The sequence below is a fragment of the Eptatretus burgeri genome, chromosome 5 (assembly GCF_056783735.1).
Source record: "Eptatretus burgeri isolate ZD-2024b chromosome 5, Ebu_testis_v1, whole genome shotgun sequence".
Classification (NCBI taxonomy): Eukaryota; Metazoa; Chordata; class Myxini; order Myxiniformes; family Myxinidae; genus Eptatretus; species Eptatretus burgeri.
The window spans coordinates 97,813,903-97,881,989 of record NC_140965.1 but is presented as its reverse complement, the minus strand read 5'-3'; the positions used below and the strand labels follow the sequence as shown (position 1 = coordinate 97,881,989).

The following is a 68,087-nucleotide window of genomic DNA, read 5'->3' as shown; positions in this document are numbered from 1 at the left end:
CGATACCAATGTAATCCTTGTGCCTTGCCAGTTGGGGAAATAGAACCTCTGGTTACAGACTGGTTTTGTCAGATGCTGAGCGTTTTCTGCCAGTCTGTAACCATTTTGGTTTTATATGCCAATCGAACGGATCATTCCTCGACGCGACACAAATTAATCCATTGCGGCAACTTCTTTTGAATTAACCAGAATTATTGGGGAACATCGGGGATCACAACACAAGCAAAATTCACGACAATGTTTTTATTAACAATCCTCAACCCGTTCTTAACTCGGGAACCACGGACTACAGGTTTCAAGGGGGTCGCTACCGAAATATGCCTTAAACAATGTGCAGATAAAGACAGATAGACACACAGCATGCATGCAAGACAAGACAGAGTACTTGCTGAGGTTTCATGGACGAGAGGACAGTGTCATAAGCATAAATGTCGCTCGCAATAGGCGGATATCCACAGATTCGAACTCCCAGCTCGAACGACGCCACGTGGCAAAAATGGCGCTTGTCCTTTTGCCATAGACCTCACGCACGCGGTCTCCGCACAATGTCGATGGCACAAGTCCGCCAGATCAACGATGGGCCTCAGCCAATCTCTCTCACTGTCCAGCATACAAATCCAGGCCTGGCCTGTTCACCAGACAAGGCCCAAATCGAGGTGCTGAGCTCCGCAGGCGAATCAACAACGTGTCCAGCCGTGAGGTGAGTAAGGACCGTCAGTGGCTCTGGCGTCTCCTCTCCTGCCTTCCCACCGCGAAGCCCGACTTCTGCTTCGTCCTCTCAGTTCCTCTCTCTGTCGAATCACCTTTTCTTTCTCGGCCGAAGGCAGACTCGACCCTCAGGTTCAGCGTCCTCTCCCGGCCGATTCACCACTGCCTTTTCTTTTCTCGCTCGCTTCGAAGCCGTCTGCCGTCCCTCTCACGGCAGAATCCTCAACGTGCAGGAAGCCTCTCAAAAGCCCACTGCCGTTTCTCAAAACTCAACTCCTTCGTTCGCTCGTTTTGAATCACGAACACGCTTCGAGAGCGACTATTTCCACACACTGGATCTTTTTTACGAAGCCTTTGTCTCTTCTCTCGTTTGCTTGCTTCGACACACTAGCACTCTTTTTACGAAGCTTTCGTTCGCTTGCTTCGACACACGAGCACTCTTTTTACGAAGCCTCCATTCGCTCGCTTTGACACACGAGCACTCTTTCTACAAAGCCTCCATTCGCTCGCTTCTACACACAAGCACTCTTTTTACAAAGCCTCCGTTCGCTCGCTTCGACACACGAGCCCGCCTTCCTCAGCGACCATTCTCCAAACACTATCTTAATTTCTCTCCTTAGTTTCTCTCTCGTTCCACGAGCACGCCTCTCTCGGCGAAAACCGACCAAAACCCCTTCCCTTCGCGTCACTTCCTCCCTCTGGCCACACCCTCTCTCCAGGCCACACCCCCTCAGCCGACTAGGAGGGGCCTATCCCGGGATGGGGTTGGAATAAGAGGGATCTCTCGGTCCTCCACCACCGCACAAACAATAAAACAGCCTTTTACAACTCCCGACACACATATAACGTCCTTTTTACCAAATAACCTTTCTATACATGCATTTAATGGGGGATCTGAGATAATCCTCTATTTAGTAGTCCAATAAGGGCCATTTCTGTAACAATACTTTATAACCCTAAGATTCATAAGACCATTCAGACCCATCAGTACCCGAAGACCCCATAAACCCCATTAGAATCCATAGAGCCCTAAAGTCCTTTTGAACCTCAGATACTTATGACCCTTTAGAACCCCAGGGCCCTATAAACCCTGTTAGAACCTTTGGACCTGTAACTAATGTTGGAACATATCCTCAAGACCCTTTAATCCACTTAGACTCATTGACCCTTTAAATCCATTTGGACACTAGATAATTATCGACATTCCTGAAGACATTTACATCCTTTATATTGCTTAGATCCCTTGATATTCAGAACCATTAGACCTCCTTTAGACCTAAACTACTATTGGAACATACCCTTTAAGACCATCATAGATTATTTGGACCACTTAGAACTCGGTAGTCCACATACCTCCACCATGCTGAACAGTTTACATTTTGTATCCCACTGATAGGTCAGATCTGAATCCGGACCTGAACCAAAATCTAATCAGCCTGTTCTTGTCACCCAACTCATCCAATTAGTTTTGTCATAACTCGTCCACAAATTTTTGAGATATCATGCAATATCGTTTTTAGCCCCGTCTCTCAATGGTGAAGAATCACTTTAAAAAATTCTCAGATACGGATCCGGAATTCAGATCTCCAGCAAAATCGAGTCATTTAGTCCTTGTCACACAACATTTAGTCATTTAGTCCAACCTGTCCACCAAGTTTCATTCAAATCAATCTACAACTTTTTGAGATATCATGCAATATCGTTTTTAGCCCTATCAATGGTGAAGAATCACTTTTAAAATTCTCAGGTCCAGATCGAGATTCGGATCTTCACCAAAATTAAGCCTCGCTGTCCTTGGCCGGTCAACCGGCATACACAAAAACTTCAGAACGATTCCTTGAAAACTGTGGCCACAAAAATTGTGTGACAGACAGATAGAGAGACAAATGCAACAGACGGACAGACTTGGTGAAAAAATTTTTTCGCCAAGTAGCAAGAAAGATGTCATGTGTCGGCTGATACTTGTGAAATCCATCAAACAAATTTGACCTCAAAATGAAATGGTGGTTGAATCCAGTGACATGATATGCAAATCATGTTCAAATTTCTAGTCAATTGGACGAAAATTAAGGATTTTAGAAATTTGGAAAAGTTATTGACCTTCAGACCTCAAACAATGGGCTTCTTGCTTATGACGAGCTCTCCCATGTGGTGAAGTTTCGTGAAGATCGATTTAAAATTGTGGCCTGAAGGCGATAAGCATTCAGACAGACAGACAGGCAGACAGAATAATGCACGCAACCAACTAATTTATTTGAAAAATCTTCGATTTTCCAAAGTAACAAACAGGGGTGAAAACATAACCTCCGTCCACCTTTGTTGGGCGGAGGTAAAAACACATCGCAGCTTTCCAGGAAGGTCTCCGATTCAAGAACCAAGTGGGCACAACTCTGCTATCCTTCCAACATTTGAGTCAAAATACGTGTACAAGTCAAAAGCTAATTTGTGGGAGGGGTGGGGAATCTGTCCTTGTCTGCAGACTAACATATACAACTCCGAAAAGCCATACCTTCCTCTTCTGAACTGCAGACTCACCGAGCACCCCTTGTAAAGTCCTCCTTGGGTCCATTTCACCTGTACATACACAAAGTCCGATGCGCCAACCACCATTTACAATTTGTCAGTGTTGTTTTTTAGTTATTAGTAAAGATGCCTATCCCCATTGACGGGAAAAATAAACAATTGAAAAAAAGAGAAATCGTAATCAGTTACATACCCTTGGAGTCCCCTTAGTACGCATACAAAGATTCAAATTTCTAGTCGCAGTCATCCTCATGGAGCACACACACACACACACACACACACACACACACACACACACACACACACACACACACACACACACACACACACACACACACACACACACACACACACACACACACACACACACACAGACACACCACCACCTTATGGAGATCCTAAAAGCCATCCCTGGGAATATTACTACAAACAAACTGCAGTTGGAAGCTGCTTCGGGCTCAGTGACGATGCTCAAAAGAGCCCATGGAACAAAACTTTGAGAACACAAAACTTCACAACTTGGTCTGTGAACTGTGACCCCTTACCGAAACGTAGGTGGATACTTGTTGACCTGGGAGGACTCCGTCCTACATTCTGAAACTCACATACAGAGATAACACACAGCCACAGACACACACAGGCACAGGCATTGTTATTAATATCGATTGTGCAGAGTCATCAGAGAAGAAGAATGTTCCACAAAAAGTTTATGTAAAGCACATTTAAGGAACCCAAACAGTATCAGCAATTCAAATGAAACCATCAACCCTTTTGGATTTGAAAGCTCATAAATCAGTGAAAGAACACATGTCGGATTGGAGGATGATGATTCCTATACGAGTTGTGATCATGAAGTTATATGAATGGAGGACTCACAATAGTCCAAGAAATGTCAACGTTTTCTATTTTTCAAAACACAGGTAAAGATTCTGGAGAAAAAAAATTCTTCATATATGACACCCGTTAAATTTAAAATTTCATAACCTGACTATTTGGAATCGCACGTGAGTGTGGAAAGGCTTGTACAATTGCTCACATGACATACATACATCAATATGATATGAGATGGTGTCAGTTAACGAAGCATGAAGGAGCAGAACACCAATGATGGTGGTGTGGCTTCAACCTGGCACCAGAAAATTCCATGCTTCATAACATGGCCGGAAATGAGTTGGGAAATATGTTTCTGCATGCAAGAGATGGAGCATTTTCTTGAGGAAGTTTGAGTACAACGAATGAAACGTCCAGGACACGTCCAGCCCAGTGCAGAACGTGACCACGTTAACCAACGTGATGTCCTAAATAATGAAAGGTTGTTTTGTTTTTGCTACTGGTGTTTCCAAATGGAGTAGTGAAACGACAAAGGGGAGCTACAGGCATGTCATGTTCCTGCGTACTCGTCAGAAGGGAGCTCACATTCAGTAGACGAGCTTGAGCTTGTATCCAGCTTGTTCACCCAATGTGTCCTCCTCCCCCTCCCCTTGATTCCATCTTCCTCGTGCCCATTCTTCCTTCAAGGGTCCCTTTGTTGTGTCCCTCTCCCCTGCTGTTGGTGTGTTTCCGCCCTTTACACTTTGTACTTCTTCTTCTGTTATGATCTGGTTCGTTGCATGTTCTAGTTATTCCACGAGCCTGGAGGGCTACACAACTAGAACGGCACTTGGAAGGGTGTGTAGTGTCACCTCGCGTGCTCATTCTGAACAAAAAAAAATCATCATTAACTGAACACGCTACTATTATGGCTCAATTCTATGATGGCCCGTACACCCAAATCATCCATACACCCAATTATGTCCCATACTTTGCCATTATCCGCAGCTTTATTGATTGAGTGTTAGGATATTTATCGACCAGTTTTGTGCATATTATGGGTAAATTGTGTCAATGAAGCAGAGAAATTAAATGAACATCAGGTTAGAGGGGAAGGAGATCAGGCAGGGAAATAGATTTGAATATCTGGGAGGAACAGTGACCGGGGATGGTAAGTCTGAGGGAGAGGAGCGGAGGAGGATACAGTTGAGTGCGAATGCATTGAGGAGGGTGGAGGGAGTAATAGCAGACAAAAAGATATTAAGGAAATTGAAAGGGAAGGTTTTGATGTCGTGTGTAATGCCATCCTACTTTTACAGCCTGGCGACGGTTGCACCGACAGAGAGACAACAATAGAGGCTGCAGGTCTGTGAACAACTCGGTCAGGAGGATTGAGGGAGTAGAGATGGTGGATAGGAGGATGGATGAGCTGAGGGAGGAGATTTGTTTATAAATGAGTTTGACAGGGAATTGGTGAAATTCTGGCTGAGATAAGCTGCATACTTGGTGTGGATGGGGGGAAGAGACAATGGCAGAGAGCAGATAGGTTGAGGGAGCAAGGTAGGAGGAATAGAGGTAGACCGTAGTTGAGATGGGAGGATTATGTGAGGAGGGATATCAGTAAAAGGGGGGGGGGGTTGGAGAGTGGAGAGAGTTGGCTGAGGATAGAGGGAGGTGAAGGAGTACCGTGATCAAGGCAGGGCAGAAGCTTGGTGCCATCAGATCTCACCTCTTATTAAGGCAAGAGTTGGAGGAGAAGAAGAAGGTGAATATGAAAAAAATTCAACCGACATTCCGCATGGCTCGTCCATCATACGCATGAAGTTTTGCATCAATCTGCTAATCTTTTCTGGCGAAGAAGATTTTGTTACGTTTTTATTTTCAGTCCAATATTCCCGCCAGACCACATGAGCGATGACATCATAAATTTAATTATTCGCTCACATCGGGTCGTAGATCAGATGTATGAAGTTTCCGATTTTTTGATTCAACCAATTATGGCTGGAATACCACTTCACCAATGACGTCATCGTTATCACCCTATACACCCCATGGGGAGTTGATGACATATGCCAAGTTTCAATTTTTTTTCATTGAGTGGTTTCGGAGAAAAAGATGTCCAATGTTTTTTTCCTTTCATCCAATATGACTGCCATACCAGGTGACCTGTGATGTCAGAGTGATCAAGAAAACATTCTCCATTGGGAGTCCCTCCTATGTTTAAAGCTTTGCATCGATCGGACAAGCGGTAGCAGAGAAAACCATTCTTAAAGCGAAAACATACAGATGCGCGCACGCACACACAGAAAGATAGGGGAGTTTCAATAATCTCACATCCCCTTTGGGGCAAGACTAAACCAGAGAGTTGGTGTCAAAGCCATCCAATGCTCGCCTGTTTATACATTTATCGTTTTTAAAAGACTAGTCTAATAATATTTTTTTTATAAAGCATTGCAGTGAAGTCAGATCCAAATAATTTAAAAGCAATATATGTATTTGAATATTGTAATCAGTAAAAAATAGTGTGGTAGATAAAAACATTAGAAAGGAAATAACTTGCACCAAAAACTTTAACATTTTCACGCTCACGCTGACGCCAGGGGTATCGTTATAGCTCTCTCTTCTTCGAACAGGCGAGATAAAAAGGGTCTTTGTCTCCAGGCTGGAGGTGAGTAGCCTCCAATTTGTTTTTGGAAACGGTTAATCCAAGTCATAGATAACCCAAACACACCCCAAACCTGCACATGTCCAAAAGAGAGCGATGACGCTTTGGGTTTGATTGTATTTCTGTTTCTTATTTATGAGCATGTCATTGTGTACACATTTGAACGGGCGGCCATTTTTTCCCGTCTCGTCCCTCGATCTGGTTTACTGCACGACTGTCCTCCATGATGGAATCTGAATTTCTCAGCAAACCATTTTACACGTCTCCTGTCCTCAGAGCTTCCTGCAGCATCAGCTTCTACTTTATATGCCGTGGTGATTGTGGAAGAAAAAAATAATTATATTCATATATTCTCAATTATATTCACTTGTTGCTTTTACTTAAACACAGGATAAAATATGGCTTTACTTTTGTACTGGAGTCAAAGTGACTGTCAGTAAAATTTCCCTTTTCCCCGGCAGTCTTTTGACCTCCATAGTGATATAAATTAATATACAAGTAAAATAGAATTGTATCTCACTAAATCTCATGTGTTTATATCTCAACCACCTGCCCGCAATATCTCAACTATTTTATCTCAATGAAATACATGTTGTTACGAATCTGGAAGCCATTGCACACAAAGAGACAGCAGTCCCCAACTTCAGTTATTTCGATAAGTATGTGTTTACAGTTAGAATCCCCCCTTTGTCTACTGGGAATTACATGTGTGCTACAAATTATTGTATAGTCAGGTTTATTACATCTTTTACAACAACTACATCCTCTACAACAGCAACTATAACAACATCCCTCCTTCGCTCCTTCCACCATCAGCCTTCCTCACGCGCATGCGTGCTGAGCACAGATGTGGGCGGGGCTTCAGGTCAGGTCAGGTATGGGAGCATGTGCCAGAACAGCACGTCGCTGCGTCCACTTTCCGCCGGTACTCCAGGGGCCTCCGTCTGGCCATCCCCCAGGCAGATGCCAGGCCCATCCCCATCTCCTTGAGATGATGGTCAACCTGTTGCAACCATGAGGCACGTGGTCGACCCACTGGCCTCCTCCACTCATGAGACTCCCTCGCTGAGAGAATCTGGTGAGCAGGATCAGAGTCAGGAAAACGAGCCACATGTCCATACAGCCGCAACTGACGCTCACGGACTATGCAGGTAACAAATCTCATCCGAGTCTCTCTCAGCAACCGCTCGTTGGACACAAAATCCGACCAGCGATAGCCAAGGATTCTCCGAAGAGACCTGGTACCAAAGGAATTAAGTCTCAGTCTCAGATCCTTGGTCAGAGTCCAAGTCTCGCACCCATAGAGCAAGACTGGAAGTACCAAGGACCTGAAGACTCGGACTTTCGTCCTCCCGCACAGGTACCGACAGCGCCACACCCCATGATCCAGTGAATCCATGACTCCCCAGGCCCGACCCAGACGTCTATTGACCTCTGACTCGCAGCCAGCAGAGACATGAATATCACTGCCAAGGTAAGTGAATCTCTCCACGACCTCAACATCCTCACCACAAACAGACACAGACAGGACAGCAGCATCCAAGATGTCACCGAAAGCCTGGATCTTAGTTTTGACCCAAGAAACCCGTAATCCCAACGGCTCAGACTCCTCATTCAGCACCTCGAGGGCCCCCAAGAGGATGTCTAAAGTCTCCGCAAAGATGACTGCATCATCTGCAAAGTCAAGGTCCGAGATCTTGACATTCCCAAATGACGCACCGCAACTTGATCTCTCCGACATCCTCCCTAGAATCCAATCCATACAAGTGCTGAAAAGTGTGGGGGCAAGTACACATCCCTGACAAACTCCAGTAACAACTGGAAATAAGTCAGAGATGGTACCACCACACTTCACAGCACTCTCAGTACCAGAGTAGAGTTCAGACATCAGATCGATCAGTTTTGGTGGCACCCCACGAAGACCAAGAATCCTCCAGAGGACATCCCGATTCACTGAATCGAACGCTTTACAGAGATCAACATAGGCTGCAAGCAGCCCCTGCCGAAACTCTCATCTGCGTTCGGTGAGGACACGAAGTGCAAGGATACGGTCAATCGTTGACCTCTTTGGTGTAAAGCCTGACTGCTCTGGACGCTGGTGCTCAAGCAGATGGTGGCGAACCCTATCGAGAATTATCCGAGCAAAGACCTTGCCCGGCACTGAGAGCAGCGTCACCCCTCGGTAGTTGTTGCAGTCTTGGCGATCACCCTTCCCTTTCCAGAGAGGGACAACAAGGCCCCTCTTCCAGTCAGTTGGGATGATGCCTGTGTTCCAGGCAGAGCACAAAACTGCATGCAACGACACGAGTGCAGCATTTCCACCAGCCTTGAGAAGTTCGGCATGGATGCCACAGATCCCTGGAGCTTTGCCCCGTTTCAACTGGTTCACCGCAGCCCGTGTTTCCACAAGCGTAGGTGGACCACAGTTGATTCGAGGGTCAGCAACAGGGATTGTAACATCCTTGACGTCCAACTCGACAGTTGGGGGATCAGCCTGGTACAACCGCTCAAAGTAACCGGCCCAGCGGGCCTTCACTTCAGACTCCTCTGTCAAGAGCCTACCACTCTCTGCTCGAACTGTAGTGCTCCGAGGGATGGGCTTGGATGAACGTAATGCGCGAATTCCCCTATAAGCGGGACGAGAATCACCTCGCACATAGGCCTCCTTGTCCACCCTCAGTGCACGTACAGTTTTACGCCTCAACTCCCTGAACAGCTCAGCTCTGCCATTCAGCCTGGCCCTGCAACTCTGGTCAATGGTATCCAGTGTCCCTTGAGAGACAAAATTCTTCTTTGCCCTGCGTTGAGCTCCAAGGCATCCACCGGCAACATCAAGGACGGTGGTCTTAAAGGCGCTCCACAACTCTTCAGGACACCCCAAAGTACCCAGACCCCCCAAGTGTCCACTCAGCCTGTTCGCAAACTCCTCAGCTACTCTCTCATCCCTGAGCTTGGCAACATCCAGCCTCGGCTGGGATGGTACCATTCTCCAGGATTTAAGGTGCAGCTTTAGAGTTGCTACAACAAGCCTGTGGTCAGTATTGAGGAACTGAGCACTCTGGTAGACCCTGCAGTTCTGGATCATCCTCCAACGATCGTCAATGAGGACATGGTCAATCTCCTTTGCCACACCGCCAGCGTTGGAATACCAAGTCCAGCGATGAGCTTGTGGGTGCTGAAACCATGAACCAGCCACCCTAAGTCCATGACTTCTTGCAAAGTCAAGGAACTTGGTGCCATTCTGGTTCATAGTTCCTGACCCATGGGGACCAACATACACCTCATAACCGTCCCTATCAGTTCCAGTCGATGCATTGAAATCCCCCAAGACTAGAAGTGTATCTCGTCTGGGGCACTGATCAACCACAGACTCGAGTGTGGCATAGAATGCATCCTTCACGGTGAGATCACTCGCCTCAGTCGGAGCATAAACAGAGACCAGGGGAATGACACCTAAGGAGTGACGAATCCTTAATCTCATAATACGCTCGTTGACCGGTGTTACCTCAATTATCATTGGGGTCAGCTTATTGGACACAGCTACAGCAACTCCTTGGGTATGGTAACCATCAGAGCGACCAGACCAATAGTAGGTGTAACCACCCACCATTATCTCGCCGCAATCCGGTCTCCGAACCTCAGAGAGAGCTGCAATCCCGATGTCCAAACGCTTGAGCTCAGATGATAACAGAGACAGGTGATCATCCTCTCTTAGGGATAGGACATTCCAGGCACCCACCCGAAGGGACCGCCTCAGGTTAACCGAAGGAGACCGCCATCTGGTGGACGACACCTCAGCACCACTCCGACACACTCTCCCGCAATCTGACCCAGGGATGTTACCCCGTGGTTTCCCTCCTATCAAAGATTGGGGGTCCCGAAGGTTTTGCCCCAATCCCGTCATCCGGTGAGCTGCCCTGCGAAGGGAAGCTGCACAGGAGGTACTCCCACGGAGTGGGTTTTCAGATTTTTTTGCGTTTTTCGGAATGAAGGGTTTTACGGTGGCCGGAGTGCAAATCCTGCCACCAACCTCCTAATAAGAAGTGGCCCAACTGCAGGAGGACGTCCGCAGACACAGTTGGGCACTAGATATGGATGGCCGTTGGCTCACAAGGAGCTCCTCCGCCCTTTGACAGGTTTTGTTTTTAATCCTGCTGGGTGTCCATATCCAAACACCCTCCTCACCAGAAAACCTGGTGGGGGAGACGGTTTAGTCGCCGACAACCCGACCATGGAACAGGTTAGTACAGGTTTACATGGTACCTGTAGCAGGTCACAGATCGAACCTGACCTGACAAACCTGACCTGACCTGAAGCGGGGCTTCCATCGCCTCATATTGGAGCCCCGCCCCAAAAAAGGGCATGGAGTGTTTCCTCTGCCCAATGAGCGAAGTGCAAGCATGACACGCACGCCCCGTCCAATCGGCGGTGGCCACGAGTCGTCCGACAACCCCCCCCGGCCAATCAGGAGGCGAGTGGTGGGGAGAAGAGGCCCCTCCCACCAAAAGAAGGGAAGAGTGGTTGTCTGGACCAGTGTTAGCGAGACAAGGATTGCATTCTGAAGGATCATGGCGATTGCGTTGGACAAGGATCGTCGTGATTGTGTTCTACAAGGTTCGTGACAAATGCGGTCTGCAGTCTTGGTGGCGAGTGTGGCTTGGTCCCGTTCGTGGGCCGTGGACTTTGGGTCGTGGGTTCGAGTCGGTGAAACCGCACGAGGCGGGGAGGTACCCGGCTCTACCAAGAAAAGACCCACGGGCCATTTGTTTTGTATACGTGTGTCCGCGGGCCCCGTCTGTTAAGTGGGGCTGTTTAAGTGTTTTCTTTTCATTGTACATTGCATTTAATTTGTGATAACTCTGCTCTGTGTGCTCCCCTCCCCGATTATTATTGAAAAATAAATCCCCCGTTAAATGTTCCAGCTCGTTTTCTGTGCTTTCCTCCATTGGCCTAGCAAGGTGCATATTGTGAATTAGTAAGGCCATTCGTGCCATGGATTGTTCATTGGGACTGGCGTGGCTCTGGTAACTCTGCTCGGTTACGCCGGATCCGAGTCGGTACCTGAGACTCGGTCCGGTTTTCCCCGGTAGTTGGACAACGTGGGTACTTAGGTATATTGAAATTAGGCAATTAACCCTACCCCATGCCATCAAAGTATTGGCGACCACGGTCCGCTAAGGGATCCGTGACCTTCGGACTTATCCGAGAGTCACGACCTAAATTCCGGGTGTTCGGTGGGAGACGACTCCACTGCTCCACCTAGTGGTCGTTTATCGCCACCGAACCCCCGGCCCACAACAATATAACCAAGACTTGTATCTTAAATGTTTTATACTAAACTGCCCAGCTGCTGAAGAGAAAAACAGCTTGCTGGCATCTCGTTGTCTCACAGAAAGTAAATAATTTCGGAATGCTACCGGAGCAAATGTCTAACAATTAAATAATCATTGTTTTTTGGGGTCCGAGTACTTTACTGACAGCACAAAAAACAGGCTGGGTGTTTTGAGAATCTCATTATCCTGTGATAAATGGAATGTATGTTCAAAGTAATCCACCCGGTCTCTGTGTTTTGTCCTAACCCTGTTATCACCCTCTCCTCAAGGCTGACCTCGTGTTCACACTTCAACTGTTGCCTGAGCGTGTCTATCCACCCCTCCCTCTCAAAGTGGCCATGTCTGCAGTTCTTAGTTCCCTTGCTTCATGCTTGTCAGCCCTCCCCTTCATTTACCCTTGCCAGATGTCGAGCCCTCCTCTGTCTTTTTCTGTTCAAAATAATATAGAGGATTGCTATGTGCATTTTGGGCAGAAAAGAGGATGGTGTTTGATATTGCTTGTCCTGTATTTCCTTCTTTCCCATGCACATGTTTGTTGTTATTTGTTGTTGTTGTTTGCTGGTAATAAATGGTCTCATACTCTGACAGAGAAGAACTGAATTTCTTCTACAGACCCTCAAGGCTCTCTCATCCTCAGGGCTTCCTGCATCAGCTTCTACTTTATATGCCGTGGTGACCCTCTGGGCTCCGATGATGCACCAACGGCTCATCATTTTCCACAAAGATCACCTGCATGGCTGATGATGGTCAATTCTCGACTCTATTTCCCGTCTCTGGCCCCCATGTGCTCGTTCTCAACATCCTTTTCTTTCTTTTTTTATCCCCACCAATGGGACAAACTTCCTCAGTCTATTCAATCTCATTCTTCCCTTCAGGGCTTCAAAGGAAGCTGTTCACGACCATCTCAGGCCGTCCACCGTCCATACCTATGATCTAGCTTCAGCAACCCTCCCCAAAACCAATGTTTCCAAATGCCCAGGTTACTGGGTCCCTCATTCCCACTCACACACCCGACGGTCCTCTTCATTTTTTTTTCTTTGCTCTATTTCTGCTTCTTCCCAGTTTTTCTTCCACTTCTGTGACTGACAGCTTGCACTTGGTCCCCTTGCTCTCATTCATTTTATTCATCTCTGTTTATTCTTCCAAGTCTCCATCTATTTTGCCCTGCTGTTTGTGTGATCCTCCCCCCTCCCATTTTCACTGTTCTTTACCTCTTGCCACCAAAGGAGGACAGAGGTTATGTTTTCACCCCTGTCTGTCTGTTTGTGAGCAGGCCATCTCAAAAAGTTATGGACGGCCAATTGGGCCTATGTTGAAAAACCAGCCAATTATTTTTGAGGTCAACATCGGCCAAAAGGTAAACATAGTAGTCCATGAGCCACACCTCAAAATTTCGGGTTATTACCAAAAGGGGAACAGACCCCACCATGATTTTGGTTAGCTTGATACCTCAAGTGTCCGAAATCAGTTGATGGACTTGCAAGGAAGGTTGCTTAATGACCTTTTAGCGGCCATTTTTAAAGAAGGCTGCCGTTATTTCACCAAAATGGAGGAAATTGGAAAAATACCCACAACTCACCTCCAGAATGTCCTATGGACATGCGATTTAGCTTAAAATGATTGTAAGAACATTCTGCATCTGACAATATATAGTTTTGGATAGTTATTTGCTATGGTATGTTCCAAAATTTGAAATTTCTCCAAAAAAAGTGGCATTTTTAGGGGTTTTTTTGCTACGTGTTATCAGAAGTTTTCTGCCAATTAATGTTCAAATATATCTAAGCTCAATTTTTACCTTGGTCACCGAGAGTGGTTCACAAGGCATTCAAAGAAAGTCAAATATCAAGTTATCTGAACTTCACAAGATTCTATAGATACGTTTTGTGGCATGCTCCTATTTGCTGTTTTCGGCTTTTTGGGGTAGCAGTAAACTGATATCAATAAAACTTTTCACAACACTCCACATAACAGTTTTTTTATCAGAATAAAATGCAGGAGTTCATGCTCATGAATTCCCCTGTATGAACTGTTAACAGTCACTCATAGCTGGCAGCCCCTTGGCCTGGATTTCGGATGATGGAAGGGGTGGTAGTGGGGCAACTCAGCATAACAATTGTGCATTTTGTGAGGAAAGCACCAAATTTGGCACACTAGTAGCCTAACATATTATGAACAGATTTGGATATTGGGCCATCTCAAAATTTTTGACGGCAGTGGAAAATGGCTGCCACAGCCATCAGCGGCTGAATTTGAGATGTCCCAATATCCAAATCTGTTCATAATATGATAGGCTACTAGTGTGCTAAATTTGGTGCTTTCCTCACAAAAGGCACAATTGTTATGCTATATTTAGCTAAGTTGCCCCACGATGGGGGGACTTTATGTCTGATGCGCAGGTTCTAACTTCAGGAAAAATTGGAGGATTCGTATTATCTTCTCCCTCTGGCAGCCCAAGCCCCCCCCCCCCCATGGGTTGACACCTAGATGTGTGCTAGATCTGGGTAGCCCACGGCACCCATGGAAGATTTACCAACAATAACAACAACAAAAATCTACAATTTCAAAAAAATCTACTGGAAAATGAATCTTAAAGTGAAAGTAGCTGATTGTGAGCAGATGGCAGGCAAGGTCATGACATTTAGTAACAATCCTGGACTCATTGGTGCTTTATCCTATTGTAAGCGCTGTCCAGATGCCAAAAATGTAAGTACATAAACTGAGTGTTGTCCACCAGGGCCATAGCCTGGTCAGAGTATATGCTGCCCCCCCCTCCGCCCAGGGCTACGCCCCTGCCCATGATGCACTTTTGCCTATCCTATTCTACTCTGCAATAAAGATTATACACACCACTTCCACTAACATTCAAGGTTGGGGTGGAGCAATGCTGACACATTGTACCATACATACAGTTGACTGGGCCTACATGGATGTGCATGATCAGTATGATGTGATGCACTGAGTTGTATCTGAAGTTCGACAGTAGAGACACCTGGTGTTTGATATGGTAGCTAAACGTCTACATGATTGTCTCTATCCCAGCATAAGCCGATGCAGGGCTGCACACAATTATACTAAACGTATAAAACATAATTTCTAAATCAATGTCAATTCAGGAGCAATTGAGCCTTGCAAAAATTGCAGTAGTTTTGGACCAAGCTCTGTATGCAAAGGCAACAGAGGTAGCCTGGAAGCAGCAAATTAGTTTTGAGAGTATTGTGCTAATGATGGGAAATTTCCATATAATCTGTAACTTGTTGTCAATCATCGGGAAAATGTTTCGTGATGCAGGACTTAGGGACCTCGCTGTTGAATCTGGAGTGATAGCTGAGGGGTCAATTGAGAAAGTTTTAGATGGAAAGCAGTACAACTGTGGCGTCCGTCTCCACATACTCACATATGAAGCTCTGATGTGACTTGCTTGGGCAGGATTCTTTGAATGGTTGGAAAATAACCACAATTCAAACATGGGACATTTGAATGAAACATTACACAGTATTGCGGATATACATGAAAATATATGCGCAGCCACCCTTGAATTAAGTTTGAATGATGAATCATGCCAGAGGATTCTGTATCTGTTCGGGTCTTACCAAGATGTTCTGCGGCACGAAAGTGGCCAATTGGCATCCTTCTGGATGATTTATGTAGATATGGTCGAGATTATGCTTGGTCTGATACGTGCAGATCGCTAAGGTGACTGGCACTTGCATTTATTATGCATCAAGGACTTGATACCTTGGTGTTTTGCCATGGACAAGACAAACTATTCAAGATATCTGCCAGTGTACTATGTGCAGATGACCCAATTGGAGAACACATGTCCAGACCTTCATGATCATTTTCTCCATGGTGGCTTCTCAGTTCAACTTCAGCAAGTGGACCCATTTTCCAAAATTGCAATTGATCAAACAGTTGAAGAGACCCTGAACAATGATACCCAAACATCCGGAGGTACAAGAGGCTTTAGTCTGAGACAAGGTGCCTTGTCACGATTTGATCTAACCGTCGAGTACAGGGCAGAAGCTCTGAGGCAACTCCGAGAAATGGTATCAGTGAGATCGTGTCTAGGTCATGCTGACCTACAAACCTCTAGAATCAAGAGGGATGAAAATGATGTGACATCAATCATTGATATGTCGGAAAACAATTGGACTAATCCGTTCTCAAACCAACCGTCAGATCTTGTGAATTTAGCAACCGGTGCCGCAGCACCGCCAAATGTGAGCACTGACTTATTGAAAGCCTGCGGAAAAGGTAAAGAAGCCTTTAAGTTACATGCACAGAAGTTAGAGGAGGGTTCAGGATTTTATGACCCAAGAAAGAAACTTAAATTACAAACATTCAGTTCAATGCAGAAAGACAGTTGTCAATGCTGGGACAAACAAAGAGATTGTTTTGAAGGCAGACCATCGTGTCTTTGGACACATGATCTTGATCGCTCAGAACAGGAAGTTAGATATGAAAGAAGTTCTCTGCTATCCTCTCGGTCCCAAACCATGGGCATTGGCCAATGATGACGGCACCCTAAAGAAAACAGGGAAAGCAACTTTGGGCAAACATATTGAAAAAGAAATTGCTAATGTTGAATTGTCCTCAGGTCCTCAGGCAACAATAGTTGATGCCATGGGGATAGTCCAAAAGATTCACGGCGAGAATCTGACATTTGAAGAACTCTCAGTGATAATTCTGAAGAAAGTCCTGAATGATTGCCAGGGAAGTGGACGAGTTGATGTTGTGTTTGACGTCTACAAGGACCTGTCGATTAAAGACGCAGAACAGTTGCATCGTGGTTCTCAACATGGCATTGCATTTAATCAGATAAAGCCAGGACACAGAATAAAGAACTGGAAAAGGATGTTGGTGAGTAAGGAAAGCAAGAACAAGCTTACAATGTTTCTTGCTGACAACTGGAAGGAATAACGGAACAGAGACAAACTTGGTAACACAACAATGATGGTCACCACCTCTGGTGAAAAGTGTTTCCAGATTACGAAGGATAATGTGACAGAGATTGCGGCGCTTGCATCAACCCATGAAGAAGCCGACACAAGAATGCTGGTTCATTGCAAACATGCTGCCATTACATATCCAAAGGTTATGGTGATTTCAGAGGATACGGATGTATTTGTGATCCTCCTTGGCCTACATTCGGAATTCAGGACAAGTAGAATCCTGTTAAGACGCGGGGAAAAAAAAACAAATAAGACTTATTGACATCTCAAGGTTGGGCACAATACTACGCAAGGATGTGTGTACGTCGTTGATAGGAGTCCATGCGTGGACTGGCTGTGATTTAACTAGTTCATTCGCTGGCCAGGGTAAGGTAAAAGCAATCAATTTGATCCGCAAAAACCAGCATTTCAGAGAAGCGCTCATGAAACTTGGTCAGGAGTGGGTCGTCAGAGATGAAATGTTTGAAACGATACAGGCATTCACCTGTAGCATGAATTGCTCAAACACGAATGTCAAGGAGGTCAACATCCTCCGTTATGATTTGTTCTGTTCAAAGAAAGGGGATGTTTCATCGGAACAGATTCCCCCATGCAAGGATGCATTAAAACAACACAAGTAACGTGCGAACTACCAGTCTGCCATTTGGAGGTGTAGTCTCCTGAACTTTCCTGAGATACCCAGTCCCACTAAAGGGCATGGTTGGATAATGGTAAAGGGAAACTTGGAAATATATTGCCTTACAATAGCCCCAGCCCCAGAGGCTGTTCTGGCACTAATGTCGTGCAAGTGCCCAAGAAGTTGCAATGATGACTGCCCCTGTGTAGTGAATGGTTTCAGCTGCACACCAGCGTGCAGACTACAAAACTGTGCCAATGTGCGTGATGAGAGAGAGGATGAAGACCAATTGCAAGACATGGATGATAGTAACAGTGACAAGGAAGACTAAATTAGATATATTTTTAAGTGGTTGAGTACATATTGAGAAAGTGTATTTTAATTTGTGGACGAGTGCTAAAGTCAAGACGTCGGGAAAACCTTGCCAGGAAATTACTGGGGGGTACCGCGAGAACCGGTTTGGTCGGTCAAACAATATGTGAATATTAGTTAACAATTACATGAAATGATCATTCATTTGTCAGTAAAAGTTTAATTCGGCAGGGCATTGGGATGCAGTTTGAACACAGACGACATTACTGGATCACCAAAGTATGAAAATAGCCAGAAGTTGTTGGATCAACCAAACCGGTCATGTATAAGGATGTCATGTACAAGGATGTTTTGTAGGCCTCATTAGGTAAAGCCATGGAGTACATCGACTGGGATCCGGCTCTTACAAGAGCCGCCACTGGTTGTCATATTGGGCTGATGGAACGGAATCCGTCTGTGACGGGGTTTCGGCTCGTTATTATTATTAGTCTTCTTGCGGCATTGTTCTCCTGTTACTTTTTCTGAATGAGCAATGCCGCTACAAAGCACACAGTCTTGGTTTCCTTCAAGGTGCGTGATTTTGGTATAAACTTTGCCAATTGATCAGTTGGTTCTCCAAACTAGCATTATAATTTGTTTGTTGTTTTCCATTTGATAGAATTGTGGTCTTTTTCTCATTGGTGTCTGTAACGTCATCTCTTCTAATTTGTTGGCCAACTGTTCTTCCAACCTGTACTGATCTTCATCATCCTCTCCGCCATTCTGACAAGGTCTCCCTCTTCTTTCTGCTCATCAACATCCAGGTGTGTGTGTGTGTGTGTGTGTGTGTTGATATGACACTGACGCACAACCCAAAGTAGAGGTTGCAGGAATTCATGAATAAAGGGTTGCGAAGACCTATGGATTGGCCTCCGCTAGACTGTGTGAATACTGATTCGATGTTGGATGGAAACATCACTTTTTGTGTGTAAATGTCTTAAATTGACTCCACACGACTAAGTTTGCACAACTTGAGCACATAAGGTGTCTCTTTTTATCGCGTGCCTGGAGTGGGTGCGGCAAGCACGTGGTGAGGTGCAGGTGCAACGCTGCACCTAGTTTGAAGGTCGCCCGTGAATGTCCTACTCCACCACTCAACCAAAGTGAGTGAATAGTTCGAACCTCCAAAAAGCGTCTTTCTAAACCCGAATGTATGAAGATCCCTTGAGATTGTTTTAATGTTGTTTAACAAATTTTTCATGGCTTTGGAGTTTAGAGTAAACTTAAAGGATAACGGATTGTGAGGGTTCCATGTGGGTGTTGTGACCGAGATTATCGGTTCTATGTCTTTGAAAGCCATGGCCAGTTGCGTGCTGTTCTATTACCCTTTCCACTCGCTATTCACACATATATCCGCTACCTGTCCCACAGGTATGCAGCGTAACTCTTCACGACGGAAGGTGAACCCTTGGCGGGAGGCGTATGTCACCCACGATGACATGAGGTCTGTCTTCCTGCGAGTATCTAACAAGTTAAACATTCATTGGGTACACAAAGACCAGGATCGTAAACACCTTGACATTCAAGAACGCAATCAGAACATTGTCCTTCGAATATATCGTTGGAATAGTTGTGCCGAGTCTTGCAGGACAAGGTCCATTACATCGATACAAACGGTGATAGGAGTCGGAAAAAGCCAGAGGTCGTGGTCATCTCAGCATGTGAGAGACCGTCCAAACATCCTGGTGGATCTTTTTGAGTGACATGTGATCAGGAACACCATAGTGCTACGTTGTAAGAACGATGGCATGTTGGTGTTAGCCCAGTGGAATTGAGCTTGGATGACTCCATCACAGCGAGCTTATTTATCAGTGTGAATTGAAGGGTTAACTTTTTGTTTCTTTCATTATTAGGTGGAACAAGACCGTTACTGCGGTCACAACCTTCTTCCCCCTATAGCCCTGTTCCTCAATCCTCTAGTTCCCGAACTTCAGGTATCAATGCAAAGGGACAGTTAAGGCACAAGGGACACGTCACACGTCACCCCACCCCCACTCCAAGTCCTCAACTCCTCCTCCCAACCTCAAGTCCTCAACCCTAAGACCTCAACCTCCCCTCCAAATCCCAAAACCTCAACCTCCCTCCCAACCTCTCCTCCAAATCCCAACCCCCCCTCAAACGCAGTCCTCAACCCCCCCTCCCGCCCACCAAAAATCTTAAACCCCTCCTCCACCCAAGTGCTCAACTCTCACTTCCCTCCAAGTCCTCAACCCCCCTCCCCCAACCCAACTCTCTGTTGTCAATCCTAAACTCTCAATCCATATCTCAGCTCACACGATACATCTTCTCATTCTTAAAACCAAGAGAGCCTTCTTACATCAGTACATATTATTTTTCATTACCTCATTAAAATGGTGCAATATTTTACTCTCTTCACCCTCCCCGATCCACCTCAATGTTATGCCATTCCTAACTTCACCGACTCCTAACTATTCCGAACCTGCTTTCCCACCTTCACTCCATTCACAATCACGGTAGCAACGAGATATTATTATATTCTCATCAGGTTGCTTCATCAATGTGTGTGCTGTCTCTTGGATGGACGTTAAACGGGATTTCACCATCTGCCAGCATTCGTTATTGATCATTAAAGATCCAACGGTGTCATTCGCGAAGAGTAGGCGAGCTATCGCTGGCACCGTGACCAAATTACAATTCCTAAACGAACCAGCAGAGGACTGGTTGCATCAGCGGCACAATCACACACTCAGTCATTGAAGTTACCCCACAGCTTTGGGATGCATCAATGATAATTATATGAATCGTGAAAAAAATTATCCCCCAATGTGGGTGTGCGTCTCCAGCGACTCGGTTCTGCTCGCCAGGCACTTTCGACTTGCCGTTGCTCGTGCGAAAATGTGTAAATCAAATCGTCTTTTGAACATAATTTTCAGCATTTCAACGAAAATGGCAATTTCAAAATGGTTAACCATAACTGTTGTGTTCCTAAATGTAAATCACACTCACGGAAATTCCGTGAATGAGAATTGTTGGGTTTGTACCGTTTCCTGTTCGCACAAGCGAGGAGCGGCAATGGTTACTCGACGACCCGTGAACCCGTTGGGTTCCCGTTGTGACAGCGGTTGATAAAAAACATCATTTCAAAAACAAACAAACAAACAAACAAAAACATAGCTCCAGCAAACTATACCGCTGAGGTTGTTTGCATTGATCAAATTCTCCCGAAGAGTACTTGACTGAACCTGGAATTGATTTTTTAAATAATTTTTCCGTTGCCCGATTTGAACGAAACTTGATACTGCACACCTCAGGAGAATGGTGAGTAAGGTAGCCCTAAAATTTTTGTGCTATCGTGTACTGTTTTGGCTGTATTTCGGGAACATACGCACATACATGATGAGAATTTTAGTAATATATATAGATAACGCATGCACTCATACGTACACCTACACACACACACACACACACACACACACACACACACACACACACACACACACACACACACACACACACATACACACACACACACTTCTCCTTTTAGCAACATGCGCAAATCTCACATAATTTCAGAACCCCAGAACCAAACAATTACCCTGTACATTTGCAAGGCACAGACATGGCCTTCCCATCATTGTTCAGAAGCATCCAGAGACACACAGTCCATTCACTGGTAGCGATCCATTGGGGGGTTTGTGTCACACACGCCTGTCTACTCAGACCTTGCACCAGCCCACATTGTCAGAAGTATGCAGAACGAGCAGGTGCCCGTTCAGCAAGCTGAGAAGGTTCTCCAAGTCTTTCGTTGTGCAGAGCCGCAGCCCTTTTTCTCAGGTAGTTTCCAAGTATTTTCAGGTTCTTTTCGAGGCTTTGCGAGCCATTCTGGGTAACAATCATAATCTCCCACACACGATATACTTTGTGATGCCCTGAACACCACCGTTTCCTGGCACTTCTGTGCATGCACGCCGAGCATGCTGGGGCAGATTACGTTATCCCAAAAGTCACGTATTCAACATCTGTATTCCTCGATGGCTTTCTCTCTCACCTGTTTGAAGAGAATGTATCGATGAATAAATTGGGGCTGTTCGTTGGCCGAGTCACACCTTCTCTCCAGGGCTCTTTCCGTATTACTTTTGCAAAGATGATGGAATTTTTTTCAAAATAATTATTCACCCCTTCCTTTAGCACCATGTAAGTAGACATGTTATTGGCGATGAAATTGATACAATGTCCATTTTCAAAGCATCAATCCTTCTGACTCGGTGCACTGCAGTGTTGTCGGAATGACAACATCGAATTCTCAACCTTTAGGACCAGCTCACCCATGGAAAGCATTGTAGTGATAAAACAATACGGGTTCCCTAAATTCCCCGTCACACCTTGACGATTTAGCCAGCGTATGCCTGACGTATGCAAATTTGGCTAAAACGCTGGCACACGTCGAATACGTTATGGGTAAGTTTGTATACGTTAAGAGCACGCTGGCATACGTCGTAGTACGCTGGCATACGTCTTTGTACGCCGAGGTGTTAGACAAATTTTCCGACATATTATTTTCTCGAAATTTTTCGACATATGCCAGTGTATGACTCACATGTTCTGCATAATGCTGGCCATAAGTTGTAGGCACGTTACACGATCGTTGACACACGTTACTTGTAAGTTACTCATAAGTCGAAACACGTCAAGGTAATGTTTAACATACCCGAAACTTATTTCTAACCTACGAGTAACGTGTTGTAGGCACGTTACGCGATCATTGACACATGTCGACGCACGTTACTCATAAGTCGAAACACGTCAATGTAATGGTTAGCGTCAGCGTTCCAGACTCCCTGGTTGTTTTTTTTTAATTATTTTTTTTTTCTTCGGTATGACAGTGATGTTAACACTTTGATTTCTAGTGCGTTTATAATATAATATAATTAATAGGCTGCCGCTCAACTATTTAAATCATAACCGCACTAGAAATCGAAGTGTCAACATCACCGTCATACCGAAGAAAAAAAATAATAATAAAAAAACACAACCAGGGAGTCTGGAACACTGACGCTAACCATTACCTTGACGCGTTTCGACTTATGAGTAACGTACGTCGACGCGTGTCAACGATCCCGTAACGTTCCTACAACTTATGCCAGCGTATGCAGAATGTGTGTCATATGCCAACATACTACAACATATGCCAGCGTGCTCTTAACGTATACAAAACTTACCCATAACGTATTTGACGTGTGCCAGCTTGGTTCGGCAATTTTTTCATACGTCGGCATACGCTGGCTAAAACGTCAAGGTGTGACAGCAGCTTCACACTTCGATGTGTAGTGCGGTTATGATTTGAATCGTCGAGCCGCAGCCTATTAATAGCCTACGCCACGTGATCGTCGGCGATACGCTGCCGTGCGCTATGCATAAGTTAGACTATCGTTGGGCATAGGTTGTGAACGCCGACAACACGCTCAGCATTCGTTGGTACAAGTTATCTATATGTGATTAAAACGTTCTGTGTATGTTACTAATACGTTATGCATACGTCCAACACGTTATTATATGCCCAAAACTTTTTAAAAAAACAAAAAATAAAAAAAAAAACAATAGTTCAGCGTACGCCAGCGTTTTACATACATTTTGAGACCTTGCCATACGCTGGCTAAAACGTCAAGGTGTGACGGGGCCCTTACAATGAACCTCAAGGCAGGAGGAGGCCATTGGGCCCATCATTGCACAATGGTTGCCAACCTCGTGTCGCTTGTCCGTGCTTGATCTCTTTAAATGCTGAGCGTCAAGCAAGGAAGCAGAACGTACCATTTTGAAAGTCTTTGGTATTACTCGGTCGGGTTTCAAACTCCCGATCTCCCAGACTCATAGAGGATGCTCTTAACAATTACACCACCAAACCCGGTTATCTGGCTGGTTAAGAGTAGATAGCCCCCACCACGTCCTCCTCTACCCCCAGGGAAACTGCCATGGCCCAGTCTGCACAAAGTCTTTAAACGTGTAATTGCTCCGAACTCCTCTCCACATTTCTTTCTGTGTGTGCTCCAAACAGGATAGTGCGTGGCAGAAGCATAGTCCTGTTTGTCAGGATCCATGCAGCAATCGGCATTCACACAACAGTGAAGGGGACTATGATTATCGTTATTGTTGATGGTTATGGACACGTGAACTTTGTTTCTGCAGATCGGAGTTGCAGCAGCTTCTGACGGTGTACAACACATACAATAAAGGAACACCTTTTGAGCTAACTACTTCGGTGGTATGAATCACCGGGATTGCTCCCAGATTTTCTCACCTCACTCAAACATACACCAACGTTTGTGAGATGCAAACACATATATATATATATATATATATATATATATATATATATATATATATATATATATATATATATATATATATATATACACATACATAGGGGTGTGTTCTTGCATCTTGTTTGAAAGAGATAGATCATCTTGTAGTTTTTACTTGTTTATGTGCCACCTTCAGGATTCGGGTCGTATCATCCTTGAGGGGTATCTACAGATATCCTGGGGGATTCAAACACCCCTACGTCTCCAGCTAACAGATATATTCACTCCAACCATTTCTCCATCACCTGTGTCCCCAAACAGGTGAGCCCCAAATTAATAAATTCATTTAAAGTTTTAGTAAACAATTTAGTCACCACTTTAAGCCTGGTGTTGGCTTAGTGGTTAGGGTGACAGCTTGGGATCCTAGGGTCCTGAGTTCAAGCCCCGTTGGCCACTGAATTAAAAATACACCAGGAGGTTGACTCAGCCTGTCATCCTTCCGAGGTCGGCAAAATGAGCACCAGTGTACTGGTAAGGGGGACACTGCATCAGCGGCACAGCCGCGTCCCAACCAATGATGCAACCAGCAGCCACAGGCTGCACTCGATAGAGAGGGAGAGTCGCCACTTCAGCATCCTATATAATTGAATCTCTTGCTGCCAATTAATAAGCAATTATAACCACTCCAATTAGACATGTCATAGTCAATGCATAAATAAATAAATAAATATCCTGAAATGGTGTGTTTAACATACCAGTACACCCACTCCCAACGGGAGTGGCATGAAGGGTCATGGTCCTATCCTCTATGTGGTATATGGATGACAGCAGATCTAGGCTCAGGCCCATCAGTCTGTGAGGAGGAGGAGATTGGGACCATACTCTGTGCAGTGTTGGTGCTGCTTTAGCAGTCTCCTTGGCTATTGGGCAAAATCCTGGACAGGTCACCACTCCGACACAGTGTACCAACAAGCTGGTGCTCATTTTTGTCGACCTCGGAAGGATGACAGGTAAAGTCAACCCCACCTGGTATTAATTTAACAACCGAGTGGGATTTCAACTCAGGATTCTAGGATCCCAAGCCCACCACCCTAACCATTAAGACAACATCAGGCATAAAAGTAAGTCGAACGGAGTGATACCAGGCACTTCTCGTATACATATATTCCAGTTTATGTGCAGTCATATATTGGATCGTGACATCATACATCCAAAATAGAAGCTCAGTCGGCTGGAGTCTATACATATTGTCTTTATTCAAAGTATGTTGAGCTTACGTTCTTCCAAGTATCATGTTCATGTGAACAGTATCATATCATGTTCACACCTGTTGGCAACAGGTGTGAACAAACAAGGTGGTGTTATATTATTCATTACTAGCAGGCACACCTGCCCTCTTTCCCAGTTTTTCAGAGTATAAGGAGTATGTGCACCGGAGTAAGGATAAAGTGCATGCTCATCTGCTAACCTTGGGTGGCCACTCAAGGCCAGTGCTGGGGTTGGAAGTAGAGGTAGAACCAAGGTTAGAACCTCTATGTAGACCCAGGAATAGTAAGTTCAATGTCAATTTTGCAGTTTCGATGACATCCACATTTGCTCCGTTGTAGTTAACTTGTTCACTTGTATGTTTTGCACTAGGTGGTGTTATTGTATATCACTCCTTCCAATTCCATATCTAGGTGATGCATGACATCATCGCCGGGTGCTGAAGGAAGGGAGTACTCAGTTTTTACCCCGTTTTCTTTCTTGTTTATTTGTTTGTTTGTCCGGGTGATATCTCAGCCATCCTTTGAGCTTGGAAGCTGAAATCTGGAGATAAAAGTGAAGATGTGCTTTCGCAAAAATAGTATTTTTAATTTTTTGATTAATCAATAAATTGCTTAATTATTATCGATTTATTAATTCCTTATTTATTTTCTTTTTCATCTGGGAAATATCTCAGGCACCTTTTGAGCTCGGAAGCTGATATTTGGACACGACGGTGACCAAGTGATTTGGCTATAAAATGTATGTTTTTGATTTGTTGATTAATCAATTAATCAATCAATTATTCCCAGCAGTAGCCTGGTGTTGGCTTAGTGGTTTGGGTGGCGGCTTGGGATCCTAGGGTCCTGAGTTCAAGCCCCATTGGCCACTGAATTAAAATACACCAGGAGGTTTGACTCAGCCTGTCATCCTTCCGAGGTCGGCAAAATGAGCACCAGTGTACTGGTAAGGGGGACACTGCATCAGCGGCATAGCCACATCCCAACCAATGATGCAACCAGCAGCCACAGGCTGCACTCGATAGATAGAGAGAGAGTCCCAGCAGTTTTGGGTCATTTAAAAAAAACATAAATTTTTTTTTTACAGATTCTAAGTCTGGTGGAGGAGCTACAACTGAGCAGGATTTGAACTCAGGACCCCAGAAACCAAAGCCCACCACCCTAACCATTAAACCAACACCAGGCATTAGTCGATGAGGACACAATTTAATCTATAATGCCTCAAGAACGTCAGGCTGACTCACTTTCAGTTTAGTGTTAAACATCAGCAGCGATTGTTAAAAAATGTAATCATACGTGTTCGTGGTTTATAATATTTTTTTCACTTCTGGTGGGAGTGCCACACAAAATTCCATGATAAGCTATTTTTACACGTCAACACGGCATTCGTTCAAGGAGGAAAAACCCCATTGGGGAGAGGGATATTATTTGTATTAATATTTTGTTATAACGTTAATATTATGCTGTTATCATTAGTATTGTTATTACTTTTGTTAGTAGACGTAGCCTTGGGAAAATGCCGCGATGAGGTATCTGAACACGGATATGCACCATAACACCGATTCACCCAAGGTAGAAAAACTCCCTTGGGGAGGAGAGTGTTGTGTAGTCGGTTCCTCAGCTCAACCGTTTTTAATGGAGTCTCCTGCTCCACTCCTCACCACAGCTCTCTGCCGTCACTCTCGGTTCCCCCTCATCATTTTTGGTTCATCATGCATTCATTAATATTCATGTAACTCCCGATACCACATATTCCCTCTTTTTCATGAAAATTAATAATGAAAAAAACCCAAAAAGCATAGTGAGCATGTAATGCAAGGTAACACGTCACATGACAAAGGCCTTGGTCCACTCAGGGGCTCGACAATGTCTCGTCTCATGACGAACACCTGGGGTAAAGACGTGTGGAGGCATTTTTTGGACAGGGCTATGTGCCCCATGGTCCTCTGAACCTGTCATACTTCCAGCAGAAAGTCCATTTGAGGTCTGAATTTCAGGTGCTGGATGAATTGCATTCCACACTTTCCCATCAGAGAGTCTGTAGGTACCAGGACCTCTCTGCTCACTGATATTGAGGGGTTGGGTATTCTTGTTTTGTCCTTTCTGGTGAAGTCCAAGTTTCCAAACTCACACGAAAGAACCACATGTGAAGGTGGAAGGTTTCGCTCCCCGACGCTTATCTGTGTATCGTTTAGACTTTGCTTGTTTCTATTGAACACAGCATCTCACATCCCCAAGTCTTGCAGCAGGTATGCCGATTTGACGATCCCCAATGTGCAACTTCGTGTGCAATGTACGTCCATGTAGAAGTTCAGCAGGGATCTGATGAGTTGTAGCGTGTCTTGTAGCTCGATATGTTTACAAGAAGTCAGCTACGAATGAATTCCAGGATGAAAACAGTCCTCAAACACTCTGTTGAATCGTTTTATCTCCCCGTTGGCTTGTGGGTAATAGAGAGAACTACGGCAGTGTTTGATGTTTCTTTCCTGCAAGAATGTTTCAAACTCTGTTGAAACAAACTGAGATCCATTGTCAGAGATAAGTTCTCACAGATTTCCATCACGACTGAATACTGTCGTCAAGAACTTGATAACTGTAGCAGATGTTACTTGGGACATAAAAGCTACTTCTGGCTTTATGTAATCAATTAAGGTGATGGCATAACGACAGTCCTTTGGCTGTTATCAAGTGGTCCCACTATATTGATGGCAAGCTTTTTCCAAGCAGCATTAGGGAGCAGAACTGGTTGCAAAGGTGGAACCTGAGTGACAGCTGTTTTATCATGCATTTGGCAAGTAATGCACAACTTGATGGCAACTTCCACTTGGGAGTCCATCCCTGGCCACCAGCAGAGGTCACGCAGCCTTTGTCTAGTTCTTACAATACCTTGATGCATATCATGGTATTCAATCATGATACGCATCAAGTAATCCTCCTGTACAGTAATCCCGAATCAAGTAATCCTCCTGTACAGTAATCCCGAATCAAGTAATCCTCCTGTACAGTAATCCCGAATCAAGTAATCCTCCTGTACAGCCAGTTCATTCCGAATGCGAAAGTAGGGAAGTATATTTGGGTCAATGCCCTTCACATTGCAAGGCCATCCTCTGGAGATATATCCTCACACCTTCTGTGGAATAGGGCATCTATTGCAAGTTTCCTTGAATTGTTCCACAGGTACAGCAGTGCAGTCACCGGACACTAAAGCCACCATTTCTATATCCGGTTCGTGGAAAGGCTCTGTCATGGGGAGTAGGAACCACGATAAACAGTCTGCCGTCACATTTTGATGGCCAGGTTTGTACACAATTTCATTGTTAAACGGCAGTAAGTGTCATGACCAACGTACAATTCTCATTCCAGCTCAACCAAGACCTTTCAAAGACAGTAGGTGTGATCAGTGGACTGTGGTCTGTAAACAGGATAAATTTCCGACCCCACAGGTAACTATGCCATTTCTCAGTTGCCCAGACGCAGGCAAGTGCTTCCTTCTCGACTGTAGAGTATTTGCATTCGCATTCTGTGAGCGTTCATGAGGAAAATGCTCCTGTTTCCTCTGTGGAGTCCTCATGAAGTTGAGTGAGCACTGCTCCGAGTCAATGATCAGACACGTCTGTGGTGTCAGGTCCGGTTCCAAAAGCAACCGTTCACGTATACGAGCTGTAAGGGGTTATTTTTCCATGAGGTGATCTCATATCATATGCTCCACTCACTCCACCGCTCTCTGACGTCACTCTCGGTTCCACCTCGTCAGTTCCAGTTCATCATGCATTCATTAATATTCATGATAAGTCCCAATATCACAGTGGACAAATAGAGTTGCCGCAACCTCCATCTTGTGGCCCTTCGTCCTCCTGTCAAGTTTGGTTGAGATTGGATAAGTAACGTCGGAATGCATCACGGTCAGACAGACAGACACCAAATTGCGTACTGTAGTATGATTTAAATGTAGGATCCATGCTTAATGAGCCCCAAGTCAAGTTTGTTTTTTTTTTTTTAAAGCAACCTCTTGTCCTTTTCAATCTCTGTTTAATGTGATGTTAAAATGTTGCACGAGGAAAAGTGCACCAGTGATACAACCAATCGCTGGTCCCAACTGGTGGTATTTGTCCGCAGAGGACTGTCCCGCTGGCTGGCCACTCCAGACTTAAACTCGTGGCAGGACCAACCAAGCTCAGCAAGCAGAGAAGAGGATGAAACAGTGATGAAAGACAACCACGATGCCACTCAAGCGGCAGGAGGTACTTGTCGGAGGAATGCGAGACAGTTTTGTGATGACGTGAAAATCTAATTCATTCATTCGTGTGCAGCACGTGGCTGTGGGTTTGCATCATTTCTGGGAGCGTGGGAATGCCGCTGATGCAGTGCCTTCCTGTAAGTCATAACTGGAATTTGTGCTTGTGATAACACCCCCCCTCTTTGAGTGAGATACCATGGCATCTTGAACGTCCACCATCAAGCAATGCTGGCAGACGTCAAGCAATCAAGCAATGCTCCAGCATAACGTCCCATTGATGCCTCACCGTGCATGCCATACACTAGGATGGATGGCAGTTTATAGCTGGGTTGAGATTCAAACTCAGGCTAGACAGTTCAGGTGTGCATTCCTCTTGGCTATCCGGCCAGCCCATGAATATCTCTTTACCTTGTCATGCTGTCGATAACAATATCGACTGTCGATAACGATAACAGATTTCTCTTTACTGCTGGGCAGTGTTGTCGCTTTTTCTTGCGGAGGAGGTTGAGATGGATATTGAACTTTGTTGTATATTTTAGGACTTGGTTATGATCGTTTCAATGTAAGGGCCATATTGACATCAGGTCAATATGGTTTTATGCGAGGAAAGAGCACCACTGATGCGATGTTTGCTTTGAGAATGTTGATGGAGAAGTATAGGGAAGGCCAGAAGGAGTTGCATTGTGTGTTTGTGGATTTAGAGAAAGCTTATGATAGGGTGCCAAGAGAGGAGTTGTGGCATTGTATGAGGAAGTCGGGAGTGTTGGAGAAGTATGTGAGGATCGTGCAGGATATGTATGAGGACAGTGTGACAGCGGTGAGGTGTGCGGTAGGAATGACGGACCGGTTTAAGGTTAAAGTGGGATTGCACCAAGGATCGACTCTGAGCCCTTTCCTGTTTGCAATGGTGATGGACAGGTTGACGGACGAGATCAGACAGGAGTCTCCATGGACTATGATGTTCGCAGATGACATCATGATCTGTAGGGAGAGTAGGGAGCAGGCAGAGGCAAGCCTCGAGAGGTGGAGGTACGCATTGGAGAGAAGGGGAATGATAGTCATTCGGAGTAAGACGGAGTACATGTGCGTAAATGAGAGGGAGGGTGGTGGTATGGTGCGGTTGCAAGGAATTGAGGTGGGGAAGGTGGATGGGTTTAAATACTTGGGATCAACTGTCCAAAGTAACGGAGAGTGTGGGAGAGAAGTGAAAAAGAGAGTGCAGGCAGGATGGAGTGGGTGGAGAAGAGTTGCAGGAGTGATTTGTGACAGAATGGTAGCTGCAAGAGTGAAGGGGAAAGTATACAAGACGGTAGTGAGACCAGCTATGTTGTCTGGTTTGGAGGCGGTGGCACTAACAATAAGACAGGAAGCGGAGCTGGAGGTGGCAGAGTTAAAGATGCTGCGATTCTCGTTGGGAGAGACGAGGATGGACAGGATAAGGAATGAGTGTATTAGAGGGACAGCGCAGGTCGGACGGTTTGGAGACAAAGTGAGAGAGGCGAGATTGAGATGGTTTGGACATGTGCACAAGAGGGAAGCAGAGTATATCGGGAGAAGGATGCTGAGGATGGAGCTGCCAGGTCGGAGGAGAAGAGGAAGGCCAAAGAAGAGGTTCATGGATGTGGTGAGGGCGGACGTGCAGGTGTTTGGAGTGTTAATGGAAGATGTGGAGGATAGAGCGGAATGGAGACGGATGATCCGCTGTGGCGACCCCTAACGGGAAGAAGAAAGGAGAAAGGAGAAAGGAGAAAGGAGAAAGGAGAAAGGAGAAAGGAGAAAGGAGAAAGGAGAAAGGAGAAAGGAGAAAGGAGAAAGGAGAAAGGAGAAAGGAGAAAGGAGAAAGGAGAAAGGAGAAAGGAGAAAGGAGAAAGGAGAAAGGAGAAAGGAGAAAGGAGAAAGGAGAAAGGAGAAAGGAGAAAGGAGAAAGGAGAAAGGAGAAAGGAGAATTATGATCGTTTCAAGTCATTATTTTCTAAAACTAATAAGCAAGCAGTCGCCATTCTTTTCACAATGTGCAGGAGGCAGAGAAGAAAAAATGAATTAAAACAAGCAGTCATTTTCATGAATGTAATCACATGAAAGACCAAATCATACACTTGAGTCGTCAGAAAGAACCCAAAGAAGTAAAGAGGAAAGATGGAGTCATTAGAAGGAACCTGGAGAGGATTCAGGTTTCAGCAGCCACTGCCTTACCCTCAAACCCATCCAGGTGCAACAAAGTGAGCCTCACAGAAAAATTTCTGCAAAAATTCACTTCTCCCATGACATTTAGATATAGAAAGAGAAATAAAGGGTAAAAGAGATAAAAGGAAAACAAAATAAAAAAAGAATTCGAATGAATTAAGAGAAATGTGAAAAAGTAGAAAGAAATGTGAAAGGAACAAAGAACAAAGATGTCGGGAAGATCTTCACATTGGCGTTTCCATTTTTTTCCATTGATATTTGATATTACGTTGATACAGTGTCCATTTTAAAAGCCTCAGTCTGTCTGGCTTGGTGCACTGCAGTGTTGTTGGGATGAGAACATTGAATTCTCAACCTTTTGGACCAGCTCACCCATGGAGAGCATCGTAATGATAAAACCATAAGAGTTCCCTAACAATGAACCTCAAAGCAGGAGGAGGCTATTAGGCCCATCAAGCTTGCACAATGGTTGCCAACCTATGGTCGTTTGAATACATTTCTCTGAAGCTGTTTGTGTTTTTTTTTCTTCTTCTTCTTGTGGACAAGACACAAAGACTTTTACAACATCAGACATTTTCAGCCAGCGCTGTGTACCCTTTTCGCACGAATGGTGGTTGTCCAACACCCATGCTGTTCGTAGCAGTGCGTTGCTGTGATGGTTCACTTATTATATACAAAGAAATGCTTGAATATGATGCAATTCTATTTCTCGGTGTTGCACAACGAGTCTGGCCTTTTGCTGTTGTCTGCAGGGACTTTAATTCGCACACAGAGCGATGTGAGCACAATCCGTCGACCCAAGCGGCGCTCATCTGCCCAAAAGAAAGTCATACAGGAACATCGGGTTTCGGTCAACGGTCATTTCTACAATCACAAGGTGTGCACATGGTCAACGTATCAACATGCTGAGAGCCATGTGAGATTAATTTATCAAACATAGAAAAATGTTGGCCAAAGTATTCAAACAAATTGTTATATTTCCGCATCTGTTCCAGAGGTGAAAAACCTTGCGATTAGGAAATACATATATTAAAAGGAAATGCAAATGCATGATGAAGGGAAGGAAGGGGAATGAAGATGGTTGGCAGCACTGAGCTCACAATGGTGCAAATGGTGCTTCGGCCCTGGGCCCACACCCAGAAGTGGCTCAAAATGACCAATTTTTTTTTTTTAAGTGAACACCTCTCTATACATTTCAACATTTGAAAGACATGTGTATATATATATATATATATATATATATATATATATATATATATATATATATATATATATATATATATATATATATATATATATATATATATATATATATATATATATATATATATATATATATATATGGTGTCCCAAAAAAATATACAACTTTTAAAATGCTTCGTTTGATCCTAAAAAAGCAGTAATTTTGTCACTAATGCTTCATTTCTTGTTGCAGAGACCCTGAAGTTTATTTTGATACCAAGCAAGCGCCAGAAATATGCCAAGACTGACCGTACAACAACAGACGAAAATTGTTGAACTTTGGCACCAGACGAAAAGTGTCATACAGGTGCAACGTCTTTACTCGAAACATTTCGGTATCCACTTGAGCCATGCACCAAACTTTCGGACAATAAAGTGCACCATCGCAAAGTTTACCAATGTGGGAACCATCTGTGACCTTCACAATGGTCACAGTGGTCAGAAGAGGACAGGTCGTAGTGAAGGAAATGTGGAAATGGTGAGCCAGGCGGTCGTTCAGAGTCCAAAAAAAATCGATTCGACGACTTTCTGCCGAGACAAACATTCATAAGAGCACCGTTCAGAAGATCCGTCACCAAGACATTCATGCCTTTCCATAAAAAAATTCAAACGGAAACGGTGCTTACTGATTGACAGAAACGCTAACGACAAGACTTTGCAAATTGGTTCTCAGGAAAGTTGGAGGAAGAAGCAGACTTCCTCAAAAAACTTCACATGACGGACGAATGCCATGCTCACTTGTCCGGGGAGGTAAACAAGCAAAACTTTCGGTACTGGGGAACTGAAAATTCTGGTAATGCATCAACTGAACTGGTGCCTCGATCTGTTCTCAAAGTCACCATGTGGGTGGCGGTTGGTTGGTATGGGATAATTGGTCCATACTTCTTTGAAGACGACCAGGGACGCACTTGCACGGTAAACCAGAGGAACTATCGCGAAATGATTCAGGAATTCTATCTGCCTGAGCTACATATTCAGGCCCGTAGGAGAAACAACCTGATCCAGATGAGAACCCAGTGGTTCCAGCAGGATGGAGCACCGCCTCATACAGCCAGGGAAATGAGGCGTTTTCTCAACCAACATTTTGAGGGCCGCTTTATCTCCCTCTACGAAGATGTTGAGTGGCCACCGTATTCCCCTGACCTTACTCCTCCAGACGTCTTCTTGTGGGGATATCTCAAGGACAGGATCTATGGAAACCCTAGGCCTCAGACTCTTGATCAGCTGAAGGAAAACATCCACCGAGAAATCCAGAACATTCCTCAGGAAACGTTTCCCAAAGTGATGGTGAACATGACAACGCATTTGCAGGCAGTGATCGGACAACGTGGAGCCGACGTCGAACATGTGTTCTCAAAGAAAACGATGATTCTACAGCAAAATTTAAATTTTGGTGGCAATTTTGACATTGGTACATAAACTTCAACCTTTCAGCTTTCTATCCAGCCATATGTCTTTAAAAAAATATATGTTATGACCATCCTCTTTGCAGATGAAAAGTTGTATGTTTTTTTGGGACACCCTGTGTATATACATATACATACATATACATATACATATATTGTTGAGATTCTTGGAACCACATGCATACAAACAGGTAGGTGTCCCAAGACAGTTATTCCATTATTATACGTGTAGATAGTTCCCTTTTGTTTGGCAGGACAACAGGAGTGCGTTGCGATGATTTAATAGTTAGGGTTGCTTAATCATTTTATTTTCTTCCTCACTGGTTTTTTTTTTCTTTCCTGGGATAAATCAGTCACGTGCGCTTTCGCAGTAAGGTGGGCAAACTGCCGTGCCGTCATGAAGGATCCGCTGTATCCGGAGTCTTGTTCCAGGGCGAGCCCGAAACCCAACACGTGCTTGCCCCTCGTCTCGTCCACCACAGCGTGCAGCACGACGATCTACGGTACCAGCTGCCCTGCTTGCCCCCTCGTCTCATTTACCACAGCATACCGTCCTTCACCTGACACGACGTGCAGTCCACGATGACCGGAGATCTCAGAGTGAACACCCCTGGGATCCGCAAGCGGCTCCGATTGAGGAAACATGGTCGGTCCGGGAGGTTCTCCGGAAGACCGCGGGTCCATGGTCGGTTCACCCGAAGACAAGGGGTCCAGACCCGATGAAGATTTACTTGTGATTCGCTTGCCGATTTCGGTGTGGGCGATTCGTGTCATGTCATGGGGTCGGAGCGAGGTGTGTTCACTGTCTGGGGTGACCTTGCCGGAAACAAAATGAGGAGGTTTCCGGCCCCAGCTGTTGGTCCACGTGAGGGGTTGGGGCCAATTGAAGCGCCCGATTCAGGTGATGACGTTGAATTCGGCATGGCCCCCTCCCCCCCCCCCCACCCCGAGCTTCGGCCCTATAAAAGACAGAGAAGTTCCTCCAGTGTGTGTGTGTGTGTGTGTGTGTGTGTGTGTGTGTGTGTGTGTGTGTGTGTGTGTGTGTGTGTGTGTGTGTGTGTGTGTGTGTGTGTGTGTGTGTGTGTGTGTTTTCTCACGCTGTGTCTCCCGATTCTCGACTCCACCTTCATAGTCTCGGCCCATGCCTCGCCTCGTCGACTCCGCCTTCTCGTCTCCGCCCACGCCTCACCTCGTCCACCCGCCTGCCTGGTCCCGCCCACTACGCCACCCTCGCACTCTGGACTCCGCTCTTCTCCACTCAAGCTTCTCCTTCAGAACACAGGCTCCACACGTGCGGCTGGGGCCAGAGACAACACGACTACTGTCGGGTACCGCACTACTGTTGAGCATCCCCCCTGAAACGCCCAGATACTGAGAGCATAACCTCAACTCCCCTCCCTCCCTGGTTGCAAAAGTCCCTTCTCATCGGGGTTTCTTTTTCAGTGTGTGTCCGAGTGTGCTGGCACCTGTCTGTTAAGTTTGTCTGGAGAAGATCATTATTGTCGTAACTGTTATTAATCTCGCGTCAAGTCTGCACTGTGTCTGAACAACCACACAGGCTGTTCCTTCGCTCTCGTAAATGACACACACACATTGCTGGAATTATAGATAGACACACACAAACACACACACACAAAGATTGCTGGAATGAGAGATAGACGACACACAAAAACACACACACACACACACACACACACACACACACACACACACACACACACACACACACAGCTGGAATTATAGATTGATGAAATGAGTTAAATGAGATGACAAATGAAGGGGTTAAATGCAGACTGCAGAGCAATGAGTAAGGAAACCCGTCGTTGTGAATCGTTTTTACCACCAAATTGAGATGTACTTCGTTGACAAGTGCCAAGCATGTCGAGTGGAGCTGAATTCCTTTACACTTCCAAAGGCCACAAACGATTTGACAATTGGAAACAAAAAAAGTTGTGCACTTTTTTTGATAAATTATTTTCTTCAATAAATAAATAATAATAAAAATCGTCTCCATGTACATTGTACACACCTTTATCTCGTTCGCACCTCTTCATAAACAACATGGCTGAGGAAACGGCACTTATAAATAATAATAAAAATTGTCTCCATGTACATTGTACACACCTTTATCTCGTTCGCACCTCTTCATAAACAACATTGCTGAGGAAACGGCGCTTATAAATAATAATAAAAATTGTCTCCATGTACATTGTACACACCTTTATCTCGTTCGCGCCTCTTCATAAACAACATGGCTGAGGAAACGGCACTTATAAATAATAATAAAAATTGTCTCCATGTACATTGTACACACCTTTATCTCGTTCGCACCTCTTCATAAACAACATGGCTGAGGAAACGGCACTTATAAATAATAATAAAAATCGTCTCCATGTACATTGTACACACCTTTATCTCGTTCGCGCCTCTTCATAAACAACATGGCTGAGGAAACGGCGCTTCTTTGTTTTCTCGTCCAGGGCAGGAATGCGGAGGCTGCTGGATCTGCCAACGTTTTGATATATTATTAGTTTTAATGGCCAATTATTCAATTAGCGCCAACGATTTTGCCTTTTCGCAATTTCATCGCAAGGAAAAACACAAAGAGAAGAGAAGAGAAGAGAGAGAAAAAAAAAACGTTCGTGCAAAAATAAAAAAAAAATTACTTCCTGGTTCGGAGCATACCAACTCACTCTGATGTTACCGAAATTTATGCACCGTCTAATATGAAAACGATCATAACTTGGGGCATTGTGTTTATCTATAAATGCGCATAAGAAATAGAGAAATTATTAGAATACACGAAGTCATCATTATCCGGAAGTCCGTACGTTGTAACTTGTAACCCCTAATGGGGAACGTGGCTGAGGTTCCCCTCCCCCATCGGCCACACCCACGCAGCAACGTGTCTTGTCATTGGTTGGTAAATAAATGGCCATAACTTGGGAAGCACTTGTCCGATTAATATCAAACCTTGAAAAGGCACATCCTCAGGTCCCCAGCAATATATCTGGCAAGTTTAAATTAGATCGGACCAGTGGTTGTCGAGAAACAGCGGTCACACACACACACACAGACACACACACACGCAGACACACACACACGCAGACACACACACACGCAGACACACACACACACGCAGACACACACACACACGCAGACACAGACACACACACAGACACACACACACAGACACACACACACACAGACACACACACACACACACACACACACACACACACACACACACACACACACACACAGATTACTGGAATTATAGATAGATCCATAATTTATTGTTACTTTTTAAAAACAAAACGGTTGAAAGATGTGTATATGTATAAAGTGCCACATAATCATGTTGTTGTCGTTTATATTTTATCATCTTTTACAATGGTTCTTCAAATGGGGGCCGAGGAATTTGTTTGGCACCAGGCCTGCCAAAGTTTAATCCAGCCCTGAGAATTGTGGTCAAAATAAGAGTAACGATGCAGATTTGGATGGTGTAAAAATTCCGCCGTTTTGCATACGTAGTCTATCGGTCCCACTGCCCCCCTCCCCTCACTTTTGCACCCACATTCTTAATTTCCGAGATGTGTCCATGATTAATCTTCAGTGATATCAAAACATTGCTTTACAGACATCAGTTTTTACACCGGTGTTTGACTGCGTGACCTGCGTGCATGTGAACAACCAAATGACAGCGGAAGAAACAATCCATTTGCTACTTCAAAAATTCAGGGTCAGTGGTGTTTAAGATATCATGATCACAAGCTTTTCAAACATGGTGTATGGCACTTATCTGTTCTTTTCACACATTTCTCTTTTTCATTTTAGTTGTTGCTCTTTTATTTGTTCATCGTCCTCTTTTATCCCTCATTTACTCTTAATTTCTCTTTGTCTATGGAGAAGTGAATTCTTGCAGAAATTTTTTCTGCATGGGTTTGAGGGTAGTGGAGGAGCGGCTGAAACCCGAATCCTATTCACCTTCCTCCTGACGACTCCACCTTTGCTTTTTGCTTGTTCGGGTTCATCCTGATGACTCCAATGCAGTGTTTGCTCTTTCATGTGATTACCATGCTAAACAATAAAAAAAAAACTAGTAATAGGTCTCCCCTGATCTGAAAACGCCGAGCAAGTGCTCTCCACTGGAATCTGAGATATTCAGGAAAAAAAAATAATGGACCATTGGGATTGGGGTTCTGAAGACAAGAGACAATGAGTTTAGACATGTCAGCCAAACAGTTTCCAATGCACGTTTTTTTTTTCCTTTGTTTATATGGTTACGGAACTATTTACTCGGTTTTATCCGATCAAACTATCAGTTTAGAGTAACTATATTCTCCAAGCAAAAACTTAGGATGTCAGAAATACTTTACTTTATTTTTCAGAATCCGTCAGAACATGGATGTTCAGCAACATGAGTTTCATAAGAGTATAAATGACTCAAAATCAGGTTAAACAGCCAAATGTGATAACACTGCGAAGAGGTCCATAAAGTTACAAGGGTGAGAAAACACAAAACCTAAAAGTTTCCGCAAACCCTTACATGATACCGGTACTTGTACGGAAGTGCAGCCTATCGATTAAACTTAGACAAAACTAAAATAGTTTCCATCTTGGCTTGTAGTCATTTGGTCCCAACAGAAATACAAGAAGGTGATAACTCAGGTCTTTTCACAATTTGTCATTTAGAGTCAGATGAGGGTAACCGATATCACAGTCATAATAGACAGGGATATGCATATTACGATTCAAGACCAAGTGATATTGATCATCATGAACAAGCAAAGCACAAGACGTGTGCGCATACAAAATTTCACAATGAAATCAGGAAGATCTAGAAATCGGTTGATATTATTAGGCTGACTCAAACTGCTGGAGATCATTACTTTGGTCATATGTGGGTAGGTCAAGCCAGAGTTTTGTCTTCGCAGGAGGGAAGGATGCTGCCACTTCACCACCTTCTGCTGTTTTATATGAGAATGGCTCTTGGTTGGCTCATCATTGTAGGGTATTATCATCAATTCGAAACTTTAGTTTTTAGAAATCTACTTCACTGAGATCAATCATCTTGAAAATACTGCTTGCACCAGAAGGATCAGGAACCCTTCCTAAATTCAACGTGGCATATTCACCAACTCACTGGGTTTTTCCCGATCAGATGCCTCCTGTTGGCCAACTTGCTTGGTTTTGCCAGAATGAAATCTACTGAAACAGAAGAGTTTTGTTCGCTTTTATTGAACTAAATGAAGAGGCAAAACCAAGTCAGTCCAAAAATAGGTCAAACTCAATTTGACCACAATTCGACTTGCAAGGTTTTTTTCTCCAGATCAGGGATGAGGCGTCTAAAACCATCTTTACCCTTGGTGTGCAATGTCGACTGAAGCCCTGTTTTTTTTTTCATCTTTATTCGCTTTTAAATTTGTTTTGCGTGCAATTGCTTGAGCGATTACACAAAACTTTCAACATAGGAGCACCGACCCATGGAGAATTGTTGAACAAAGTTACTTGATTTGATGATTGGATGTAAAATGGAGCCGGCATTCCCAAAAAAGTCTGTTATCTATAGATAGAGGTTGCAGGGTGTTTCATGTATCAGTAATTCATGCCCTTGAGCTCGCTTCACTCGGCTGAATAATTAGTGATGAAAATAGTAGCAATGCAATTTTACTTATGATAAATGGTCACTTTCAGTGTCATATAATACATTCATCATTTGTATTTTTTTTATTTACTCATCTGTACTTGCAGATCGAAAATTCTGCGGAGGAATTTGCCCTTTATATCGTTCGAGCGAATGAAGGTACGTAGCTGCAAGTTAACCAATTATTATAATTGTCTTTTCTTATAAATCTTCTTCAAAATGTATGTAATGTGTACATATATTAGTGAACAATGTGAAAAAAACACCTGATGGTAAACTTCAAAACACACATCGGGCGGTGAAAATTTCAAGCAACCGGCTGCTCGTGTTTTCAGAACGAAGAAAGATGTCAAGTCACGAATGTCCACTTGTCACTCGTATACTGGAAGGCCCTTGTGTTCAAGTATCACGTTTCTACATTACGGAGGTGGGGCGTGCAGAGAATGTATCACATGGGGTGAGCACCAATAAAATTAAAATAAAAATTGGAGGAAGAAAGATTGTAAAGCACCATCTTCTTGAATTAAAATAAATGATTGTTTCTTCTGATGCAATCCTATAGCAAACTCCTTGTTTTGGATTCGGTGCCATATAGTGTGCATAAGCAAACATGGCAGGATTTATGACCCCACTCCCCTTTCTTTAGACAATCCCTCTCTATCCTCTCCCAAAGTACTTCTGACATCCTCACCACTAATTCTTAAATCCTGCACCACATACCCCTTCTCTTCCCTATCAAGTATCCATCACCTTATTCATACACCTTATATCCATCCATTGGGACCATACTCTGTGCAGAGCGTTGGTGCTGCCAAAGCAGTCTCTTTGGCTATTGGACACAATCCTGGACTGGTCGCCACTCCGACACAGGATACCAGCAAGCTGGCACTCATTTTGCCAACCTCAGAAGGATGACAGGCAGAGACAACCCCACCTGGTATTAATTCAACAGCCGAGGGAGATTTGAACTCAGGATCCTAGGATCTCAAGCCCACCACTCTAATCATTAAGCCAACACCAGGCATATACACCTTATATCTGCTGCGCTTTGTGTTGGGTTCAGGTGTAGAGGCCAAATTATTTTGCGAATCCATGTTGGATCAAAATTGAATGATGAATTGAGCACGCTGGTTGCATCGTCGCTGATTCCATGCGGCTGTGTCAGTGATGCAGAGCCCCTGTACATTGAACCAGGAATTGCGAATTTTGCCACGATACTTGAACACAATGGCCCACTCATGCAAAACAATATATATAATAATCCATCCTTCATTGAATGGGAAGATACAAGATATTCAGCTTAACATCCCTACGACGGAGGGCACAGTCATTGATGTAATTCTATGCCTGTGAAGCACTAGACCAGTTTATAGTCGAGTTGCGTAACAAACCCATCTTAGAACGCTCCAATTTGAGCATGTCAGCTCTGAGCTATCCTATGAGCCCCAACCACAAGTTTGTGATCCAATGTTTGTTGTCTCAGTTTTTCATATGCTCACCTCTGATCTTCAACCTCATTCCTTTTGTAATATATATATATATATATATATATATATATATATATATATATATATATATATATATATATATATATATATATATATCTCTCTCTCTCTCTCTCTCTCCCCCCACTATTTATAATACATGTTCATTCATCCATGTTATTTACTTATATGTCTCATCTAGAATGGAAGCAATCACATCTCTATCTCTCCAGTCATATTCTTCCCTCCACTACTTCAAAGATGTAGCGAACTATCATTTCAAGTTTTTTATTTCTATCCCACTACATTATTTTGCCCTCACTAACCCTCCTCTCTTTACCACCCATTGTGTTCCTTACTACCTTCTCATGTTGTCTGTGAGATCCCATTATCATTTTGCCCTTCCATGAGCCTCAACATTGTAATGAATATATATATATATATATATATATATATATATATATATATATATATATATATATATATATATATATATATATATATATATATATATATATATATATATATACACATATATTGTATAGTCTCTAATGCTTCTAAACTTGGGCCAAGATTACCCCGGCCAAACTCACAAGAATGTGGGAATAATTGTGGCGGTTAAAGAAAAAATAACGAGAGCAAAGTCGATGGTGCATCATCACAAATCCCCACGTCTTCCACCTCAAACAAAATTGAAAGATGGACAAAAATTCCACCAGGAATGACCCAAAATCAAAACTTAAATTATTTTGTTTTTCCCCCATCTTGATTCCTGTGACCCTAAGTCCTCAACCCCTGGAGCATAAACTGGGGGTCAAAGCCAAAATGTCATTGCCTATTCCATGTGCCCCCCACTGTTGATTGCATATACAAAGTACCATTTTTGGCATTTCTTGGTTTTTGTATTTGACCTTTTAACCCCACCACAGGAGAAGGGGCCAAAATGATATGGCTCTTGCACCTTCTTGCCATGTGGTGATCATAACTACCAAGTTTGGTGAATTTCTGCACAACAGTTTAGGAAATAGCGAGAGACAGACAGACATGATGGATAGATAGACGGACAGACAGATACACAGACAGGCATGATTACTATACTCACCCCTCTATTCTTTTCAAAAAGTGTAGGGATAACTCTCTCATGCTTCTACTACTACCACTGTTTGTATCGTTTGCCCTTCGTATCCGATGAAGACCATTCACATGAAACACGGGAAACTACCTTAATTACCTTTACAAACTTTGTTGCGAAGGATATGTTTTGATCGCTGTGTATTTATTTATTTATTTGTGAATATGTGTTTGTTTGTTTGTTATTCGCATAACTCCAAAAGTATTGAACTGAATCGCAGCAAATTTGGTGGGATGATTGGTTATTATCCGAGGACCATTTGATTAGATTTTGGGAGCGATCAGGTCAAAGGTCAAGGTCATGAAAAGGTCAAAATCGTCTTTTTACCATAGCGCGGTCAATTTGTATCCAATTTGCATGCAACTAATGCCAAAATGTTCAGAATTCAATGCCCCATCTTGTGATATGTGACATGACGTAATAACCCCTATTAGTGGTTGGGAGTCAAAGGTCAGAGGGGGGTCACGACATTGCAAAATGTGTGGTTTTAGTCATAACACGGTCAATTCTTATCTGCTTTGCATGAAACCAACACCAAAATGTTGACCATTCTGTTCCCCACACTCTAATACCAATTAGAAAATTAAGAGTACAAAGGTCAAGGTCAAGGTCATGAAAAGGTCAAAATCGTCATTTTGCCATAGTGCGGTCGATTTTTATCCAATTTGCATGTAACCAATGCCAAAATGTTGTGAATTCAATGCCCAATCTTGTGATATACGATATGACACAATGACATCATTACCTTTGTTAGCGGTTTGGGTCAAAGGTCAGGGGGGTCAACGACCTTTATTATCATAACGCGGTCAATTCTTATACAATTTGCATGTAAGTAGATTCAAAATGTTTAGAATTCAATTCCCTATCCTGTGATGTGTAATATTTGATTTCTTATAATGTGACCAGTTGTCATCAGATTGACTTGACACCGACACCCAAAAAGGTCAGCGAGTTCATACAGAAATTGTACAATGTACGTGAATCAGTGTCAAACAGCAGGAAATTTAATGTTTTTAAGCCATCATAACACATATGAGATGGTAGATGTGGTATGGGATTAAATACCCTCACAATCAACGGTTTCTGTGGGGGGGGGGGCAAAATGTAGCATTGGCGAAGGTATGCGCTCTACTGAGTGTCCATTCTAGTTACTTATTACATAAGCTACAAGCACCCTCTAAAGTAGCAAGCAGTGTCACCCTGTGTCAAGGCACCTTAATGAAGGCCAGACCACTTGTTTCCAGCATTCCAGGAATTTGTGATATGTTCAGGGTGCCGACGATAAGTTATTGAACCTTCACGGACACGGTGGGATCTTTAACCTTAAAAGTCCATCAACTAATGCTGGTAGAAGGGATTTTCTATTTCATGTCCATCCGAGGGATGGCACACACATTGATGACTCGCCCTGCCTGCAAAACACCAAAGTGACAGTTTAATAGTTGTGTCGACATTCAAACCAGGCAGGCAAGACAGTTCAGAGGTGAATGCACATACCTCTCATCCTGCAAGATCGATTGCTACAACTACTACTACTACTGCTGCTCCCAATTATTCTTCACCTTGGTGGGATCAGGAGCTTGTTGTTAAACCCATCTCTTCCATGAACTGTCTGGCTAGACCTGAAGTTGGTTAAGGAATTAATTTGTAATTTGTTCAAGGTTCTGGTGACAACTCATCTACTCTGCGAAAGGCAACATGGGATCTTTAACATCCACTCACTAATGCGAGCAGACAAGATGCCAAAATCAAAATCCAAGTAACCGCACACTGTGTAATGGAACACCTGGCCTGCGAAACACTAATTCAATAGTTTATAGTTGGCTCAGCAATCTTACCCGACTGGACAGCTCAAAAGGTAAGCAGGCTTCCTCTGCACCATGTTAGAGGTTAATAATACACCTATATGAACAATATTGGGTCAAGGACTCACAAGGATGAGAGATTAAATAATGGTGTATATCAATCAAGGGTGTATGGATGTGGACACCCGACATGATTAAATACAAAACCTGCCAAAGGGTGTAGGAGCTCCTTGTGAACAAACAGCCATAAATATCTGGTGCCAACTGCGTCTGTGGACGTCCTCCTGCAGTTGGTTGCCTTCCCTATGAGGTTGGTTCCTGGTTGGATTTGCACTCCTGCCACCACAAAACACACTAAGTGGTGTGTGCTGTGATGGTGCTGAGGTGTCGTCCACTGGTCCCTTCGGGTAGGTGCCTGGAATGTCTTATCCCTAAGAGATGGGGATGGCCAGATGTCCCTGGTGGACCAGCGTAAAGTGGATGCAGTGACACGCTGTGGCACATGCTCCCAATGTATGTACTGTATGTATGTATGAACAAGGAAATAAAAACCTTGAATAATCATTTATTGCCCATGTAAATCCTAACATAGAATCGCATGTCATGCAGGTGGCACAATACATCAATTTTGAGTTTCATATGTTGAAAACCTTCTTGGAGAAACTGGCTGAAGAAGAACAGAGAGAGGTTAATAAAATCACGACCAGGTATTTTATGTTTTCTTGTCCATTCTGTTTGTGGTCATTTCTTTGTTCCATTCTCTAACCCTTCCGTTCATCTCCGCAGGTACAAGAAGTATGCTGAGATGCTGAAACAGCGAATTTCCTTTGTAAAAACAGGTGGCACAGATAAAACTTCAAAACCTGTTTAATGGTGTACCATCAACATGAAATTGTCCGCTGCAAAATATTCGAAAAAGAGAAAACCACAACCGATTCACAACTTCAGTGTGGATGATTTGCAAGCACAGACGACATCATTCCGGTGTTGCTCAAAACGGATTCTTGAACTTGTCACAGCCACTGGTCTAATTCCCACAAAGACGTTGAGGCCCATTGGTTGGTCACATGTCCGAGGGACGTGATGGAGGTTATACTCAGATAGGAGGAAATGGAAATAAAAGGTCAGAGGAGATGAAGGGTTTATACCGAGCATTCAAGAAGTGGGGGAGGAGGGGGAATAGTTCAACAATTCCACCATATGATAAATATATATGACATGGTTATTCAATGTTAATGTATCAAACCGATGGAGCATTGTGATGTACCTGCATTCACTTGGATGCATTCACTTATGGCTTTCAAGTGGTGATTAGCATATCATTGTGTACATATTTGATGGCACAGCAAATTTTTCCAATGCTATCCCAGCATAAAGAGTATTACTGCACTCCGTAATTCTTTGTTAGTGATAGAAACATCATTTTGCATCATGTACCTGCAGTTGTACCTATGGAGGGGGGGGGGGGGACTAAACAGGTGTTACAAAAACCTGGTCGTAGATCTTTCAAGCTTTAACCGTAGGCTTATATGAAAATGTTTTCATTTTCTTACAACTTTATCGTTCTTTATTAATTTATGTGAATTTTCAGATTTAACTTTCCTCATTACAAATAATTAATTTGTTGTTGCTCCAAGATTTCAAGTTTTCACATCAATTGTAAACTTACATACATTGTGTTCAGCATCAAGTTATATCTTCAAATAAAAATTTTAAAAAGCAAAACATCGTACCTGTGTCCGAAGGAAGTGGTGCAGTTTAACAAATAATAATACTAAAAACAGGAAGGGCACTTGGTGGAGCGCATACCTCCGCCACGCAATGCCTGATCCACGAGAACATATTTGGCCCAATACATTTTTTGAAATATCATGCTAAGTATTGTTTTTGGCCCCATCTCTCAACGGTGAAGAATCACTTAAAAAAATTAAATAATTATCGTATCCACATCCGGATCCACATCTTCACCAAAATCAAATCAATTATTCCTTGTTGCACACCCGACCTGCCCACCAAATTTCATCTGGATCCGTCCACAACTTTTTGAGATATCCTGCACACAAAGACAGACAGACAGGGTTGGGGGTGAAAACATAACTTCCTCCACCTTCGCTGGCAGAGGTAATAAAGGTCAGTTTGTGCGCATGTGGCGGGCACACGTGGCAAAACTGCAAACGCCAACTTGCAACTCTGGTTTTTCCCCACACGGAGGGTTAGAAAAGGTTCTTCTTCATTTTTGACAGATGGATGGATGGAAAGGAGGACCTACCAAATATTGAAGTGGTAACACCGCTGAAAAAGATGAGTTTTGTATTGAACAATGAGGTGGAAAATAATTTTCAAAATTCCCAACATCCCTCGAATATCACAAGCTACATCCTCCCCTTTGTTTAATTAATCGAAAGATCAAGTTAGCCTTTTCCAATTTTCCGTGTTGTTTGGCTTTGCACTGTCAGCCTCAATCCATCTTAGGCCCAAATGCTTTGCTCCAAATATCCATAAGTGCTAATGCCATCCAGAGGGTGAAACAAGCATCTTGTTTGATGCCAAGTTTGCACACCAGCTGTAGAGGGCGTATGAGAGCCAATTTATGGTGGTTTGGTAATTACGACGATCACTACTTTAACGGACCAAATTCAACCCACCATGTGGGCCAGCCATGAGAAAGGTTGCATCAACAGGAAGAACCTCCTTTGGAAGGAATGTAAACCTGACTGTCCCAACAACTACAATTTGGTTGGCAACTTTGTAGATATGCCTGTTGTTGGCTTAATGGTTTGGGGGGTGGGCTTTGGATCCTCGGGTCCTGAGTTGAAATCCCACTCAGCTCTTGAATTAATACCAGGTGGGGTTAACTCGGCCTGTCATCCTTCAGAGGTCAGAAAAATGAGTGCCAGTTTGCTGGTATCCTGTGTCGGAGTGGCGACCCGTCCAGGATTGTGCCCAATAGCCAAGGAGACTGCTTTAGCAGTACCAACGCTCTGCAGAGAGTATGGTGTCTGTGTCTGTCTCTCTCTCTTGGATGCAACAACATCCTTCAGAGTTGACTATTAAGCACCAGTATCGCAGCCAATTAAAAATTACAGCCCTTGTGAAAAGGGGCACTGTGTCAGTCACACAAGTCTACCTCAGTAATGATGCATCCAGCAGACAACATTTGCAATAAAATCCCACATTGTGCACTCAGAACAACTGCAAGTAGATGTGGTTGTGCCCCTGAAGGACCCTTCAACATTTTTTTGAAAATGCTAAAAGTTCCGTTTTTCATGATGAAACCTCGTACTAAAACAAGTTTTCAAAGCTTTTTCTTTGAGATATTTCAGACTAAAACCTGTTTACTGTTGAGCACTCCAAGTACAACCAAAGCCTGGTGTTGGCATAATGGTCATGGTGGCTGGCTTGGGATCTTAGGGTCCCAAGTTCAAGCCCCATTTCCACTGAATTAACACCAGGTTGGGTTGACTCAGTGTGTCATCCTTCCAAGGTCGGCAAAATGAGTTCCAGTGAACTGGTAATAGGGGCACAGCATCAGCGGCATAGTCGCGCCCCAACAAAATGATAGCGACATGGCAGCCAACCAGCCATATGTAAGAAGAGGAAGAAGTACAAGCAACGGCACAAGGATGAACTGCAGAAACTGAACTGTTTATTTACATGTCACTCAAAAAGGGCTTTTCATGAAACTCATCCAAGTAATTCAATGGTGATTGGGTTTTCCGATACAATTCATGGGGTCTTTCCACAACTTCGATTTGAGAAACGTTACAGATCATGGTAGAAAGTGATTCATCCCTTGTCCATGCATTTAGATTCCAATCAATCTTCAGATAACAGGATTGTTGAAAACCACAACAATTATGGTTCCGAGGCTTCCACGCCCCAGGTCAGGCTTGGGATGAAATCTCGTGACAATTTGAATGTGATAATCCTTGAATATCAAAATACTGTAAATATACATGTTCACAATAAAAATGGAGTCTTATTTCAGATTATATTACATACGTAATTAGGTGATGGAAAGCTCTGCTTTTTATCAAACCTCCCACTGGTAGCTCTTTAAACAAATAGAACTATTCCTTTTTTTTTAATTCCCTGACCCTCCGACAAAAGCAGCCCTTTTAACCTCAATCTTAAAACTACCTTTTATATATACACGACAAGCGGATAGCATAAACAGGTACTTTGGCTTCTGCTCATGTAATTTTGACACAAACCTAAGCCGTCATCTACACTGACCATGGTGCAGACAATACAACAAGTAGGGCAGTTCTGAGATATTTAAATAAATAAAAATTATACCAGCAATCACTGAAGTAGCCAATGACAACCTGAAGCAGCATTTTGAAAATGGTAGTTCAGGCCAGAGTAGTCAGTTCCTCAATAACGATCACAAGCTTGTTGTAGCAGCTCTGAAGCTGCTGCTTCAATCCAAGAGAAGGGCACCATCCCAGCCTATGCTGGATATTAGCAAGCTCAAGGATGAAACTGTGGCTGAAGAGTTTGCAAATTGATTGAGTGGATCTGGGAGTTTCAGGGGATCCTGGAGTCGTGGAGTGCCTTCGAGACTAACCCATATTGTCCACTCTACACACCATATTTGTCCAAGTCTCCCTTGATTTTCTCCCTCAACAGTGCTGTTCGCATTTACCCACTCTCTTTCTGATATTCCTTGTGTTCTGTTACATCCTGATCCATTCTATGTTCTAGCTCCTTCAGAAGCCTGGACTTTGTATACAAAAAAAATAAAAATAACATAACATTACCTATTGCACCGGAAATTCAGACCGACTAAATTTGGCCAATACCTTACAAGATTAATTTTTTACCTTTATCACAACACCAAATGGGCACAATTGGAAGAGCACAAGATCAATTCCAACACAGCCTGCATAACAGTCTATGTTAGAGCAACCAAGTATTTGTTTGGGTCACTCAATGATTTCAAAAGTGGGAGAAAAAAACAAAACAAACAAACAACAACGAAAAAACACAAATCAACGAAGACATTTTCTTTCCCAATGTTTTGTGGCAACTGCTTCCTGAAGATCCTTCTAAAGATCAACAAACGTCAGAAACCAACAATGTACAAATTTCAAGCTGGGAAACTTTACACACACAAAAAAAAAAAATGAACACACACACACACACACACACACACACACACACACACACACACACACACACACACACACACACACACACACACACAGTAACTCACAGTAACCCACAATTTCCGAGTGAAAAACAAATTCCACAGATTTCAGAAAATTAATAAAAAATACAAAACTAGAATATCTTGGTTGGATAAGTGTTCACCCCCCGAATATCAATTGTAAATTCGCTCAGGAGGAACCAATCACCTTCAAAATCACACACCAAGTTAATTGGCCTCCGCCTGTGTTAAATTGTAGTGATTCTGATTCATCGACTATATAAATGGCAGTCCTTCTGTCTGTTTGTCTGTCTGTCTGTCTGTCTGTCTGTTTGTAACCAATAAGCTCCTAGACCAGTGAACCGATCTTGATGAAACTTTACACACATATCGACCTAATATTCAGCTCCAGGATGTGCTAAGTGGCTTTCCATAAAAATGAAAAAATATATATATATTTCAAAAAAAAAATTCCATTAAAAAAAATGGCTTTCGAATAGTGCGCCGGCATATTAATCATAACAAAAGGCTTCATGGTTAAAAACGCTAGGGTTTTTGGAAATACAAAATGTTCGTATTCGTTGACTTTTTAAACATACACATTCTCCTGTTATTGATATGCTAACTGCTGATATATCTGCTCATGAACGAGCCAGGCAAGCCGAGTCAGCTGCAGAGAGAGCGTCACACCGACGGGCGAGAGAAGCACAAAACACGTTCCAGCTTTCGAGGTCCGGGTTTTGGCAGGACATCAAGGACAGTTGCCACTGCTGCGAGAAACATTGAGTGGCTCAAGGCTGCCTTCAACTATGACCTCTCTGAGGATTACGGCAGCATAAAGCCTTCCTTCCATAAATCTGAGGAATAAAAGAAGCCTTCCTAATTTTCTCCATACAACTAATGCCTCAGTCTAACTAGCGTGAGGAAAATAGGGTAAATTTCCTGGGTATTACAGGGTACTTCAGCTAGTTTGGAATAAAATCAGCTGTTCCTGTATGTTTACTGTGCTGGGTAATGCATTTCACAGCAAAGACTCAACCATGAGCACCAATGAGCTTTCAAAAGATCCCCAGGATAAAGTTGTGGAAAGGCACATATCAGGGGATGAGCATAAAAATATTTCAACGGCCACAAAAATCCTTTGGAGCACAATCAAGACAATCATTAGAAAGTGGAAGGTGTATAGTACCACCAAGACCCTGCCTAGATCAGGCCGTCCCTCCAAACTAGATGACCAAGCAAGGAGACGACTGATCAGAGAGGCCACCAAGAGGTCAATGGCAACTTTGAAAGAGCTACATGCCTTTATGTCAGACTGGTCATTGTGTGCATGTGACAACATCATCCCAAGCACTCCACAAGTCTGTCCTGTACGGTAGGGTGGCGAGAAGGAAGCCATTACTCAAAAAAGCCCACCTTGAATCCTGTTTGAGGTATGCAGAAAACAACTCCGGAGATTCTGAAGCCATGTGGTAAAAAGTTTTGTGGTCTGACGAAACCAAGATGGAACATTTTGGCAGAAATGCAAATCGGTATGTTTGGCGCAAACACAGAACATCACCCAAAGAACACCATCCCTACTGTGAAGCATGGTGGTGGCAGCATCATTTCACAGGGATGTTTCTCATCAGCAGGGACTGGTGCACTTGTCAGGATAGAAATGAAAATGGATGGAGCAAAATACAGAAAAATGACGACCAGAAAAAAAAACAAAATACATGACAACCCGAAGCACACAGTCAAAGCTACACTGGAGTGGCTGAGGAACAAAAAGATAAATGTCCTTGAGTGGCCCATTCAGAGACCCGACCTAAATCCAATCGAAAATCTGTGGCACGACTTGAAGATTGCTGTCCATCAACACTCCCCACTTGACTGAGCTTGAACAGTTTTGTCCATAAGAATGGGCAAATATTGCCCAATCCAGGTGGGCAAAGTTGGTAGAGACCTATCCCAACACTCACAGATGTTATTGTTGTCAAAGGTGTTTCCACCAACTCAGGGAGGTGGACACTTATCCAACCAAGGTATTCTAGTTTTGTATTTTAAATAAATTTTCTGAAATTTGTGAAATGTGTTTTTCATTTGGAAGTTGTGGGTTACGATGTGTAAATAAAGGTGGAAAAAAGTCTGATTTAACGCAATTTATTTCCAGGCTACAAGCAACAAAAGGTGGAAAATGTGAAAGGGGGTGTAGACTTTCTCTTAGCACTGTATTTATACACACACACACACATATATATGTATGTACATGTAGATGACCACACAAAGCAGATTCCCCTTCAGTGTCAAGCACCAGCTCACCTGTAGCAGATGTGGCGCATTGGCCACAAGCCAGGTAAACTTTAGACAGCTGGAAGTGGTACAGCAATTAAAAAAAAAAAAAACAAGAAGTTAGGAATGTTAAAAACAACCAAACAATCAGATGGCAAGTTCATACACCGTGGTAACACACCCCAAGACAAAATTCTTCTGTTTACTGTCATAGCAGTACAGCACAGAGGGTTTGATTTATTTAGTGAGGCTCCACCAAACTGCAAGGATTGGCGAATAAACCTTAACACATCAGGTTCAATGAATAGAAACCTGCACAGGTAAAATGAATAATTTGATGGAATTGATTTATTAAAATAAAAAAATATAAAAAAACAATGTTTGTTTTTGTTTCAAATTAAAAGCAGACTTTTTCTGAGGCTATGCTAAACAAAAGGTAATGCATTTTGCAACAAAAACGACACAAGGCGAGTTCTTCTTGAATATGCAGCACTACACATGGCTGGCTGCGAGTACACCTGTGCCGCTGATGGAACACCCTCCGTAGGTTTAGTGCAGGAATTTGGAATTTGTTAATGGTGTCGGCAATTACTCGCTTCCACCTTGTGGGATGTTTAACATCCACCAACTAAGGCTAGAAAACTGGTCTCACCGTTTAACGTCTACCCGAGAGACGGCACACACATTAATTAATCACCCTGCCTGTGAAACACCAGGGTAACAGTTCATAGCCTGGTCGGGATTCAAACCTAGGCGAGTGTGCACAATTCTTCCTGCCAGCCACACAAGTTGAGTCATTAGTATACACAACTCATTATCAATCCATCGATGGTTTTCAAAATGTATGGCCGTTTAGTCATTGAGAAATACTGAGGAGTCGAGCACCGTTCCGTAGAAATTCTTGTTAATTTGGTTCAATGTAACGTATCAACCGAATATCTTGCATGCAAAGCACATTTCATCAACCACAGGGCAGACTCAGTATTTGCAAACAAAAGGATGCGAGACCCCAACCCCACCCTCAATACCATCAGGAGCCTTGACCGTGGCTGCGTGAACCCGCTCTGACACGCAGTCGCCTCTTTTGCCCGAAGGCTGCGACAGCTGCAAAGCAGGAAAAAATTCCAAGCGAAACGAGGAATTCTCAACCCTGGAACGCAACCACAAACAGGTGCACGTGCTGGGACACCACTGAAAGCACAACAGCTCGTTTCAAAAAATCCACATACACTTTCGCAAATTTATCGACACCTACAAAATGGTTGATACAAAACGTGCAACCTTTATGATGGCAAATGCAATCGACGACCTCACTTGTGAAATGAACTTCAGATGGAAGTTGATGAAAAAAAACAAAACCTGTCAAAAGTTCACACCACCCAGTGATTCCCCACCCCCACCCATACAATCACCTCCACTGAATGGTACACATTAAACCTCACACTACAAGAGCATGGAACAACTTGAACAAAACCATTCATTCATTTTACTCTTTGTTCATGTCCATATGAAATGGAAAATTTTCATTCACTGGCTATTCATTTCAAAAAGGGTGCATCAAGTGTCTTTTTTTGGATTAGCATTAAGCATATGGCTGGAATTAGGTACAAAATATAGTCTAAAAGGTAAGTGGAGCACAAAGTCGAATGTCTGAATGATTAAAATAAACTACAGCAGCACTCGGTGGAGCGCATACCTCTTCCAGGCTGAACAGTTAACATTTCGTATCCCACCGACAGGCCGGATCTGGATTCAGACCTGAACCAAAATCTAAACGGCTTGTTCTTGTCACCTTCCCAACTCATCCACCTAGTTTTGTCACAACTTGTCCACAACTTTTTGATACATCGTGCTATACATCATTTTTGGCACAAACTCTCAACGTTGACGAATAACTTAAAAATAAATAAATATAATAATAATTTACTTAAAAAACATTCTCGCATCTGGATTTTCACCAAAATCTTATCAATTTGTCCTTGTCACACACCCAACCTATCCACAAAGTTTCATCCAAGTCCATGCATACCTTGATATATTTTGCTCGGACAAAAAGACAGACAGACAAAAACAGAGGTGAAAACAACGCCAGTCTACCCTTGGTAGCAGAAGCAAACATGAAGTGGGTGAGATGGATCCCATATTGCCTTGTGAACCTTCAACACAGCATATATCCAAATACTTAGTCCCAGAAACCCATTCCAACTTATGATCATGAATAATCAAAGGGTCAGGGCCACCTGGTAATCGGCAAAAATAAATAAATAAATAACAATTAAAAAAAAACATTCAAAACTAAATAATGATGATCACACCAGTGTACAAACTTCTGAAATTCGTTCACATATTCATGCCCCTCGATCAGTTGGAACTCGCTAGTTACTACATCTGTATATTTGATAACATCGCAATTAGGACTTGAACTGCACAGCAGTCACTTGTATATAACAAAACAAAATGTGGGAAACAACCTTGACCCCAAACCTGGACACGTGATACCATATTACACTTCACCTGTTGTGCTCTACCTGGAAGAAAAGTGAATTCATTTTGAAAGGCTTGGTGTGACATCCAATTTCAGTCATTTGTCATTCAACACGTGTGGTCCAGTGAGTGGTATTGATGGAAATGGAGAAATCAATAAATACCGATATCACAAAATACTTGGGAGTATCGAAATGGAGATGCCTTTGGAGATAAACAAGGACATCACCACCACCATGCGCTCCTTGACAGCCACATTACTTTGATGACATGCAAATTGAGATTGATCAAACAAGCCAACTCGACGACTTGAAAATTTCAACGATATCCTTTCAAAAACACTTCATTACATTAGATGGCAAGGCTCCTGGAGTTACCTTTGGTACTGGAATGATATAATTGAAGATTTCCAATGTTGGGGAATGACATCATAGTCCAAAATCCATTTGTAAATACATGACAACATGAGGACAGGTTGATCACATCACAGTTTCAAAACCTCATCAGAAATACCATCTGGGCCAGTGACCTTGCTGACTTTAATCCAACCAAATACATAACGAACCTCATGCACATCCACTCCGAGACCCTGTGTCTTCCCTGACTCATCGGAGTCTTCAATCTTGTCCTTTAATGTTTCCGCAAATTAATATCATTCTCAAGTTTGAAATCATGAACATCGACATGTCTCCACAATTTGATTTTGCAAGACCAACAAGGATCCAATGAGTACTTCATACTGGTTTATGGGGGCAGTGAGATCCAAAATCAGTGGGATCCAATGGGAAAAAAATAAAGAAATAAAGAAATAAATAAGAGGATAGGGGAGGCAAAATCTCCCCCATACTTGCTTGCATAATAAATGGCATTGATACACAATACTGTATGCAACATGTGCAGCACGTTCACATCATCGTGACGATGTCAGAGATAATAATCGCACGCAACGTCTGGGCTTGCAAGGATCAACCCTGATGCATGGAACACTGCACCGTGCCCAGACCGGTCCTGTACGACAGCAGACGTGGAGAGGGCACGAGACTTCCATGTTCAATCTGTGTACACAGATAACGGAGTTTATCAACAGATAAGAGAGATGGGCACAACTTTAATACGAAAACCCTATTTTGCTCCGATGAAGGGCAAATGCTCGAAACCTCATCTGCCACGACGGTTAACATTTACTCTTGTTGCTTTGTTTATAAAAGCCATCAACTGGTCCACAGACTAAGACCGATATATAAAATAAATAAATGAATCTAATCGATAATAAAATGGGTTCTCACGTCACGTGATCTCTGGATGTCCGCCAGGGCAGGTGTTGTAAAAGGCCCAAACAACACATCAGTTTATTTTTCCAAAATCAAAAAAATAAATAAATAAAAATTTCATCACAATCCAAAAGTGAGGGAAAAATGCCCAAAATTCCATCATCATCATCAAGGGAATACGAGTATTCATTCAAAGTCCAACAATGGCCTTCAATCAACAATCTCAACCAAGAACCACCAACACAAAATGGTGCAAAAATGGCGTAGTTCGGCCCCGGTGGATACTGGAGCACAGGTTGAGCTAAACAAACAGCAGCAAAAGCCTCTTACTGGACAATATGACATCACAAAGCGAACTGCACGTACACGAGAACACCAGATCGATGCTTTACCTCAAATGGTGGCACTCCAAGGACATCTCCTTCCAATGGGATATCGAAACGAGCCTCAGACTGAACCACGGACCTGCAGCAGAACTCGCTTCTCACGCCGAGACGACGTCTGCACCACGTGCGAACGCGGCTCAAGAAGCGCCCAGACGCGGCCTTATAAGGACTTGCAACGTCACAATGCGAGACAAACCACTGGGGGAGACATCTGGAAACCAAAGGACAGCCTGCCATTGGTTTATTATGGAGCATGTGATTGCTCGTGACTCTTTATCCCCCACTGAGCAGGCAGGTTGGTACCTACCGATCCAAGGCCTGGCTCCAAGCACGGGCCAATCAAACGGCTACACTGGCCCAGCAGTTCAAACGAAACACACCGATGGTTCCTACTCGAACAATGAGCGTACATATTGTGGACTTGTCGAACGCCAGCTGCAGACAAATGCCCGTCAATACTGGAAATCGAGATGGAGGCGTGTCTTTGGACAGTCGTTTGTTCTGAGATCGAAACACCTGTGTGTAAAGGTTTCAGAGGCAAAATGGTTAGAACTAAAACAGCAGCATTGTAATAATTAATTATTGCTATTATCAATGATTCGTTTGTCCCATTATGAATTGTTAAATATGCTGATTGTGACGAAATCCTTTGGTATTTATTTGTTTTATTTTTACAAGACCGAATGGATGAACTTTTGTGATCGATTTCAAGGAAATGATTTATATACGTTGATCATCATCTGATATATTAATGTATGCTCCGCTGGTTGCATCATCATTGAGGCGTGGCTATGGGATGCTGCTTCATGGAGTTTTACCTGCGAGTCTGGGAAGGAATTCTGCCTTTGGAGAGGGCACCGGTAGACGGTGATCGACCCTTTTCAAAAGGTACTGTCGGATCTTTAACATCCACCGGTCTAGGGCTATCAGACGGGACACCCAGCTTAAAATACCCAACGACGGGGGAACGCACTCAATGAAGCACCAGGATGACGGGTCATGTTGGGAATCAAAAGAAAACTAGACAGCTCCAAGGTGAGTGTGCTACCTTTGAGCTGAATTGACACCCCACTTCAACACTTACACCTCCATCAAAACATTATTTGTTTTTATCTGGGATAATGGCCAGAAATGGTCAATTATGGCCAGAGATTATGGCCAAAGAAGGATACAAGTGCACCCATGATTCCTGCCTTGCATTTCTCAACAGTATTTGGGACGGAGGGCACCCCATAATCCCCAACCTTCAAAATCCTGGATCAGCCCTTTGTGAATGACGTGGTTAGCAGCATACAAATTGCTATAAATAATTGGGTATGTGTATGGTCTCGATACAATACCACAACAAAACGACAAAAGATGGATGATGTAATATGGAGCTAAGCCACCACCTTGAGGGACTGCAGGGAAGACCTGGATTGGACAGACACAGTGAGGGGATTGCATCCCAATGTGAAAAGAAGAACAAGTGAAGATTTGGATTTGCACGAGTTAACACAAAAGGAGTGAATGACAATTGATGAAAAGATGAGAAGTGCTGGAGTTTGGTAAGGGTGACGCACTGGTAGGGCAGGTATGAGAGACCAGATGAGATGATGAAGGAGATTGACAGCCGCCAAGCTTGTCCTGTGGGTGATCGAGGAACAGGTCTTGTGCAACTTTTCAGTCAATTCCGTCCAAGGCAAAATTAACTTTTCATCAATATACCGAGAAACCTCAGCAGTTTAAACAGTCAGTGAATGTCATGCCGTCAAAGGACATTACCGACAATCTCCGGAAATATTCCACACTCTATTGGGAACAAATTCCCCAACAACAGCCTGGTGGATCCAGGTTAACTGCTAATATATATATATATATATATATATATATATATATATATATATATATATATATATATATATATATATATATATATATATCAAAATGTGTGGAGCATGAAAAATATGCCCCCCATCGATGTGTGATGAGCACTCCCCCAATATACTTTCAAGGTAAATTGTTTGAAACATTCAAACCCAGCAAATGGTATCGCAAGATTCATGTAATGACTACCGGTAACAGTAACTCACATTGCAACATTGCAGTTGAGAATATAGAACAATCAGATCACAAAGTTATGGCTGCTGCAATATGTTCTTACTTTGCATGAGTTGGAGGAGATTTACAACCATCGAACCCTTCATCACTCCCAGCGTATTTGCCATCTCTATCGAGCTGTCAAGTCCAGCCATGGGAGGTCTGTCGAGAACTTGGAAGAATCGAATCTCGCAAAACAAGCCGTCCTGCCAACATCTCTGTCAGATGTATCTGCCAGTTTTCTTATGAACTAGCCGAACCCTTGATATGGACATAATTAATGTGTTATACTGTTGAAGATTCGGCGGCGCTTAACAGCACCGCCGTCTCAGGAGTTATAACGCCGGCTAGTTCGGCACAGGTCTCGGGTCACGTGCCTCAGATCACGATACCAAAGTACACCTGGGCCTTGCCAGTTGGGGATATACACCCCGGCTACAGACTGCGTTTGGTCAGAGACCGAGCGAAGTCTGCCGCAGTCTGTAGCCAGTTTGGTTTTAAATACAAATCGAGCGATTGTTCTTCAGCGCGACATGAATAAATTCAAGGCGGCAAATTTCGTATAACTCAGCCAGATTTATTGGGGACACCTCAGGAACACGACACAAGCAAAGCATTCACGACAATGTTATCATTCATCTATAACCCGCTCTTATCTATGGAGCTACGGATACGGGTTTCAAAGGGGGCCCTAGCAAGATAAGCCTAAGGCCTGGACAACATACATACAAGACACGGAGTACTTGGTGGTGCCTCATGGACGAGAGGAAAAGTGTCGAAGGCACGAATGCGGCTTGTGACAAGCCGATGTGGTCAGATTCAAGCGCCCAGCTCGAGCATGCAGCGTTGCAAGATGGCGCTTGTACTCCTATTGGCATCGTTCGCGCATGCCGCGTGGCAAGATGGCAGTGACGTCCTTTTGTCGGCACCGCTCACGCACCAGCCTCAGCGCGTCCAGCCCCTGTAAGGTCAACAGCACAGGAGAGAAAGATCTATGGTGTGTTCCAGCTGGTTTCTCACAAGGTCCAGTCTGCGAATCGAGGCCTGGCCTGTACACCAGACCAGGCCAAATCTGGGTGTTGGACTCCGCAGGTGGATCAACGGGATCAAAAGACGTGGTCCAGCCATGCAGGGAGCAAGGACAGTCAGAGGCCCCGTGGCTGGACTCAGGATGAACCTGTGGATGGCCTGCATGCTGTATCCATGGCCGAGGAGGAACATCCGGCCAAGCCACTCCTCATAACGCAGATCGCAAACTGACAAAAAAACAGTTCCTCTTGCCTTTTGGGGCGGGCCTCTTTGGACCACCTCCGGGGACACGTGATTGGTCCATCATTCAAGTTTGCAGCAGCTCTCCGCCAATGGGTTGCTGGCACGTCTTGTTGACTGACTGTGTCAGGGCACTGGGTGGGGGCTGGTTCGGAGGGGAGATGGAAAAAAGAAGGCGCCTCTCAGTACACCACCACTGTATGAACACTAGACCGCCTGCTACACCTCCCGGCACATATGTAACGTCCGATTACCAAACAACCTGGCTAAACATGCATTTAAGGGGGGATCTGAGTTAATCCTATATATATATATATATATATATATATATATATATATATATATATATATATATATATAACCCACTAAGGGCTCATTTCCGCAACACTAACCCCACCTTTCTCCCGAGGCTCTCCCGGGCCTCCATTTGGGGCAGCCCACAGTCATGGCCCTGTCTAATGTACAGCACAAATCTCCCATTTACTCTAACCCACAATATTGGAAGCACTTAACTCCAAAAACCAAAGTGTCACAGTAAGATTGGCATGTCCCTATCCTAGTGTGTCGGATCACTAATCTAACAAACAAATTCACACTCTATGCACACTACTTAACATTCTAATTATGGATTTGAATGGGAGGGCATTCAATTTTACTTTTAACACCAATATTTGCATAGGAGCAGGACATTCAAAAGTTCAAAGTTCCCCAACGTGTTCACTCCTTCATGCCCCCTCCTGGCAGTATTGTCTATTCACCCCTGAGGGTTTCCTCACTTCGTGGTCCTATTGGCCTCTCACCAGGGGAGTTCAGTCAGTCCAGTGGCCAAATCTCACAGAGAGTTCTTCGGCCCACTGAGCCCACAAAATGGCATGCATCTTCGGCCGCAACGGCCCACAAAAGCTCTTTGGCCTCAATGGCACACAAAAATGCTTCGGCCCATATGGCCCACAAAATGACTTCGGCCCATATGGCCCACAAAATGATTTCTCGGCCGCAATGGCCTACTCACGAGCAGCAGCAGGCAACAAGCCCTGCATTGGACAGCAGGTGGCACGGTGATATCGATGGTGAGCAAATGCAGTTTGGAGGCGTTCTTGAGGGCGCAAGTGGGTGTGATGACCTCAGACCAGGTGAGATGTAGAGTACCCTTAACCTTCCTTGCCTGACTTGCTTTGGCAGGACATGTTTTGGTATCGTCTTCTTAATAAGTTCTTTTTTTTTAGCAGACAGGATGGTGTGTTTCTTAATCAACTGTTATCTTCGTGGGTGTGTGCTCATGACACACTGGTGGCCTCTCTGGCACTTGGAGAGGGTGACCTAGCCTGGCCCTTGTTAATAAATTTTCCCATCAACACGACTCGTACCAGGTGTCATGCCTGAATGGTGCGGAGGAGAGTTCATCGAACCTAACCATTTACTTCTAGCTCTAAACAATGAAACAAAACCTGCTATGGCTAGAATGACCATCATGACCAATTTTTCCCAACCTGGCACACTGTTCCATTCTTTTAAACTTGGGCAAGGCCCTTATTTGTCTTTTTTCATTTGGTGGTGCCAGGCATAACTTGCTGGCTGGGGAATGTGACTACTACTAGGCCTCTTTGCCTGCTTCCAATTGGGGGTGGGGGACACCCAGCGACCTCGGGGTTCACCTGAGCGTGCTTCTGGCACTCCTAACTAAGGGGTGGCTCTCTAGCCCCCATACTGTGCTCTCCTAGCACTAAAACCTACTGTGCTCCCCTGGCACTAAACCCTACTGTGCTCTCCTGGCACTAAAACCTACTGTGCTCTCCTGGCACGAAACCCTACTGTGCTCACCTGGCACTAAAACCTACTGTGCCCTCCTGGCACGAAACCCTACTGTGCTCACCTGGCACTAAAACCTACTGTGCTCTCCTGGCACGAAACCCTACTGTGCTCACCTGGCACTAAACCCTACTGTGCTCTCCTGGCACTAAACCCTACTGTGCTCTCCTGGCACTAAAACCTACTGTGCTCTCCTGGCACTAAACCCTACTGTGCTCTCCTGGCACCAAACCCTACTGTGCTCTCCTGGCACTAAAACCTACTGTGCCCTCCTGGCATGAAACCCTACTGTGCTCTCCTGGCACTGAACCTACCGTGCTCTCCTGGCATCTCTGGAAGCCTTCACCTGCCAGGAGCCCCCAAAGCCCTGGCGCCCTCTCTCCCGACTCACCAACTTCCAATACCATGTCACACTCCCAGCCAGTACCACCATACCTTGGCCTGCACCTACCCCTAGCAGCCCGCCTGCACGATGGAACAGCAGCCAGAATCCATATCAAATCCTCTAAGTCCCCCGAACCTACACTAACTTGGTTAGGAGACTCCTACCAACAGGGTACATTGTTCGCACTCACTCACATTGTTCGACACGAATAATCTAGGGAGCTACTCTCCTCATTCGCACCACCACGCCATTCACCCCAAACACTTCAGTCATTCATTCCACAGTGCCACACACCCAGTCCACAACACCATCCAACACCTTTCACTTTTATGTTAAAACAAAAACACACTAGTCCTTCAGATCCCACTTGGTCATTAAATTTGACTGATACACTTTTTTATCAAACCCCAATCAATTTGTCACTACGTCCGTCCTCCGCTGGCCTCCTCCATACTGCCCTAATCATTTATTTCCAACCATTTTAACAAAACATCAAAATCTCTTCACCAGCCCCATGGAACCTCTGCATGGTTCCAACCAGGCATTTCAGTCTTTCCTCAAACAAGTCACTCTTTTTCATCCACTTGTTTCAGGTGTGTTTAACGCTCCGCCTGTGATCTCCAGTATTTTTTTTAAATTATTATTATTTTTTTAATCACCCAAATCCACTCATGCCACTCTTATCCCTTCTGTCAGTCTCTCAACTTGCAATCACTCTCGATATAATTTTCAATCAAAATTTTTACATCCCAATATGGCCTGCTTCTTTGGCTCATTGGAAGGGGAGTGAGGGAAGGAATCCCTCATTACCCATTACATGAACCCGTCACCTTTCTGCCACGGCTCAAAGGGGTCACGTCTCAATTGGGGTTGTGGTCCACCCCCTCCTTTTCTCCAGGGTTCGCGGAAGTCAGGCAAACCCCAATCGGGGGGGAGCAGCCTCCCCCTCTTTTCTCCAACTCCCTCAAGACAGATAAACCCCATTCAGCTAGCCGAACGCCTCGTGTCCTCAGAGAGGTTTGAAGACCAAGTGACACACGCCAGTGCCACTAGCTACTCATCTGCACTCCACCCCGAAGTTCCTGTGAGGCTGAGAGAGAAATTAAAATCCAATTTCTAAAGCCTGCTCCTGGATGTAGCACCTCTAACTCTGTAAGAATCCATGCAGAGCTGTCCATTATGGTTTTTGTCCCCTCTGTCAAGTCCTATCCTGGTGGCATTTCAATTTCCCCTTACGCCTCTAACCTATTTCCAACGTCACCATTCATTCCACGCTCAGGACTCCCACACTCAGCAGGCGCCACATTCCAAGGTTAGGTGTTGACATTCCACACCTTCAACCTTGCCTGCGTACTGACCAACTGCCTCGCACTCCAGGGTTACAGTCTCGACCACCACGTAAGTACCCACACGTTTCGGCCTTGGCAGCACACACCGGTGCTGTAGTCTGGACTGTGTGCTCACAGCATTCATTCACAGGCACACACACACACACACACACACACACACACACACACACACACACACACACACACACACACACACACACACACACACACACACACACACACACACACACACACACACATTCAGGGGTCACACATGCATGCACCCCATCAGACAGAGTCTCTTCATTAACACAAAATCCATTTCCTAACTTAAGCTCATCGTCCGCACCATGTATGCATGTGCCCTCGTACCTGCTTCCTTCCAGAGTCACCTCGGTCTGGTTGCGTCTCTCCAGCAGGTTGCTCATCATCGGTTCACCACGCTCCTCTGGGGCTGGCAGCTCCACATGCTGGACCTGCTCAAAATGTGTTTCATTCATCAACAACCCCGTATGCCCCCTCAATGTCTCCTTCACCAGGGTTTGCTCTAATTGTTGTTTCATCCAACGAGTGATGTCAATCAAGTCCCGCACCACTAACATTCCTCCTTGTGGTGATGTCACACATCCCACTTTATTGTGCTATCCCACTTCTGACACCAGAAGTTGAAGATTCGGCGGCGCTTAACAGCACCGCCGTCTAAGGGGTTACAACGCCGGCTAGTTCGGCACAGGTCTCGGGTCACGCGCCTCAGATCACGATACCAAAGTACCCCTGGGCCTTGCCAGTTGGGGACAAACACCGCGGCTACAGACTGGGTTTGGTCAGAGACTGAGCGAAGTCTGCCGCAGTCTGTAGCCAGTTTGGTTTTAAATACAAATCAAGCGATTGTTCTTCAGCGCGACACGTATAAATTAAAGGCGGAAAATTTCGTACAACTCAGCCAAATTTATTGGGGACACATCGGGGAACACGACACAAGCAAAGCATTCACGACAATGTTATAATTTATCTATAACCCGCTCTTATCTAGGGAGCTACGGATACGGGTTTCGAAGGGGGCTCTAGCAAAATAAGCCTTAGGCCTGGACAACATACATACAAAACACGGAGTACTTGGTGGTGCCTCATGGACGAGAGGAAAAGTGTCGAAGGCACGAATGCGGCTCGTGACAAGCCGATGGTGTCAGATTCGAGCGCCTAGCTCGAGCATGTAGCGTGGCAAGATGGCGCTCGTACTCCTATCGGCTTCGCTCGCGCATGCCGCTTGGCAAGATGGCGGTGACGTCCTTTTGTCGGCACCGCTCACGCACCAGCCTCGGCGCGTCCAGACTCTGTAAGGTCGACGGCACAGGTGAGAAAGATCTATGGTGTGTTGCAGCTGGTTTCTCACAAGGTCCAGTATGCGAATACAGGCCTGGCCTGTACACCAGATGAAGCCAAATCTGGGTGTTGGACTCCGCAGGTGTATCGATGGGATCAAAAGATGTGGTCCAGCTGCGCAGGGAGCAAGGACAGTCAGAGGCCCCGTGGCTGGACTCAGGACGAACCTGTGGATGACCTGCATGCTGGATCCATGGCCGAGGAGGAACAGCCGGCCAAGCCACTCCTCATAACGCAAATCGCAGACTGGCAAAAAAAACAGTTCCTCTTGCTTTTCCGGGCGGGCCTCTTTGGACCACCTCCGGGGACATGTGATTGGTCCATCGTTCGAGTTTGCAGCAGCTCTCCGCCAATGGGTTGCTGGCACGTCTTGTTGACTGACTCTGTCAGGGCGCTGGGTGGGGGCTGGTTCGGAGGGGAGAAGGAAAAAAAGAAGGCGCCTCTCGGTACACCACCACTGTATGAACACTGGACAGCCTGCTACACCTCCCGCACACATGTAACGTCCGATTACCAAACACCCTGGCTAAACATGCATTTAAGGGGGGGATCTGGGCTATTCCTATATTTAGTAACCCACTATGGGCCCATTTCCACAACAATACAAGCAACAGACAATTCCTGCGCAGTAGACAAGACCATGTGTCATTCCTATGCCAAAAATCGGCACCTGCCACCATCGACCACTTCTACCCAGTTTCACAAACTGCCCACTTCTCGAAAATTGCAGAACACTTCATAGCACAGCGAACGATGGAAGCAACGAAGCTGAACCTTGACCCCAAACAGTTTGGACACATTAAAGGTGTCTCAAATTCACGATGTCTGATTGATATTGTGCACACATTTCATGAGCATGCACAAACACCAAGATCAATTTCGTCGATGACGCTTATAGATTTTTCTCAAACTTTCGATCACAGTGATCACACGATCGCTATTTCAAAACTCCTGCAAATGGGAGTCGATTTTTGTCTTGTTTCTTGGATAAGTGACTTCATTTCACATCGTAAACAGTGGGTTAAGTATGCTGACGAGGTCTCTGAATGGACATGCATTGATGCCAGTTCCCCAAGGAACAAAGCTGGGACCTGCTGTAGTTCTTGCCATTATCAACGATGCTGGCTACAGCAAATTTGCCACCGGTATTCACTGCTTCAAATATGTTGATGACCTTACATTTCTTGAAAAGAATAGTACTCACACTGAATGTTGTACGCCAGCTGTCCTTGAACAACTTCATAACTGGTCGGGAGAGAAAGGAATGTGTCTCAACTGCAAAAAGTGTCCAATTGTTGCCATCTGTTTCATTCGAAACAAGCCACCCCCTTCTCACCTGTCATGGAATGATGTTGAAATCCAAAATTGTAATATCATTAAACTGTTGGCATTCTTCATACAGGCAGATTTGAAATAGAATTACATGTCAGTTGTATTGTTAAAAGAGCTAAAACAGTCATTTACACATGATTTGGAAGTTAAAATATCACTCTCTCCCAAGTAACAATCTCGTAACGATTTTCATATCTTTTGTTCGCCCCATATTAGAATACGGAGCTCCCGTGCGATCGAGCGGAATGACAAAGCAGCGGCGCAATGCTGTTGAATTTGTTCATCAAAGAGCTTGTAGGCTTATTCTTGGTCCTACTCGGATTCGTTACCTGATTGTGTTCTGGAGTCACTTGAGAAGAGACGTGAACACCTTTGTTGTTCTTTCGCGAGATTGCTTCCAAATTTCAAACTTCACCAGTTGTGACCTGCAAGACAGATCTCAAAGCGGCTATCAGCTTCGAAAATAAAAAACAACTAACTGAGTTAAAATGTAAAACCACACGACTCAAGAACAACCCCATGGCATTTCTTATTTCAAAATGAATAAACTGCAGTGTTTGTCACACTTTGAACTTTGATGTGATGTGAATTGTTAAATATCGCAAAATTGTTTTGGTTTTTTTTGATGTTATTTTTATTCTTCGATGATGTCCCTTTTATTGTTTTATAATATTTTATTTGTTAAAATTGTCAATTGTAAAACTTACCTTGAAAGTTGAATATAAATAAACCTTTAATTAATTAATTATTTTTATTACTATCTCCAATGGATGGACGTAAATCCTGCAACACTTTCAGAAATGTCATTTCACACGCAGCAAGCTGCATTTTTGTACCCCATTTAATTTTTTTCTTTTCACAGTTTGAATTTGGAATGGTAATTTGTAGACACTGTGTTATATATATATATATATATATATATATATATATATATATATATATATATATATATATATATATATATATATATATATATATATATGTATATTATATGCACTATATATATTAGATGTATATTATACACACTATATATTATATGTATATTATAGACACTATATATTACATAAAAAGTGTATATCGTGGCTGGGTAGTGTGGCTCCACTAACAGGTCCGCCCATCTGCATACTCACCATATATATATATATATATATATATATATATATATATATATATATATATATATATATATATATTGTTGCGGTCAAGGATACCGAGACACCAGCTTGTCACTCAGGGGGGATTAATCCCCGGTTGTCCTCGGTGGAGCCGGACCTGGGGCCACCGCTCACGATTAACGTTATGGTACGGTGGGTTGTTTTAAAACCACGAACGCCACCCAGTCAACCACGAATTCCAGTGTCCACCGTCGAATTATTCCATTTAACTAGAGGTCACATGGTTACCTGAGCGGGGAGCGTGCCCTCGGCAAAGCACCAATATTATCTGATTAGATTTTAATTAGGGCGGCCGAGCGTTTTAACCGCTGGTGCGTGCCGACTATTTTTGGTCAAATCTGTGGTAATTACCTCCCAGTCTATCTCGGTTCGAACAATGCTATATCAATATAATAGAAGGAAAGGACAAACATGGACAGGTTGGAAATCGACAAAATAATTTAATAATAATAAAATAAATAAATAAAAAGAACCTTTTATTTGCTGAGGTAAATAAAGAATGAATTTCCTTTTAACTCGCCGGTCTTGTGAATGCAAAAACATAGGAAAAGGTCACAGGGGGCAATCATATACTGGGAGAAATTATCCTTAAACCCTAACTAATTAACACAGCAATGCCCACTGTGCGGTGACATGTAACAACTTAAGCTGACGTTTTCCCAACGTAAATGACATTGAGATGTCTCCTGCTAATCCACAGACCAAGCTACTCCATACAATCCTACCATTACTATGAAGATCCTTCATCTTCCCCACAAACATAATAATATATATATATATATATATATATATATATATACACAAGCCGGTAGGCGGCGATGAGTCGCCGAGCATGGACACTACAAGATATAGAGCAAAATGGATGTCATATAGCGATAGGGAATCACCTTAAGATTATGCATATCAAATCTCATCCAGTTCCATCTACTGATAACTACTCGGTATCCATTTGAATGAAAAGTACCGAAAATACGTTTTGAAATTGGAAATCCCCAAAGTTCGAGGGGGTGCTGTGGGTGAACAAAGATCTAAATCGAAAATCCAGCTCGATCATTTGTGCACAATGTATTCCAGACGATTAGTGTGAATTTTCATGACCATCCGACCATAACCATAGGAGGAGTAGCATTTGGCGCGAAG

General features: G+C 43.9%; 1 protein-coding gene and 2 long non-coding RNA genes across 5 annotated transcripts; 1 reads left to right on the top strand and 2 right to left on the bottom strand.

The window, feature by feature from the left end:
- Nucleotides 1-18,976: 18,976 nt before the first annotated feature.
- On the top strand, nt 18,977-46,087 carry LOC147027027 (ras association domain-containing protein 2-like). Of its 2 annotated transcripts, none has more exons than XM_085883076.1 (11): nt 18,977-19,061; nt 19,330-19,402; nt 24,103-24,178; nt 24,415-24,539; nt 29,600-29,724; nt 32,657-32,781; nt 38,193-38,294; nt 40,307-40,358; nt 40,535-40,626; nt 45,230-45,327; nt 45,407-46,087. In XM_085883076.1, the coding sequence occupies exons 2-11, from the start codon at nt 19,332-19,334 to the stop codon at nt 45,489-45,491; spliced, it is 951 nt and encodes a 316-aa protein (XP_085739202.1). In that variant the 5' UTR covers nt 18,977-19,061; nt 19,330-19,331; the 3' UTR covers nt 45,492-46,087. The 2 variants fall into 2 exon arrangements, with proteins under 2 accessions (XP_085739202.1, XP_085739200.1); XM_085883074.1 differs by having other exon boundaries at nt 40,535-40,656.
- Nucleotides 46,088-48,244: 2,157 nt separating this feature from the next.
- On the bottom strand, nt 48,245-56,702 carry LOC147027026 (uncharacterized). 2 transcript variants are annotated; one of them, XR_015058640.1, is made up of 4 exons: nt 56,495-56,702; nt 55,817-56,398; nt 53,075-55,585; nt 48,245-52,125 (listed from the first exon to the last, which is right to left on the bottom strand). It is a non-coding gene; the product is annotated as an uncharacterized LOC147027026 (long non-coding RNA). The 2 variants fall into 2 exon arrangements; XR_015058639.1 differs by having other exon boundaries at nt 56,194-56,398; nt 56,495-56,678.
- Nucleotides 56,703-57,177: 475 nt separating this feature from the next.
- On the bottom strand, nt 57,178-66,600 carry LOC147027025 (uncharacterized). Its single transcript, XR_015057950.1, has 4 exons — nt 66,102-66,600; nt 65,645-65,685; nt 57,750-57,813; nt 57,178-57,600 (listed from the first exon to the last, which is right to left on the bottom strand). It is a non-coding gene; the product is annotated as an uncharacterized LOC147027025 (long non-coding RNA).
- Between the last annotated feature and the right edge of the window lie 1,487 nt (nt 66,601-68,087).

Excerpts from the sequence above, each read along its gene's own strand:
- LOC147027027 (XM_085883074.1), top strand. The coding sequence starts at position 19,332 with ATGCAGCGTAACTCTTCACGACGGAAGGTGAACCCTTGGCGGGAGGCG. Across the intron at positions 24,179-24,414 it reads TTGAGCTAACTACTTCGGTG|GATTCGGGTCGTATCATCCT; the intron begins GTATGAATCACC and ends TGCCACCTTCAG. Across the intron at positions 32,782-38,192 it reads GTCATTTCTACAATCACAAG|ACATCAGTTTTTACACCGGT; the intron begins GTGTGCACATGG and ends ATTGCTTTACAG.